This window comes from Urocampus carinirostris, chromosome 3 (genome assembly GCF_059441175.1).
Source record: "Urocampus carinirostris isolate Australia breed hairy pipefish chromosome 3, RoL_Ucar_1.0, whole genome shotgun sequence".
Taxonomy (NCBI): Eukaryota; Metazoa; Chordata; class Actinopteri; order Syngnathiformes; family Syngnathidae; genus Urocampus; species Urocampus carinirostris.
Genome location: NC_142351.1, coordinates 43,144,957 through 43,199,951, shown reverse-complemented (window position 1 = coordinate 43,199,951; position 54,995 = coordinate 43,144,957). Strand labels below are relative to the sequence as shown.

At 39.4% G+C, this 54,995-nt stretch overlaps 1 protein-coding gene across 4 annotated transcripts; it reads right to left on the bottom strand.

Annotated features, from left to right (window-relative positions):
* Nucleotides 1-343: 343 nt before the first annotated feature.
* arhgap4b (Rho GTPase activating protein 4b) lies at nucleotides 344-54,746 on the bottom strand. 4 transcript variants are annotated; one of them, XM_088331962.1, is made up of 25 exons: nucleotides 54,600-54,746; nucleotides 42,659-42,898; nucleotides 39,114-39,265; nucleotides 32,368-32,539; nucleotides 32,132-32,294; nucleotides 29,298-29,360; nucleotides 29,011-29,184; nucleotides 26,912-27,040; nucleotides 26,586-26,807; nucleotides 26,410-26,511; nucleotides 24,606-24,791; nucleotides 24,438-24,522; nucleotides 22,387-22,414; nucleotides 22,063-22,159; nucleotides 18,726-18,786; nucleotides 18,410-18,487; nucleotides 15,926-16,054; nucleotides 13,863-13,968; nucleotides 12,076-12,303; nucleotides 9,880-9,935; nucleotides 9,610-9,781; nucleotides 8,582-8,680; nucleotides 6,951-7,058; nucleotides 6,701-6,803; nucleotides 344-4,891 (listed from the first exon to the last, which is right to left on the bottom strand). In XM_088331962.1, exons 3-25 carry the CDS (start codon nucleotides 39,181-39,183, stop codon nucleotides 4,682-4,684), a joined length of 2,841 nt encoding a protein of 946 aa, XP_088188088.1. In that variant the 5' UTR covers nucleotides 39,184-39,265; nucleotides 42,659-42,898; nucleotides 54,600-54,746; the 3' UTR covers nucleotides 344-4,681. The 4 variants fall into 4 exon arrangements, with proteins under 4 accessions (XP_088188088.1, XP_088188087.1, XP_088188090.1 ...); XM_088331961.1 differs by having other exon boundaries at nucleotides 42,659-42,826; XM_088331964.1 differs by lacking the exon at nucleotides 22,063-22,159 and adding an exon at nucleotides 21,709-21,736 and having other exon boundaries at nucleotides 42,659-42,826.
* Between the last annotated feature and the right edge of the window lie 249 nt (nucleotides 54,747-54,995).

Here is a 54,995-nt window from a genome sequence, read left to right as displayed (position 1 = left end):
ATCAGAAGAGAAGTGATGTGGTCGCATTAAGTTTCCGTACTTTGTATTCTTCCATGTGCTTTTTAACACTCGTTCTCAGTTGGACTGCACAGTACAGCAACATCCAGTGGTCAAATAATACACACTACCCCCTTTAGGTGCGTCTAACCACTTCTAGTGATTCCAAAGAAGCGGGGTCAACAGTTACGGCACTTTGTATTCTTCATTGTGCTTTTTAGCACATGTTTTAGTGGCACTGCAAAAAATAACAACATCCAATGTTCAATTTCACACGTCCCTCTAATAGAGGTCTTTTTATCACGTGTAAATTTGCGCCTAAAATAGTGAATCAACGTGACGACAATTAAAAGTCACCAATCATTTTTTTAATTGATCAGTACTGTTTCTTTCACCACATATATTCACATGAATTCCAGTGACATTAGTACATCTTGAAAAACAGAGTTTATTTTTTAAAACAATGAAACAGAATAACATTTATTGTTCCGAGAAAACTCAGCAGAAAGGGTCACGATATATGTCACACAACTCACACCGCCTCAATCATTTATAATCAAAGTTGATGGATCTTTTCTTCATGTTCTGTGTTTTTTTTTGTTGCACCCTAGATTTTTTTCACAGTTAAAGCCAGGGAAGTCTCTTGGTTCTTCTTTGATGTTTTGGCTCGAGCACAGCATGAAAAAGCCCCTCCCCAAAAAAATCAGGTTTTATTCTTTCCAAGGCAAACCTGAGTCAGCCTGTCTTATCTCTGCAAAGCCCTGAGTTTTGCCTTGTCGGCCATGTATCACATATGAAAGGGAATGCATTTTTTCATACTACTGCATGCTAATCCATTTTTTGACATACTGCAGCTGCAAACAGAAAATGTAAGCAAATGTTTTTTTAAGTCGCATATCGAAAAATCAAACAAAAAACACAAACCGCGACTTGAAAGTTTGAAAACAACAAGAAACAGTCATTGATATGGACCTTGAATTGGCTTTTTAAAAAATATATAACTGCTGTTTCAAAATCTGCCGCTAGAGGACAGTCTTTTACATATATCAAATAATTCAATTATTGATGAGAGGGTAAACCCTAATGGAAAAAATATCCATATGAAAATAGTCAAAGTATAAAGATGAAAAAGTAGCAGTGAACATTTTGAATTAAAGTATTCTCTGTAATGGGAAAAAAACGCATTGCGGCTGGGTGGTTGGCACGCTGCCCCACGGTCCTGAGGTCCAGGGTTGCGGGCCATTAATACTGTGTATGTTAAAGATAAGGCCCTGCTGACCTCGACATGGGACGTTGTGAAAGGGTGGGCAGAATACTTCCAAGACCTCCTCAATTCCACTAACACGTCTTTATCTGAGGAGGCAAATCCTTTGGGACTCTGAGGTGGGCTCTCATGTCTTTGTGGTTGAAGTCCGTGAGGTAGGTAAAAAGCTCCTCTGTGGCAAGGCCCCAGAGGTGGATAAGATCTGCCCGTAGTCCATTAAGGCTATGGTTTACACATCTCGGAACGATCGCGAGGACATCTCGATTGGAAGATTGGGTTGGTGGTCCCACTTCTCAAAAAGAGGGACCGAAGAGTGTGTTCCATCTACGAGGGAGTCACACTTCTCAACCTCCCTGGTAATGCCTATTCAGGGGTACTGGGAGAGGGTCCGTCAGGAAGTCAAACCTCGGATCCCAAAGAAGCAGTGTCTTTTATTTCTGGGCCATGGACCACCAGCTCTAGTCACTCTGCAGGGTCCTCGAGGGTGCATAGGAGTTTGCCAATCCTGTCTAAATGTGTTTTGTGGACTTGGAGAAGGGATTCTACCGTGTCCCTTGGGGAGCCCTGTGGGTGGTGCTCCGGGAGTATGTGGTACCGCACAGTCTTATCAGGGCTGTGTGGTTCCTGTATGTCCGCTGCTAGAGTTTGGTCCTCATTGCCGGTCGTAATTTGGAATTGTTTCCAGTGGGAGTTGGACTGTGCCAACGCTGCCCTTTGTCATTGATTCTGTTCATAACTTTTATGGACAGAATTTCTAGCCAGAGCCTTGGCGAGAAAGGGGTCCGGTTTGGAAGCCTAAGAATTGCATCTCTGCTTTTTGCAGATGTTGCGGTGCCATTAGCTTCCTCAAGCTGTGATCTTCAGATTCCATCGGAAAAGTAAGCATTCTGGTGAGAAGCAGCCAGGCTGAAGATCAACACCTCCAAGTCTGAGATAATGGTTCTTAGCCAGAAAAGGGTGGCATGCTCTGTCTGGGTCAGAGATGAGATCCTGCCCCAAGTGGAGGAGTTCAAGTATTTAGGGTCTAGTTCACAAGTGAGGGAACATTGAAACGGGAGATAGACAGACGGATCCGTGCAGCGTCTGCTGTCATGCTTACCCTGTACCGGTCCGTCGTGGTGAAGAAGGAGCTGAGCGGAAAGGCAAAGCTCTCATTTTATTGGTCATGAACTCCAGGTCATGACAGAAAGGACAATATCCCAATTACAAGTGTCTGAAATGAGTTTCCCCCGTAGGGTGGCTGTGCTCTCCCTAAAAGATAGGGTGAGGAGCTTGGATTCAGTGTAGAACTGCTGCTCCTCTGCATTGATAGGAGCCAGTTGAGGTGGCCCGGGCATCCAAAGAGGATGCTTCCTGGACGGCTCTCCCGGGAGATGTTCCGGGCGTGTCCCACCAGCAAGAAGCCCCAGGGCTGACCAAGGATATGCTGTAGAGACCACGTCTCTAGTCTGGCCTGGGGACGCCTTGGGATCCTGTTGGATGAGCTGGATGAAACTGGCTGGAGATGGGGAGGTCTTGGCTTGCCTGGCGATGCTGCTGCCCCCGCAACCCGACGTTGGATAAGCGGAAGAAAATCGATGGATGTTTTTTTTTGAGTTAATACTACTAATGTTATTGTTGGGCATGCGAACATAGCCAGACATTAAACCGGTCCATGGTACAGAAAAGGTTGCATACCACCGATTTAGACTCTATGACAAAGGTTCTTACTTTATATGGACAAAGTTTTACAATAAAAGAATAAATAAATTACTGTTGCTTTTTTGTCCCAACTTAATTTTTGCCAAATATCTTTCCCTTTCCTGCATGGCCTCAATATTCCTTCATATCTGACAAAATATTGCTAATTTATTCCCCATAAAAGGGGAACCAAAACATTTTGAAACAAACAGAACACTTAAACCTACTCAAACATTGGTCAGCAACCACCGTGGAGCGGTACCGAGACGCGTGGAAAGAAAAAATTGGCAATGGTAGATAAGTGGACAAATATAGCCCAAAACCTTTTGTTCAACATTCGATGCAACGGGAATTAAACTTGGATTGCGGCAGTGAAAACACTGGGAATTACATAGAAAAAGGAATTAGATTTCATCTCATGAAACTATTTTTAGTCATGGTACCATGTTGTCTCGCCTTTTTATCTCAAAGGAGGATGCGATTAGTCAATCGTTGTACAAAGTTTTTGGGGATGAATTTAGTCCCATAATGCTCCATTACAAGGTTTTACAGTGAGGCACTGTAATTGGTCAATCGTAGGACATATTTTTGGCTGGACTAATTCGCATTATGCTCTATAACAACACTGTACAATGTGGAATCGTGATGGGTCAATCATTGTACACCATTTGACTTTAAACACGTACCCATAATGCTCAATTACAGTGGTGTACGACGTGGCCCCGTAATAGGTCAATCATTGTACAACGTTGTTTTGGCAGAACTAATTCCCAACATGCTCCATAGCAATGTTGTATATCATGGCATCATAATTGGTCAAACTGTTTACTACGTTGTTTTGGCTAAAATCATTCCTATAACGCCCCATTCCCATAATGCTCCATTTATGTGTCTGACTTGATACAGAATGCTCCATTTATGGGGCATTTCGGGAATGAGTTAAGCCAAAACAAAGTTGTACTATTGACCAGATACGTGCACCTTCAAGATAAAAAAGGCGAGACATCGTGGTACAGTGAGTAAAAATAGTGTGATGATAAGATAAGATCATGCATTTTCCTATGTCATTCAGGTCCCTCGTAGTCTATACAGTCAATATAGGCTTACTATTATTGTTAATATAGAATTGTGTACTATCTGATGTTTCGGTGTCAGTGGAATTGATAGGATCTAGCAATGCTTTGATGCCAGGTCCTTAGCTTGGCCTTTTGTAGCAAGGCTTTGATGCTAGGTCCTTAGATTGGCCAGATGGAATATGAGCTTGCTCTGTCCACTCCACGCATCGGCCCGGTATTGCAGTACCTCCGGGAACGGTGCATTCGCAATGATCGCAGCAAGGCTTTAGGGCTAGGACCTTAGCTTGGCCTTTTGGCTGAGAGTAAGTGTCCCGGCTCCTAGGCTTTGTAGCGAATTATGAACTGACCGATAACGGATAATGGATAATGAATAACGAAGATAGATCAATAACCCTTAAACCCCCCCCCCCTATTGTTAATACAGCAATCATTTCTAATGTTATTATTGGGCCAAGAATATTGTCAGTCATTGAACCGGTCTGCGATACAGAAAAGGTTGCCAACCACTGACCTAAAAAACACACACAAGACATACTGCAATACGGCACCATATGGCACTATGAGATGGCACAGATTTAAATATATACGTTTATCCTAAAAATAGATCAAGCTTTCCCCAGCATATTCACTCTCCAACTTTAAATCCATCCAGTTGGAGCGTATGTCAGTCTACTGGTCGGAAAAGTGCCCGTCCTCGGATGCCGAAGCCCACTTTTTTGGTAGTGGGGGCAGCTTGAGGGAGCGAAGATGAGGAGGTGGATGAAGAAGTTTGGGGTACCGAGGGTGGCGCGGATATGAAACCTGGCGGCTGCATGGCAGGCTGTCGAGACAAAAGCTCCTTGAACACAGAGTTCATCTGGCGACTGATCATTTCCTGAGAGTGGCAGAAGGGAGGGGCCAATATAGGAAATAGACAGGAAATCTGCCGATTAAAAGGGGGACATGAACAGAAAGTAGAGCAAATAAAATTACAAACCCTCAAAAAAACCTCTATCCTGCCTATGTCACCACCAGACCACTACAGAATGCGTGCACATTGTTAAACCAAAACAGTGGGAGTAGCAGTGCGAGTTTGAATCGAGTGAGAAAAGATTTGTTTTTTTTAATGAACATAAGTGTGCCTTGGCTGAAAAAAGTTTGAAAAACACTGTGATAGACAGACCTACGCACATCCCTCTACGCCACCTTTTCTCCAAAATGATGTCTCTTTCGCCCCATCTTCACCTGCGGACATGAGGACTCAGGCCAGTTTGGGATTATTATAGCACAAACACACGCTTAAGACTGGGCGTCAAGAAGAAAGAACTAACCTCCTCTTCCCCGCTCTCTCCAACCGTAGACAGAAGGGCTCAGGCCTCTGGGTTTATTGGAATAACAATGTCAAAGTCTGGTATAATAACTGCTCGGTCGCCTACTGGTAGGTGATACAGAGCATGGTAAGAACCACCCAACCTAATACTGGTGCCTCACTTCCTTCCATCAGGGAAATCTACAAGAAGCATTGTATCAGGAAAGCTACAAACATAATAAAGGAATCATACCACCTAGCACATGGACTGTTTGCCCTCCTGCCCTCTGGGAGGTGCTACAGGAGCCTACGAACCAGAACCACCAGGTTTAAAAAAACAGCTTTTCCCCCATAGCTGTCTTCCAGCTGAACTTAACCCCCTACCATATGGGGGTGCCTACACACAATCATATAAGAATCAACACTAAGAAATTGGGCTTCCTTGATGTGTGGACAAAGATCTGATCAAAGCCACATCTGCCATCTAAAGGTGATTTATCATATTGAAACAATTCCCAGAAGCTTGATTTTTACAGATGAGCAGCCCAAAACCCTTCATAATAGTTTTTTTTAATTAAACAAGAAAAACTTTTTTTTACATTTTGGCACTTAAACAATTCTTCTAAAAATGTATTTATACATATGGCATCGCATGAGTTAATTTGGGATTTACGACTCTGGCTGAAAACTAGCCCCATTGGCATTTAAATCTTGACTTTATTTTCCTTTAACTACACAAGAAATCTGTGTACAGTACCTGGTGTCAAAATCAAACTAGAACATACACGGAGGATGGCACTCAGCCCCCTCCCACCAGAGCCCTTTATATGAAGTGGGAACCCACTCCCATCCTTTTACTTTCCCTGTACTGCGAAGACACGCAGCAAAGGGTTACGCGACCAGTTGTGAACCAAAGAACACATGGCAATCAGACAAACGGTTAACCAAACTTCCAATTGACCACTAAGTCATGAACAGTTCGTGCCACTGTCCCCCCACCTCACTGCTCATCTTGCCCACAAAAACAAAAACCCCTCAAATGTTGGAACCAACCATGAAACTGGAGTGTGCATCTCTGTGGTACTTGTATGCAAAACAAAAACATGCTGTTCTGCTACATTCCGGTAAATTAAATAAGCTGGATACGCCCGTGTGCATAAAGCCCAAATTGTTCTCAATAGTAAAGACAGGGATCAGAATGGAGATTTTCATTTTCAGCTGAAATAGCCAGCGTCCAGGAATAAACCAGGGCGGAAAATTCTTATCCCTGTAAAGAACATCTTATTTTCCTTATTTGTTATTTTTCCTTGTTTTCTCAACTCACCCCCACAAAATGATTTTCTACTAAACACAAGAAAAAAGTGTTACAGTACATTACGCCATTTAGCAACCAACCTTGTCAACTGGTGTCCTTTCTGCCTGAACAAATGCAGGCTTGTCCACAGGTTTGAACCCAGCTTGTCTCACAGTGTCCAGCGTGTGTCTTCGCTCCTGAGACCTTAAGCATAGAAATAAAAAGAAATCCCAATAAAATTAGGTTTCAAAGTTTTTAGCGCGCTCCAATTTATTCTTTGACATTGCCGCCCCCGATCATGTTTTTTTTCAATGCAATTTACAAGCAAGAGCGCTTTTGAGTGTATCTTACATTGGCAGGTGGCGTGCAGCCGGAGAGGTTGGTGGTTTTCTACCAGGGCTCCCATCGCTTCCCCTCTGTCGCCCCGGCAATGATGCACCATCACTATTAACCCGCATCCTGTCAAAAAGCACACCAATTTCAAGGTTTGTAAGATTTGCAACTTATGTACAAATTATTTTAATGTGCTCAATGAGAAGAACTAATATTATGTGTTATATTGTGTTACTACTGTATTACCACCTTATGATGTTGTCTCAAAAATGCATCCAACAATATATCATTCTTCCATTGTTTCCGCATTGCATTTCTTTTGGGTGTCAGTATATCATTTTTTGTACTTAAAAAATACATATAAACAATACCTATCATGCAAAAAAGAAGGCACAAAACCAGAGATGCACGATATACATTAAACCCATAGTTATCAGACTGATAATGGCCAAATGTGACATCAGAATTAATAGAAAAATATAGACCTGATAATAAGCCACTTGGAGCCAAGCTACAATAGTCAATCAGCCAATTCCCACTTGTTAGAAAGGTTCCAAGCATGTATGTCCCTTATTAGAACATATTTAGATTTGCTATGGATTAGTAACACCACTTGGTCATGTCTCTTCTCTACCTCTACCTGTAAAGTACAATTTTTAGAATTTTGTAGTACTTTAGCCAGTCATCGCTGCCATAAATTGTCTTAAAGAAATGCGCTATTTGAGACTTTCATGGCTGTAATTGGCCAAACGTTATGTTTCCTTGATGTAGTTTCTCCACTATGCATTAAGATTAGTATAATTATTTGATTCGTGATAGCTAATATTGTAGACAACTGGGATAATGCCACTTTGTAAGAATGAGTGATAAGTTTTTCTTAGCCAAGGCACATGAGCCGTTCAGAATTGCAGGACTTGAATGTTTATAAGTGGCATAATATTCATACCCATATCCATATAGACTTTCTGCAATATTTATACATCAGTATTATGGTGCCTAAAAAAATGCATCTATATTATAGTCATTCGAGTCATTATTGACAACTTAAGGAAGTATTCATCAATTTACAGATTGATAAACTCGTGCTTTTATCTCTCCAACACTACTTTTGGAGATATGTTTACCAGAACTGTCAAATGTTACAGTGATAGTTAAGAAAAAAAAGGACACACATTGAAATAATTCGTTTTTGTGCCTGTTTTTCCTCATATTTTTAAAAGGACATGGCAAGCAATTAAAAAAAAAGATTAGATGGGTTATCCTTTTCTAGAAGAAGGATTGTATTATTTATAGGTATTGTTAGGAAAAAACATCCCCACAAAACACAATTCGTGACGATGCTTTCTGTAGTTGAAAATGGATTAAAAAACATACAGTTAAGTTGACGACTGTTCCATTATGAAAGGGTATCATTCCAAAAATAAAACTGGGAAGCAAAATGTCCTATTTGCCTTCTGGTGTATGCTATTTAGCTGTTATCTAGACTCATTACCCTTGCAATTGTAAAATAATTGTTGCAAAGATGTTTTTTGATCATCACAATGTTTTTTTTCTTAGATCTCCTAAAAATAAATACATATCTATACAATACTTTCAATGTACTAATTTAAATATTGCTAAAAAATGTGCATGTGTGTCTGTGTTTATACCGAACAGTGCTCTCTGTATGAGGCTCCTCTGCTGACAGATTTCCAGTGCTCCCTCCTCCGCCTCCCCCTCCTCTTTCGTCTCTTTTACCTCTATCTGACCTGCAGGAGGAGAAAGATCAAGTTACACCTTCAAAACAACATATGAGATGACATTTCCCGTCAAATATGAGGAAAAACCACAGCTCTTGTCCCTGATAACAAAATGCAACACTTCCTCAGGCAAAGGATGAGCAGCTCTAGCAGTATTACCCCACGGTTGACAAGGCTATTGTCAGTAGGGCAGTTCTCTATTCAACTGTGGAAACCCTTTAATGTATAACTTTGTAACAGATTAAAAATTAGATTATGGAACGCCCTTTTTGTATAAAAATGAAAGTACGCCACATCACTTTTTCCATTTGTGACGAATTTCTACAGCCATTGACCGTATCTCATTTTTTCCCTAGAGTATTCTGTAAAAAAACTTTGGAAGGACTCATCCTTCTTTTTGCCTTCACAGACCCATTGCTACTTCACGCTTCGGTTATCCCGAGTTCACTCTTATTCTAATTTTGTCCTGAATTGTCTTGATTGTCATTGATATCAATGTATGGTTCATTTTGTTCAGACTGAGAGCATAAATCTAGAGATAGATAGATACTTTATTCATCTCCGTAGGGAAATTCACATCCATCACGACGGGCAGGTTGTATGTGCGTGTATTAGGTGGGGTTGACTGTCTGTATGTGCAACTGTGATAGCCTGCTGTATGCTATCAGTCAAACAGTGGGCACATGTCAATGTTTTCACATGCTCTCTGTCCCCCCAAAAACTGCAGAGCATGGCTAGAGCTGAGCTATTATTTTAGCGGCTCGTTACATTGAAAAGAAATTCAGCAATCAAATCGGAGAAAAGTCAGCACAAAGAAAAGGTTCTCTGTTGATTATTGGGTTTTAAAGCAGGCCTTTACAACTAATTTCAAAAATATGAAGTTGTTTTTGCGGGCTGGAGCTGACGTTCAGCGTCTTAAGTTCTAAAAGGCGTCTCACCCTTCCAGGACTGTGATGTACTTGTGCGGGATAAGACCTTTCACTCCTCCTACTTCACCTCTCCACCAATCAGAAGAGGCCTTGCTGTGAAGAACAAGGAGTTCTCCCTGCTTGAACGATAACTCTGCGGGGGATCTTGCCGCGTAGTCGAACATTGCCACAGCCTCCCACTCTGTATACATGAATAGTTTTGAGATAAAAACAAAATCATTATGAGTTATATCTAAAGATCTTATCTGCAAAAGTGAAAAATAACTCCTGTCTCCTCACCATCTTCACTTGGCATTTGCTCAGCATCTACATCTCCCTCCTCTGTAATTGGTTCACTGCAAAAACAACATGCATTTAAGACTGTTATTCTCCTTTCCCCCGGCAGAAAGGCACAAAAACAGCCAAATATGACGTCACCATTATCAGCCGAATAGAAAAGAAATACATTTAAAGTGAAGTGTATATATTTGAAAGTTTTGTACCCTTTATATATATATATATATATATATATATATATATATATATATATATATATATATAAAACAAAGAAATGTTGATCGTTGATTGATAAAGTTAAACTTTAGTCCAACACTACTTTTCGGGGGAATGACATACAATATTTTTGTAATTGTGAATAAAAATATAAACACAGGTAAAAGTAATTTCGTTTTCCAATATTCTTTTTTTCTAAATATAACATGCAGTTTGAAAAACATTATCAGCTTTCCATATCGGTCTCCAGGAACAGGATTTCATCTGTGGGAAAAAACAGTTAATGAGCTTTCTCACTCCTTCGCTGACATGGGTTTTGATCAGTATTATTTGGCTTGTACTTCAAAAATTTCCATCAAATTACATAAGATTTATAAGCTTTTTGAAAGCTTATAATGTGCTTTGTACACAGCAGAGTGACGCTTTTTGGGGGGACAGGGCTTAATAAAACCCCAAGTCCAATCCACGTTTTGTTCTTTGAATGGCCTGTTAGAAAAGGAAAAGAGCATTTAGCGGTACAACAACTAACCGAGTCAAAAACGAATAATGAAATTGTGAATGATTGACTATCCCTTAGCAGTCACGCAAATGGAACAGCGCTTGAATAAATCTGCTCAGAAAAACCTTTGATGTGACATCAAATTCACTTAATAAGTCGGGGGATAAGCCCAAAAAAGAAACAGCTTTACATATTTGAAACCCTTGCAAACTGGATATAAAATCCCGTCACTCAATCTACAGACACCGGTCTGAGAGAAACTTGCCAGGTAAAACCAAGAAAATCACATTTCTTTTGCATTTCTCATAAATATTTCTGCTCTAGAGCAGGGGTCTCCAGCCTTTTTCTAGTCGAGAGCTATTTTTTGTTACTGATTAGCGCAAAGGGCACAAAGTTTGGTATGCATTTATAAAGAGTAACGACTTAGCAGTTATTATTATGTTACCAACAGGTTAACTATTGGAAGTACTGTAGCTTTAGAAAGACTCAGTCAACCACAAAAAAATAATAATTTTACTATAAAATAATAATAATGACCCAGCACTGGTAAGCTATTTTAAGAACAGGTCTGCAGGAACCGCAGATGTCTTTAGAGGGCAACCCTGAGGCGTGTTCAGGAGAGTGAGTGATTGCTATCGCGAGCTATCGCTAGCTTCTGAACGGCCAGTGATTATTGAGCGCTCGCGTGCCCGAGTAATCACGGGAGAAAGACCGCTTACTTTGATTTCCAACATGGCGTCGACAGTGCAGAAGATGGAGGATCTCACCCTGACGAGTGCTGTTGGCGATGTAATATATCGTCTTACATTGCCTGGTAATGTTTGTGAACAATGCAAGACAGGTATGACCCTTCCACTGCGTTTAGGATAACCTTAACTGTGTCAATATGCGAACTGTCGCTCATATCAGCCAACTCGCTCAAAGCAAGCTGTAGAACGAAATCCATTGTACTGTCGTCGGCCATTTTGGATCAGTAAGGCAATCACAGTGAGCGATTACAAAACGTTCAGCAGTGCGCGGCAAGCGATTATCAAGAGACTACATGTCTGATCACTCTCCTGAACACGCCTCTGGTGACACCTGGAGACCTCTGCTCTAAAGTCATGTGCTTCTCGTAAATGGGGCCCGGCAATTCTGACTGTCCGGGAAATACAGTACAAAATCATGATGGAGGATCATGGTTTCAACAAGGACTTGTGTAATGTTTAAAAGTGTTTTATTTTCACAAAATGAACTGTAGTAATATTAAAAAGGCCACAGCCTACAATTTGTAAAGATTGTATGATTTCTTAATTTATAAATCCCTTATTATTCCAGTCATTCATAAACAATCAGGGGAAAGGGTCTCTAACAATTCAAGGGAATTGTAAATAGGGTGTGTAAACGAGCACATTCCTGAGGGCTAGCACGTAGGTGGGATATCAGTCTGAGAGAATATAGCAAAATAAAATTAAGAAAAATCACATTTTTATCATATTTCTTACCAAAATTCCTGCTCTAGAGTCATGTGCTTCTCGTAAATGGGCCCTGGCAATTCCGATTGGCCGGGAAATATAACATCGTGCTGAAGGATCATGGTTTTGACAAGGTCATTGACTTGGGGCTGCCGAGCCACAGCGTCATCCGAATCGAGCCCCCTCAGCAGGCTTGGACTGAAACAGACGGCCAAGTTGTAGGACTGCATCATGTTCTCATCGCTGTACTGTGTCACACTGTGAAAACACACAAACATATATGAAAAGGTATTACTTATTGTCAGTGTTGGAAATACTGTAACGTCGTTATAAAAGACGCCGTTATGTAACCCAGATATTTTCTCAGAAACGGGGTAATCCAACAAATTCTTTTTCCGCCTTTACTGTTATTCACGGTCAAAAGCAGTTTGTTACTTTGGCTGAGGAAAGCTAACCGGTTGACCTATCATATGGTTAGATAGCAATCATCAATATAGTATTTACAATGCGCAGAGAGAAAAGGCAAATGAGGGCTGAGATGCGAAAAATGTGAGTCCTATATTTGACAGCACCGGTCGTTTCCACTGTGACCAACTTGCCAATGAAATGACTCTACCAGGTGAATGAAGGGAGCCGACTCCCTACCAAACAACAGCTGGTTCCCTTAGAGACGCCTTTTTTCTCCTGGCCAATATGCATTTTTGAGGAAATCTGTGTTGTTGACTTTGACTTTGTTGAGCAAAAAAAAAGTTTGGATTTTATCGTTTTTTTTGTATTAATAAATACTTTTTTACTGTGTTTTTCAGTGTTAATGTGTTTACATAAAAGTGTTAAGTTTAATTTTCTCTCTTCTTTTATCTGTCTGTTTTCCTTTTGTTATTGTATGTTTTATTTTGTTTCTCACCATTGTTTTTGTATCTAAATTATTAAACTTTATTTAAAATGTTTAATGCTGATTGTTATTTTATTATATTGTTTACTGTTTATATTTGTCTCACTTCAAGTGTAGGATAAATCTGTTGCTGTTGAGGTGTAATACGTATTACACGGTTATCAAACCTAAAATCTGTCTGTTCTTTGTTCAACTGACTTGAACACTGCTCAGAAAATTTCCACATTACTGTAGTCTTTCTTTCCGCCACTACAGGCGTGTAGCGCTGTGAGAGGTCACCCAGCATCTACCCCGAAGAAGAATTCCGCTTCCTCTTACCAGTTCGTGTGAAATCATTCTATACTGTATCTCCAGCGCGCTAAGACCTTTGACATTTTTATTGTTTAATATCTCGTGCATCCATTCAATATGGTTGGTGTAAAGTGTAAAGAAGAGGAGAGCCATTTCTTCTTAAATGAAAGTGGAATAGGAAAGCTTGATGCGGTTGAGAAAATGCTCGGAATGCTTTCTTTCGGCCACTTTTTACCACGGAGGAGGACCTCTCGAAGCACATCTTCCAAAAGTAAGTTAAACTTAACTTTATTCATCTATTTAGAGCAAATTATTTTATGAAATGTTTATTTTCTAGTACAAAACAATGCAGGTTTCTTCTACAAGCCTTAAACATACTTATATAAACCCTTAACATACAAAATATAGCACTGAAGCAACTTACGAACAAATTCAACTTACAATCGTCGGGAATCTCATTCGTAAGTACAGCAGCTTCTGTACTTCAAAACTCACAAACATTGCACCTCTAAGCTTTACATTATTTTAGTGTAGTTTATCCTAGAGTCCGGTGTCTGATCTCATAAAAAATGTGCACTGGGTTGTTATCGATCACTATTCCATTCTATTCTATGAAGTTCACAACATAACTCACTGATTGAGGAATGCAAACAGGTATCGCATTATGATAAGAAGAGGTCTTGGGAAGGAAGAGACAATTGTTTTGATTTGTGCCGCTCTCTCCGCCATACCTTCAATTTCTGGATGAAAATAAAAAAAGATAAAGGTTAGGAACAACAAATGAAATGACAAATTACTGCATCCGCATGACGGACCAAAAGTGCCAAGATTAAAAAAAGTAAATACACCAATAAATAAATAAATAAATGTGTCATGAAAAATGTAAAGTTGTATTTATTGTTTATATATAGAATTCTAAAAATCCAAAGAATATTTTTTTATCAATAGTGTTGTGGCATTTCTTTGTGTTATTTTTTCCATCTTGAAATTATATATTTAGATAATTAAAGACACACTTTTTAAAATTTTTATTAAAGTATTTACTCATTTCACTTTTGTACTCTTAGTCCTCCATACAGCCAGCATTAGTATTAGAATACAATTGTGGAATTCCATTGAGCAAAAACAGCAGCTACTGTACTTTCTTTTCTAACAATGTAAATTAGAACCAGAACTGCTAAATATAAAAATTCAGTTTTGTGAAGATGACCCAAAAATAAAGGACATCTTTTCATAAAGCAGCTCCATTAGTTTTATTTTAAAGCCCAGAAAATAGCATTGTCTACTCATAACCACCGTAAACTAACTCCATCCACTACTTAATTTGACTTGAGTTATTTTGTTTGAAAACGTAAATTGTTCTTTTTATTTCATTATATTTTATTTTCTTATTATGTTATCATGGTTGTATCATGTACCAGCTCGGTGGCCTTGGGGGTATGGCGCCCGCTCCGAGACTGGGAGGTTATGGTTCAAGCCTCGGCCGAGTCATACCTAAGACTTAAACATTGGTACCCGCTGCGCCTCCCTGCTTGGCGTTCAGCATTAGGGGTTGGAATTGGGGGGTTTGGTCACCTAATGACTCCCAACACCTCAGTTGGGTTGAGCGAGGGGGCTGGGAATCCCCTCCTCTGAATCAATCTCCCAAAAAGAGTCAGAAATGACTCTAGCCACCTCCCACTAGAGGGATATGGCTGTGGTATATATATATATATATATATATATATATATATAGTTTTAGGTTTGAAGTGGTTCTTGGACAATGAAATCTCTTTAAAAAATTGCAAAATGAGAAAAAAGCAATTGCTAAAAACTTTATTACACACATTTGGTATGAATTTAACTGTTTGATATTTGTAACAATGAACACTTTTGTAAAATATCAACATTTTCTATAAAAGAAAAACCTTCATTTATAAAAAATAAATAAATCTTAGTTTTCATACAAATTACATGTTTAGTAATTTGCTATAAATAGGCGTAGTAAATTATGTATTATTGTTGTTTTCTAGCTCTGTAGAACTGCATTCCGGTTGTTACTTGGTTCTTTTTGGATGTATTATTATTTTTAGCATCTGGCATATTTATTTATTAAAAAATAAAATAAAAATAATAATATCATTATTTCATTCATTATTTTCATTAGCATCATGGGTTGATTATGAGCCATAAGGAGATGCCTCATTGGAGTGACAAGTTTGTCACTATTGAGAATTCAGGAATTTTCCACTTGAACTACGGTACATAACCGATTGAATAAGTAAGTGATGCGTTGATTCTGTTTTTAGTATTGGACAAATGCAAAGGAAATTTTGTAGGATGCCAGTTCCTAATTTTGGCTATTATTGTGCACTTTTGTTCCTTGTGTTGACATCTATCGGCCAATCATGTTGCTTTTCTTTGATTTCCCCACTCCTAAGGGCTGATCTGTTTTTGGTAACTTTAAATATTCTCCTCAGGGGAGGGCCTCGGAAACAGGGAATGGAATTCTTATATCTGAAGGCTGCAAATGGAAAATCCATTGATGTCTTCTCATCTTATTTTAAGTGCCTACTAAAGTTTAAACTTAACAGGATGAAGGTTCTCTAATATACCATAATTAAAATCAAGTCAAGTCATGTTTATTTGTAAAGCCCTTGTCAAGAAACAATGTTAAATGATTAGAGTATAAAAACTGAAAATCATGAGGAGTCTTACGGACACACTCCAGCAGCTGCAAGTAGCTATCATAAGGGAAAAGTGGAGGCTCGAGACCCCTGAAATAAAGCTTCAGCACCCCGGCCACCGAGTCCAAGTCACACTCACTGTCCGAAAGAGGGTCTTCTCCTGTTACACAGTAATAAAAATTCTACTTCAGAAATTGTGGACAAAGAACCTTGCTTTGGAAACAGATAGAGACCCTTTTTTTTTACAATTGTTTGAAGTGGAGGATAACAATTTTTCAAATGACCTGAAAAATAAATCTGCATTAAATACATCGATTCATCAGAAAATTTGGAGAAAAAGATTGAAAAAGCTTTATCGAAAGTTTTCTTCTCTTTATTAAGTATGATTATGTTGAATCAGATGGTGTAATAAGAAATTATAATCTTTACATTTTTTTATCTGACTTATATTAATTTCTACATCTTTTCCCAGAAAAATGTGTCGTGTTCAGGTGAATCTGATACGAACATATTTAACACTGATGTTAAAATGTGATTCTTTTTTTCAAGTAGGATTTTGTTTTAAAAATTTGGTTTCCTGAATGATTCAAAGTGACTTTTTTTTTTTTTTTTTTTTTTTTTTTAGACCAGGGTTATAAAAAATAAGGCACGAGGGCATCTTTGGATGATTTAATTGGGCTCGCCATCAATTTCTGAGTGTCAAAATGAAGAAGTGAGTATGAGGGTCTTTTTATCAAAAGTTATGATTTTGAAAACAAGTCCAGACTAAATTATTCCTATGGGGCAGTAAAAGACATTTTCTCAACTTTAGTAGGCTTTAGTCTACTAAAGTTGAGAAAATGTTTGATCTGGTGCATTCTAATCTTATTGGCCGTGGACTGCTAAAACTTTAATCTTGTATTTCTTTTTTATCAATTCAAAAAAAATTAAGGAAATTTTTTTTTTCATAGCTCCCACTTGAGTTTGCACAGTGTGGTGAGTTGGTTCAGGTGTAAACTGCAATCACTTAACTGTGTGGAGTTTGCATGTTCTCCCCCATGCTCGCGTGTGTTTCATCTGGGCACTCCGGTTTCCTCCCACATTCCAAAAACATGCATGAGAGGTTGATTGGCCGGTGTATATATATATACATATATATATATATATATATATATATATATATATATATATACATATATATATACATACATATGGATCAATATTAAGTCGCAAAGTCTTGCAACTAATGAAAGCAGACGCCGACTAGATTTTCCCCCGAACGGGGAGTCGTCCGCGGTGTATGCTTGGATTTATATACCGGCGTTTCATTGGCTAACCAATGTGTCAATCATCATTTGAATCGATCACTATTGGCTAAAGTTATTCGGAGGTAAAGGGGGAGGATCCTTTTTATCATTTACTGGCTGGCATAGGCTAAAGGGGCAAAACAAAGCCTGCAATTGGCTGAAAAAGAAGTGTCAATCAACAGTTGAATCGATCACTATTGGCTAAAGTTATTCGGAGGTAAAGAGGGCAGATCCTTTATATCATTTACTGGCTGACATAGGCTAAAGGGGCAAAACAAAGCCTGCAATTGGCCAAAAAAGATGAATGTGAATAGCACGTTGGGTTGACGGCATAGAGAAAAAAGTATTTTACTTTTCTGTACTGTATTTGTAAATATTTTACTCTCCTGGATTTACTACACGCACGGATATAAGAGGACCATGGTTGCACATTATTATTGAACACAACGACTTCGGTGAGCTACTCCGGCTATATATTTTCCCAGTATCTTGTTTCAGAGTGATATCGATGTTTCTGTGGTGGGTCTTTTTTAAAATTAAACTCAATTCCAAGTGTTTATTGTCATATGCACAGTAAAGTTGCGAGCGAAAAAGAAAATAAAAACTAAGGAATGGTTGGCATTTCTTGAATCCCAAGGCTTTAACCTTCCGAATGATATTTGGAACGATGCATTTGAGTGACATCGTACGGACACCGCATCCGCACGTGTCTACGACACGTATTTGCTTCTTTGCAAGCTTTCGGAATGTTAAGGGGGTAATAAATTTGACTGAACTATCTGACTGTTTTGTCCACGTTCCCATTGTAGCGCCTTATGTATGGAAGATATAGGACCAAAAACTATTTTTTGGGGTTGCGCCCTATAGTGCGGAAAATACGGTATATATATATATATATATATATATATATATATATATATATATATATATATATATATATATATATATATATATATATATATATATATATCATCTCATTAGCAGCACCGCTTATCCTCAGTAGTAGGGTCGCCGGGGTGCTGGAGCCCATCCCAGCAATCAACGGGCAGTGTATATATATACTGTATATATATATATATATATATATATATATATATATATATATATATATATATATATATATACATATACAGCACGGAAGGGCAGTGATTCGATTGTGTGCGGCATAGTTCTGAGGTCATGGGTTAGGTTATGGTATGATAAAGCTATTATTGTGTTTTTAAGTTTACCTCTTTCAAAGGCCTCCTTGATTTGATTAACTTCTCTTTGAGACCCAGGAACACGGAATATTCCTTCATGGTGGAGACCTGAAAGAAAATCACACACATTGTGCACCAAATGCATTTAGATTAAAACAAAAATAATCAAAGTTTACGGCTCAACAGTAAAGGATGATACTGTTAAGAGCACACTATATGACTAGCTGTATTGCAAGTACAAGTAGAGCTGATAGCGTGCTGACTTCATGATGACTCCATTTCTCATTTTAAAGTCTGCGGAAGCTCTGTCTGCACAGTTTATTGCCAGTCATGCAAATTGTCTCACCGTGAAGGTTTATGAAGCGGATGCAGCTTTCAACCACCACAGGGATCTGTTGGCCGGAGCTCTGCAGCAGAAAGAGGATTTTGCAGTCAGAAGAAATAGGACACAAAGGAAAAACAATATCATAATAAAAGCCTGTGTAGGAGGGAGGCGAAAAATAAAATACATGATTGATTTGGAAAATAACCATATTTTCCGCAGTATAAAGCGCTTAGGTTATTAGGCACAACCATTAAAAAAAAATAGTCTTTTGTTGTAGATTTTTTTAATATATTAGGTGCACCGGACTATAGGGCGTTAGGGTTACACATGAAATAGAAAAGTTCCATATTTGCATGTTCATTGATCATTCATAATATATTATTGATCACCGTTGAATATAATTGCACACCATTAGATGCAACGTGAATCAAACCCAGATCACAGCATTGAGTGTGCCAGATCCATTAGATCAGTGTTTTTAAACCACTGTGCCGTGGACCACTGTGATTAATTGTTGTACTGTACCATGGGAAACTATCCAATTTGTGTGCCTGTGCTGTCTAGTGAAAGCTATCTGTCATTTGAATTTTACCAGGCCGGAGTTCTGGCAGACTTTACAGGACTGAGGTACAACTGACTTGGGAAGTCATCACGAAGCGCACGAGATTCTAAAATAAATGACAATAAGGTCATTGTGGGAAGTAATTTGGTGGTTCTGGAATGAATGAAGGGAACGGCATTGTGGGAGGTAATTCGGCGTTTAAGCTGAGAAAAAGTGATATCTTGTGCAAATCTGGTACCGGGCTTAAAAATATTGTGATATTTAAGAAGCCCTAATGCCTATTTATGTGCCATCAGTATCCTTAGTGGTTTAGTGGATAGGGTTCGGCGCTCCCCCCCACTGTGACCCAGGTTCGATTAATGGTGCATTCCATGTTATGTAATTGTGAACAACAGTCCATGTCCCAAAACAGGATTCGGTGCTATAAATGGTTGGATCCCCATTGCAACAATTATTTTGTAGTAGTGGTCAGCAAAAAAAAGTTATCAAATGATCAAGAAATGCACAAATATGACAACGCATTTCCAATTTTGTACGCATACAAGGCACACGGGATTATAAGAACCATTCAAATTTCTGGCCATTCGAAGGATTTTCTGTGCTCCTTATAGTCTGGAAAATACGGTAATACTTAACTTGTGAGGAATGAGTAGTTACAGAAAATAGGTGTTAAATGATGGTGGTATTGCCTTTTTTTTGGACAAGAGGGACACAAGATTCAATAGCACTGCCATGGTCATAGCCAGCTTGAGGGATGTTCTGCTGAAGCATGCTCCTCCTCCCCCGGGACCCATTAATGTTGCAGTAAGTGTAATCGACCATAATAGATAGCAGCTCCTAACGTCTATGCAAGAAATGTAGTTAATGATATGACAAATTAAAGTCATAATGTGAGGAGACTTCTTAGGGTGATATCAGCTTCAACTTTTACTTTGAAGTTTAAAAACTAATTAGTAGTTAAGAAAAGTATTCTTGGCTGAATGATATATTATATTTTTTACCATGAGTTAAGGAAAAGAACATTGTGATTTAATGGCTCTGTAGAGCACTATCTTAGAGACCCTTAAGCATGCACTGTTAGAATACAGAAACAGTTAGATTTTTTAGCAGGAGCAGACACCCGGGTAAACAGCAGCTCATTGAAATTATTCAAATAAATGACCTACAGTTATAGCCATAAACATTCCTTTGATAGTTTAACAGGATTTCAGTTCAATAAGTAAAACTTCAACCTTTGTGAATGTTTTGAGTGTTGAATTGATTTCATTGACAAATTATTTTTTTCATAAATTGAAATTGGCATACTATGGTGTCTTAAACCTGTGAGTAATCCTAGCTGTGGGTGAAGATAATGCATTGTGGAAATTTGCTTAGAGACTAAGAAGGGTTGCACTTACCATGACAAACACTGTAGGACAGGGTTGTCCAAATTTTTCAGAAAGCGGGCCAAATTTGGCAAACTAAAAATGTGTGAGGGCTGACTATTCAGCCTGGCGTTCTTTGAACACTCCTTAATAAATAAGCTCTCCGTGAAGGTCTGCAGTGCTTGCCGATCGGCGTTGCGACCTTGTAGCCCGCCTTTCAGTTAAAACGCAAGGTTTTTTAAAAAGCGCTACTGTGCCGTCAAAACATCTTGGAGTTGCTTTACCTTTTCACAGTGTCCGTGCCTCTTGATATTATGATTTTTGAAAACAGCCACAATCTTTTGGCAAATTAGGCAGATGTCGTTGTTTTGGATTTTGGTGAAAACTATACTCCAATGTCGACTTGTTCTGGGAGTGGCAGTCATCATAGTCAACTTAATTTTTTTATATTTTTTAAAGCCACTATGTCGGAAATGGGGTGGGCTAAAATTCTCACAGAAAGCCAAAGAGAAGCTGGCCAAACGGCTACTGCGGTCACGCTGTATGAAATACAAATGTATTTTATACTGCGTTTAAGGTTATTAGCGGGCCACATATGATTAATTATATTACAGACTCCTCGCGCCATTAAAGGTTTGAACGGGGACCTTAACTGGCCCCCAGGCTGGACTTTGGACATGACTGCTGTCGGAGTTTCTGCAATCTTACAGACCGAGACGTATGATTGGTTCCGGGCTGCTGACAGGTTTGTTATGTTTTTAATAATGGACACCCGCAAAGATGGATGCTAGTTTGTTTGAGTATTACTATGATCTGTTGTTTGTTGTTTTTGACTATAATAAACTGTTTACATCATTGCCACTATCACTATGAGTCATACCAGTGTTCAAGAAATTTGTATTTCTCTTACCTAAGGTCGCCGCCGTATTTTTCGGGCAACTCGCTGCTACGCCATACTCTGTGGCACTTAATTCGTTCGCATTAGACAATCTAGTAGTCAAATTTTACGCACTGGGGCTTTAAAGTTTGGCCGAACGACTTAATATTTCCTGCTCCTTACAAACAATGAGTTTGGTACCTGTGTTCGAGACATTCTTCTTCTTCTTCTACACCGAGCAAAAGAGGAAACAGAAAGAGAAAAGGGTAAGATAAGAAGACCATGTGAAAAGTGCACATAAGCACAAACCAAGTTGAGAAGTGGAGAGAGGGGGCAACGGAGGCTCAAGTGTACTTTAATCCTATTTTAGAAAGGGAAGGGATAGAAGCAGGAAATGCATTAAAAGGGCAGAGCTCCATAAATAAGCCATAAGCGTGACAGGATAGAACACACACCAGAATACTACCATTTTCTCAGAAAAGCCACACCAAATTGCACAGAAGCGAATCAAAAATGAAAACGCATATTCAGATTTGCAGGTACCCTGATCGTTACCTGTACATAGGAGAGTATATCTGTGCTGAAGAGTGTGTAGCAAAATTGGGAAACGGGCCTGGACTTCCCAATTCGAGTCGAGCGAGCGTATTGAGCTCTGGGAAGTACATAAAATGCATTAACGCATTTTGTTCGTGAGGATCAAAACAGACTGTAATGATGCTCGCTAAACGCAGCTATTAGTCACACTTGAGTTCAGTAGTCCCCGGTCCCACAAAACCCTCCGGTTAGGACATGGAGAAGGGCTCAAGTTGGCAATTTGAATTTACTCTCCTCTCGAAATACCCGTACTTACTTTGGTTTTACTATGCATTTCATAGTTACCTTGATGGGTCCGTGTTGACGGCTTCAGCTGAAGAATGGAAAACAAACGGAAAAAGATAAATACAACTTGAAAATTATTTAAAGAAAAACAATTTTTTTTGAAATGCGATTTTTTTTCCCATGCCCACCATTGAAGCTTACCAGTATCATACCTGTCAACTTACACGTATAACATATTTTATCGAAAAAAAACTAAACTGGCGTTAAAAAGTTAGAGCTCATTTAGAAATGTCCTTAATTTTGAAGGGAAATCACAGTTTGAAGACAACATCAAAATAATTAACCTAACTTTATACATTGTCAACATGGTAAATGGTTGTTTTTGCTGCAAAAGTTTTAATATCTACATGGGTGTGTAGAGGCCCATTTCCGGCAACCAGCACTCCAGTGTTTTAATAGTACAACGTGTTTGCTAACTGTGTAAGAAGGCTGATTAAATGATTTAAAAAAAAACCTGTACAATGAGGTTAACACAGCTGAAAACAGTTTAGCTGGTTAGAAAAGCTATAAAACGGCTCTTTCTTGGAATTGTCGAGTAGCTGGAGCGTCACATATGTGGGTGTGATTAAACTTTCAGAATGGCCAGACAAAGAGGCTTTTAGTGTGAAGCTCAACGATCTATTCGTGCTCTAAGCAAAGAAGGCTATTCCATGCACAAAATTCCCAGGAAATTGAAGATCTCCTACAACGGTGTATAATATTCCCTTCAGAAAACAGCATAAACAGGCTCTAACCAGAGTAGAAAGATAAGAGGGAGATAATATCAAGGAGGTGGACAAATACTATAAACATTCTAGTTTGAGAAATAGACTCCTTACATATCTTCAATAAGCATCTTAGTTTTACCCTTTAAAACACCAGTGTCAACATCTACAGTGAAAAGGCGACTACGATATGCTGGCCTTCAAAGCAGAGTGGCAAAGAAAAAGCCATATCTGAGACTGGCCAACTTAAAAGAGACAATAATGGGCAAATGAACAAAGACATTGAACATCTCATTTGATGAATAAAAGAGTGACCTTGTCATGGAAAACAGAAAATTGTTTGGGTCACCCAAAACTTTTGAATGGTGACTTATAAAGTTCTGCTCTGCCTTTATCATTGTAATGTTGACACTCAGAGAGTTTTCGGCCGTGAGAGGAAAGTACAAACTGAGCATAGGAAGACAATAGGAACGGATACTCCAACCTCTTTGTAGCAAATTTAACTGTATTGTGACAGTTTCTGTTTCCGAGTAAAACCATTCGTAGAATCGACGAGTGAAAAATCATGCACTGCTACGTATAATAAGCAACAATAAATTGACTGCAAGTAGGGAAATAACCATGAAAGACGCTGAAAAAATGTTAATATATTTCTTTTATTTTACATAGTCTCTCTTGCCTTTAGTAAATAGGTGCTGGTATTTATTTGTAAGGTTTATTAATGCTTATTAAGGGGGATTGCAATCATTAATAACTGGAGCAATTGGCTGAGGTTGACAGGTATGCAGTAAATTACAATGATAACTCACTCTAAAAAGAGAATAGCAATTTACGAGGACTAATCGGTTCATTCTGTTTTTAATATTGGACAAAAGCAAAGGAGATTTTAATGGATGCCAGTTCCTTATTTTGACTCACCATTGTTTGTTGTTTTGCCTTTTAAGTCATTAAGTCATTGTCGGTTTTGGCCAATCATATAGTTGTTTTTTGACTTCCAGACTCTTTAGGGCTTATCTGTATTTGTAACCTTGAAGATTCAATTCTAAGATGGCGCTCGAAGGAGGGTTTTAAGTCAGAATGGAATTCTGTTATCTGAACGCTTCTCTCCCTGTTCTCCTTGCAAGTTCAAAATACATAGATGTCTTCTAACCTCATTTGGACTGAAGTTTAAACTTAACAAGGACACACAACCGTTTTGCTTCAATACAAAAGCTACAATTAATCAAATGTAATTTACGAAGCATGCACTTGAATGACCACGATTTAAACGAGGGGAAGAACAACAAAAATAGTTTGATAAAAGTGACCTTTAAAATGTTTATTCTGCTATGCTGAATAGCTGTTTACCTTTTTGTATTGCATCTTGCAGTAGATCATGTTTGGCTTGCAGTTTGAAAGTCAGAAAACTGCTGCTCAGAAACTCCTTCACCTTCTGAGGAAGTAAAATATTTTCAAAGATATTTTTTGTTTAATTAAATGACTTATTTCATGAGAGTTTTCTGGGTTAGATCTTACTGTAAAATAGTAGGTCTCAGTCTCTTGTTGATTGGCACGGCGTTTGGCAAGGATAAGTTTTGGGGCAGAGCCTACCCCGGGGGGCTCGTGTAATTGGCTGCCTGGCACCTCAGGAGCAGGGTTAGAGTCACTGTCACACATAGACTCCAGCAGGGCTGTGAGAGTCGCTTTGAGGGTCTTACTGACCTGGGGAGGGGAAGAAAAACATTATAAAGGAATTGTTCACTCACCATACATTAGATGAGACTAGAAACAACGAGTGGCCCTAGCTTGGATTTAAACTCTAATGGTATATTTGACAAACTTTCGAGGTTCCTAAATTGTTCCTTTTTACAGAATCACTATCTTGAGACGCCATGAACTGGTGAATTTCGAAAGACAAATGAAATGTCCTTGCACCATTGGAGCATCTCTTGCGTTGGCAGGGTCAAACATGAGATTGGAAAACCTAACGAGTAAGACTGATTCAAGCTGAAATGGGGATACAAACAGCCCAAATATATAATTGTCTAAATATATATAGTTTGGAAATGATTAACCTCAAGAGGCAAATAATCCAAGGAAAAAAACAAAGTTTGGAGAAACCAAACTGGAAACTGAAAGTTGAAAAGCATCTGTTAAGTCATCCTCTGCAAAAAATGCAGAATCAACAAAACCAAAAGTACTGAGTCAGCTTTCTCGGGCATTTTTCACATCTAGGGTAACATACCTAAATACTTTAGTAGCCTAGGCCTCTTGGAGTGTCTTTAGATAACCTTTGTGTCAAAGCACCCCCAAAAAATACCCCCCAAAATATCGATAAACATCTGCTTTTGTGTACAAGCGGCTCTGGAGCTACATGCGGTCATACTGCTCTTTGGCACTCCCTAGTGGAACTCTGATGCTTTTTCATCAGACCACAGCCGCAACAATAATAATAATAATAATAATAATTTCCTTGTATTGTCATTCTGTGTAACAATGTACACAGAACGAAATGTCGATTGCACCTGACCCGTTGTAGCGAGCCGATGCAGCCGCAGCCAACAGAGGGCGCCGCCGACCACTTTTTAAGTCTTAGGAATGACTCGGCCGGGGCGCGAACCACCGACCTCCCAGTCTCAAAGCGGGCGCCTTACCATCTAGGCTACTGAGCTGGTATCAACTCACTCTAGTTCATGGGTCGGCAATTTATGACACGCGTGCCAGCGCGAGTGGTTAACTAGTGGCACGGGAGTGCAAAGCAAAATAATAATGATTCTTTTTACCTGAAATTTAGACATTTTCAGTCGCGCACCGTGTTGTTTAGAGGCTTTACGGTATATATATATATATATATATATATATATATATATATATATATATATATATATATATATATGTACATATGTACACTTTCAAAACGATTAACACCACCCTTTCTATGCTTGCTATGCGGGTGATAACTACAGCTATTGTTAACTTTACCATCCTACTGTGAAACTTTAGCTATATTTGAATCACTTTACTTTGAACATTTTTTTAACACATTCTAGGATACTTACATTTAATTAAACAAAGTTCTCATGCTGTAAAGTCCAAACAAAGTGCGTTGCAGTGATGTGCAGTCAGGGGAGGCAGGTAAGGCTTAAAAATGTATTAAATGGTTATATTTATTGAGTCGTAAAGTTATTTTTCAAAACGACTAAATTTTTATATATAATGAATATTCTTAATATATTTAGTATGTAACGTATTACTGTGCTGGGTGTCTGCAAATGCAAAATGAGGCACTCATTTATTTTGCCTTAAGGCAGGGGGAGATAGTGAGACCAAATCATCTTACCTCTTCCGTCTCCAGAGTTACAGCAGCTAATCGAGACTGAAGCTGTTGAAATCTGGTCTCCATCTCGTATCTAACCTGACTCTCTGCACTGACCTCACAGACCTACAATTACAGAAAATCAATCGAATAGAACATAATTCAGGTTTCATATTGTTTTCACGAAAGTTCTCAGATACCTGATCGCCCTCATGCGGGTGGTAGTTAAACCTAAAGGGAAGACAAAAGGTGGAGTCGTGCTGCTGAAGCAGTGCATCTCGGTCCCCGCTTTGGTCCAATGACGTTACTGCAGCCTCCAGCTGCTTAAGCCCCGCCTCCTCCGTCTTTTGAATGCGCCACCTACTTGCAAGGTAGCATTTCATTACCCTCTCCACTGACAGATGGAAACCCAGGTCGCAACACTGCCAGCAAAAAGAAATGGGAAAATGCAGGAATCATGTCCTTGTGTAAGAAGGATCTCACTATTATTTGTTAGTGATATTTTCAAATGGAAACACATTTTTACGTCAATGAGAGTGCTGATATCCTGCAGGTAGTATTTGTTCATGGCTGCATTGGCTGCAGCGAGATTGAGCAGGTAGTCATTTCGAGCCTTTGTGCACTTGAGCTGGGTCTCCTGAACTCGGCCGTGCCTCTGTACACAAAAGCAATCGTCTGTTCGTCAGTTCAAGTGTAGGCTACTTTATAAAATATATTCAAATCTTTCTATTCACATACAGTAATCCCTTGGCTATCGTGGTTAATGGGGACCAGAACCCCTCGCGCAACGTTAAGATCCGCCAAGTAGTGCCACCTCTCAATAAAACCCCAAAAGGGTCAAAGCTCAAGATGACTTCCTTACCGACTGAGAGTATACGGCTGTAACAAAACAACAATAGATCTACAAATATAAACACAGAACACATAACTGCAGTTGAATGAAATAAACTGAAATTGGGGGGTTTCTCCTTTCAGTGTAAGAAACCGATTTACAGAGCGGCTTTCTACTTGCTAACATGTGGTTCCTTAAATTGAGCCAGGTCTCAGCGATGATTAAAATACAACTGTGCGGCATTAGCTCAGGAGGTAGAGCGCTCATCTTGGGATCAAGAGATCGCTGGTTCGATTCCCGGCTCCTCCATGTTATATGTCTTGACACTGAATCTCTAACGCCCCCATTAAGCAGGTTGGCACCTTGCATGGCTGCATGGCCGCTATTGGTGTGTGAGTGTGAATGGGTAGGTGTGAAGCGCATTGTAAAGCGCTTTGGGAGGTCTTCATTGACTTGTAAAGCGCTATATATATATATATATATATATATATATAAAGTAGACAACTGTTCTGTATGTAGCAGTTTCCCACGGGTGTGCGCTCCAAGTCATCCGTTTAGTGGGTATTGGATCTGGTGTTGGTGAGATACAGGTTTGCCAGGGTTCGCTTGTGAAATTTGTTATGCAGCCTAGCCGTAGCAGTAGGCAGACTTGCAGCATCGCTATTGCCTCTCTCTGTCTTTTGACTTTCCTCAGAGTAAGCCCAGGTAAGGCTTCATACTATTGTCCCATGCTACACTCTTTTGCAGGCCTGTGATAGTACAAAACATTCAGGCGAGAATAAAAAAAACTTCTGTTTCTGTGTGTTCCAACTAAGATTACTTAATGTTAGTAGGACTTGCAGTTATTTTTTTCATTTGGGAAAAAAACGGTTCAAAAACATTCAATTCACTTCGGGTAAACCTTGGATTGAGATTTTAGGTGAATTTTACAGGATTGTTTTTAGGGGTAATTTAAGTAAACGGCACCCTATTCTGGGGAGCTTTGTTAGGGTTGCTGTATATTAATCATTCAAAAAAATGCGGTGTCATGCGATTACACAATCACACAAGGTCAAATCTGTTCCATTTGGGTTAATCGTGCAGCCCTAGTGGCCAACGTTGATGATGGATAAAAAGTGTATTTATTTGTAAATCTGTCTGTGCCTCACCAGCCATGAACCTCACCGGATATCTCTGATTCCAACTCAATGCACATAAAGTCAACATAATAATAATAACAACACAACATTGTACTTTGAATCGTCTTTCAGGACACCCAAGGTCGCTGTACATATAGTAGGACAAGACAATAAAGGAAGAGTAAAACAAGAGTAAAACAAGCAAGTAATAAATAGCCAATTAAACACATTAGAGTTAAAGGGGGGATGTGTGAGGCAAATGGTCAAGAATAGGCAAGTCTGAAGAGGTGAGTTTTGAGTCCGGATTTGAAGGCAGACAGGGTCGCAGAATTTCAGGGTCAGGCGGCAATGTATTCCAGAGCTGGCGGGCAGAGCGGCTGAAAGCTCTGCTCCCCATGGAGCTGAGGCGGGCAGGAGGTATAGGGAGATGGCGGGAGGAAGATGATCTGAGGGTGCAGAATGGTGTGGCAGTGTGAAGGAGGTCGGAGAGGTAGGGAGACGCAAGGTTATGAATGGCCAAGTAGGTGTAGAGCAGGATTTTGTAATTGATTCTATGGTAGATTGGGAGCCAGTGGAGTTGCTGAAGGACAGGGGTGATGTGATGGCGAGAGATACAATTTTACCATGCTTCTAATCACATCCACACATGATGTAAACATGTTATGATTGAATTACCTTCTCCATTAATCTCTCCATCTTCTTCACAGAACTGCGCCTCTGTCCACCATATTGACTGAGGCCGAGCTCAGCGGACTTCCCGGTGTGCCTTTCTTCCAAACGTTCGGCTTCTTTCAGTTTGCCCTCAGCTATCAAGCAGTCCATGTGGTACTGGTTGTATGTCTTTAAGGCCTTTATTACCGGTCAGCGTGTAACAAACAGTGAGTACGGTCATTCTCACTCTCCTCTGTATACAACATGATTTTGAGTTGTTCGTTTGCAGAAAAGCAATGTATTACACTTACCATCTGCAGCTCATTGGTGACTTTTAGTAACTCATCCTGCATCTGGATTCCTACCTCTTTGCTCTGTCACCAGAAATAACATTTTCTATTGTATCTTAATTACGTCTTTCAACAGTTTGCAAATTAAGTTGTTAAAAAAAGTATATATGTATCTTTCTTATTCAGTATTTTAGTTTCTGATTTAAATGTATATGGGGAATTATTTGAGCAAAATTATAGAATTAATAATAATAATTAAAATGCGCAAAGTCAACCGGCATAAAAAATATTTTGGGTAATTTTAAGTATTCCTTTGCTTACTTTATCAGAAAAAAAGGTAAAAAAAAACAAACAATGCTAACAACAAGTATTGAAATTAAAATTATTTGGGTTTTTTAAGAAAAAGTATGTTTATAACAAGCAGTACTTTTCTTTTTTAACCTAATAAAAACAAAGTAAAAAAACTATTTTATGTTTAGTCATGTTGTCTTATTCAGTATTTCAGTATTTTTAAATTATTATTTTAGGCAAAAGGAAAGAAAATAGCAAAGTTATCATTAAAAACGTAATCATTTCAAGTACGATTTAACTCATTTAAAAATGAAATTGCAAAACAAGAACAGTAATACCTAAGATCAGTATTGAAATTAAAATAATATTTTATAAACTTTTTCAATAAGAAAAAATATGTTTAAAAATAGTATTTTTCTTACCTAAACAAAATAAATAATTTAAAAAAATGTCTAGTCATTCTTTCTTATTCAATATTTCATTTTTTTTTATCTTACAGTTAGGTGTATGATTATTCTAAGCAAAATAAAATAATAATACCTGCCATAAAAATATTTTTTGTATTATTTTACTTATTCTATCAGACAAACATTGCAAAAATAATAATAAAAATACTTCAAATTATTTTTCTCTTTTTAGACAAAAGAGCAAAAGAAACCTGCATATATATATATATATATATATATATATATATATATATATATATATATATATATATATATATATATATATATATATATATATATATATATATATATATGATTTGTAATGTTACGATTGAATAAGAACAAATATAGTTAACCTGAAAAAAATACATGAATTTATAGTTTGAAATAAGAAACATAAAAAAATGGAAAAGATCATGCTATAATCATGATGATTTCAATTTGAAAGGGAAAATATTAGAGACTTTTTTTGTGATTGAGAGCTATAGAAAATAAACATGACTTGATTTACTGCCATTTATAAATCAAGTGAAATCTATGTATTGTATATTCCGGACTATGAGGCGCACCTAAAAACTCCAAATTGGCCAGAAAAAAATTGCACTTTATGACCTGGGTGCGCCTTACATATTACAAGCTAATACGAGTAGAAATGCAAACAGTATTTATAGTTGTGCATTAATACACCAGGTTTTACGATATAGTCCTGTATTCGTGCAATGATTGAGCCTGGATCGCGGCAGTGAGAGCCCCGACACTTTAGACCAGTGTTTTTCAACCCTTTTTGAATCAATGTACACTTTTATTTACAAAACAGTTCCGAGGCACAACGTCCGTCAAAAATGTTTGAAATTGAAGTCATGTCAAATATTTCACTATACTACCTCATAAGCAGATAATTAGTGTATAAAAAGGAGATAATAATATTTAAAATAAAAAAGACTGATGTGCTTCATTTATGTTTTTATTTTTTTTACAGTGCAATCTTAAACCGCGTTGGTAACAAATTAAGTTATTAAATGTACTGTGCTATTTCATGAGCAGATAATTAGTATATAAAAGTATATAAAAATCGACTGCCACCTACTGATATGGATGACTATTACAATTCCTCATCTGAAGATAGCAAAAATACTGAATATCGGCCTGATTTTTTTCAAAAGATAAAATTGGGCAATTGCATCGGCACACAAAACAAGGTCTTACTGGTTGAAAAACACTGCTTTAGACGACCAGTGGTACAGATGACATATGAAAAGGCATCAGAGCTTATCTTATGATCACACTATTTTAACTTACAGTGCCAAAAGGAAATGTTGGACAATGGAGAAAACAAAGTCTTTTAACAACATACTAAACAAGCTCCTTTACTTTTGTATATGTCTCTCTAAGTTTATGTATTAAATCTATCTGACCTATCCAATCCTAATCCAGTCTAAACTACTTTATAAATCCTGGTTTGTGTGTGTGTGTGTGCGTCTGTTTACATGTGTCTTATAGGCTCCAACGCAAATAAACAGATTTTCATGAAATGTTACACAGTTGTGATTTAGGCCTCCGTGAGCGTCTTCAAGTAGGTTTTGCATCAAGGCATCTTCCAAGAAATCCCAACAAAATCTCTAAACGCATATTAAATGACAATGTTTTTGACGAACAGGTGAAGAAATGTAGAGATTGTTTAACCTATCAGAAGGCAGAACAAAATGCACTGTGCAAATCAGTGTTTCGGGCATGTTAAAAATAGTTTGATGATGAGTTCAAATCGAATACCTTTTCATATGTTATCTGTTTCACTGGTAGTCTAGTGGCCAAGTGTGGGCACTCTCACCTCTGCAACCCAGGTTCAATTTCTGTTGCATTTTTGGTCAGCGACACTTGATGATTGATCATTTTTTGCACTAATTTATGCTGTAAATGTACAAAAAGCCTGACACGGTAGCTCTTATTCTTGTCTCAATTTCATGTGCCTTATAGTTCGGTTTGTTCTATGTATAAAACTTATTTGACAAAAGACTATTTATTGGGGGGGTGCCTTATCGTGTGGAAAACACGGTAATTCAACTTTAAGAATTGAAACTATTGAAACACGTACAGTAAAATCTTATGAATAACACTGACCCGTTTGTGTAGCCGGTGCGTGTCCTCCGTACTGTGCGCTAACCGTTGCGTGAGTGCGTTGCAGCAAGTGTCACCGAGCGTTGAGTGCTCACGACTTTCCAAACGGGTTTGAGTCAGCAAAACAGACCAGACTTGACACACCGACTGACCCCACTGTTCCTTCCTGAACAAGAAGAAACTGTCATCAATCACAACAAAAAGTTTATTACAGACCGATGTGAAAAGAGATTCCTCACTTCTTGGTCTTGTGTGTGAAGCGCTCAGTGAGCTTATCGAGAGCACGCGCATATTCGGCCTCGATGTCGCCACGACGGCGGAGAAACTCAGAGAGATCAGAGAGCTGCTGCTGTTTTACCTCCACCTGGGAGTCCAAAATCTTAATCTGGTCAGTCAGTTGTGTCCGCAGGTCTGAAACAAGGAGAGGACTCAAAGACTCAAGTAGCATATGTTAGACACGTATGTAAAAATTATATATTTTCGGACTCTAAGGCGCTCCTAAAACACCTCATTGGGCAGAAATTTGAAAGTACACTGCATAACCTGGCGCACCATATAAACCACAATATTCAGTATTTACAGTATTTGTGTGTGTTACTACACAAGGTTTTACGGTACTACCGTATTGAGCAGTGATTGACCAATCGAAAAGCATTGCTGACCAAAATCACAAAACAATGCATGCACCGGAAATCGCAACATTTAACTCATTCAGTGCCATACATTTTCAGAAGCAGTACCTGAGTGCCATAAATAATAAAATGCCGTAAAATATATATATTATATATATATATTTTGTTTCATTGAAAAAAACCTATTACTATTACATGTCAGGATTGGCTTTGATCAGATATTTTCTAAAAATCGAAGGAGCCTTGACTCCTAGTGTTTCATACTGTATCCAGCAATTGAAGTGTGTAGGCGGCACCATATGGCATGAGGGTAGTATAGTAGTGTATGATAGAAGTGTGAGAAACGTCTGGCATTGAATGAGTTAATTTTCCATCACTGACCGTGTAACATTTTAAGGCTGTTGTTATTTTGACAGGTTGAAAATTGGGCCATAAACCACAGCAGCAATATTTCCCGACCCAATCACAATGAGTGACATTTTAGATCTGATCTGGTCCGAGCCAAAATTTGGGTTGGGGTCAGGCTTGGGCTTAAGATCTTACCTCAAAAACAAAGGGAGAAAGAGAAAGAAAGAGATGCATTGCTTTGTCTGTGCACCCACAAATTGAAACCAAAGAACAAGAATTGCGGGGCAGACATGCTGGTTGTGAATGTGTACCAAACTAGCAAGCTAAATAAATATATAGCTATTTTATATAGCTAGCTGGATCTAAAACATAGCTGGATACTTAAGCAATTAGCCAGGTAGATGATTAGATAGATAGCGTGATAGTGTTATTATAATGAAATGTGACACTCCATAAATAGTCCTGATTGTCTGATTTATAATCTGTATATTTTTCTTCTTCATTTATTTAGCTGTAATTACTTAACCTATTTATTTTTTTCAGTCGGCTATTTTTTAGCTTCTACATTATTTCAGTTGTGTTTTATTTTACAGGCAGAAGGGGCTCATCTCATCTCATCAGCTACACCGCTTATCCTCAGTAGGGTCGCGGGGGTGCTGGAGCCCATCCCAGCAATCATCAGGCAGTGGGCAGGGGACACCCTGAACTGATTGCCAGCCAATTGCAGCAGAAGGGGCTTTGAACGGTATAATTTCAGTACTTGAAAGTACTTCAGTACCATTTGGGTTGTTGTGCATTGGAAATTTCCATTACCACTCTATTTCATATATCATTCTCCTCATTGTGTAAGTTTTATTTTGACTGATGTACCTCCCTTCCAGTATAAAAGTATATGTCAGCCGTTTTGACTCGGCACTTGTGAACTCCTACAGCCATTGTTCTGTGGCTCATTTGTGCTCAGAATATTGTTTAATAAAATTTTTGAAGGAACTGCTCATCCCTCAGCTTTTAATGTTACTGACCTTTCCTGTTATAACTTGGATATAAACAAACACAGATGGAAATAATAGAATAATTAGATAAAATAGATAAGGAAGTAAGGTAAGTAATGTAGGTAAGGTAGGTAAGGTACGTAGGTAAGTAGGTAAGGTAGATGAGGTAGATGACGTAGATGAGGTACGTGAGGTAGGTAAGGTAGGTAGATAGATGGATAGATGGATTGATGGCACAGTTTTAGGTACCAATACTTACAGGTAACTCATAAAAATCCTAAATAACAATTGCAATGCTGCCTGATACGTGAAAATGACATGTACCTGGGCTGCACGCAATCATTGAAAAGGCCAGTAAGTCATGGTCTCATATCAAAAGCGTCTAGAATGACTCTTAATCTCTTGTTCATATAGCCTTTTTTTCAGCATTCTCATGCCTCACTCCCTTTTTCCCCTCCTTCCCTTCATTTTGGGCCCACATAACCAGGGGCTGAATGGATGAAAAAAGACGGCATAGCTAACACAGACTATAAATACATTCTTTGAGTACTGTACAGATCCAGTGAGCCATGGCATGCACGGCTCCAAAAGGCAGCAAAAAGCGCACGCATGCATGCACATATATGTGCACGCACACAATTTTTTGCCATGAGAGCACTGTCCATATTGATTCATGTCGGAGCAAGGGATTCCTTACAAGGCTGAGGGTTTTTTCACGTTATATACGTGTGTCCGTCTGTCTGTATCTATATATGTTATGAACAAAATGTTTTGCCTGTGTGTTGCAGCAACAGCACGTACTATTCTGTTTGCAGGAGCAAGCTGTTGTGTGTGCACAGCCAGAAGGTCGGCCTACACAACACGCTTCTTCTGCTCACAACTCTAGTGTGTTTTTTTTGCTATTTATTTCCCTTTTATTTTCTTTGTTATTGTATGTGTGTGTCTTGCTGTCGGTCACCCCTCTTGAGGGATATGACCAAGGTAGATAGATAGATACATTTGTCACTTACAGAGTAGAACGTAGATGGTGTCCGTAATCTGTGGGGTAACTGAGTTGAATTTTAAATAAAGTAACTAGTAAACATTACCCTTTTTATTTAGCGCCCAACACTGGTTGTGAGTGATAATGTACCAGAACACGTGGACTACATTTTGCTCCCCCCAAAACGTAGCCTATAGAGGGATGGCGCTGCCAGGCTGTACTTGCCCAAGACACACCACAGGGAGTTGTGCCATAACGACACCAGCAGTTGAGTCAAGCCATGTTTATTTGTATAGCATTAATCTCAAGGAGTCTCAAGGGCTGCACAGACCACAGATTATTGCAAACCACAGACTATTATTACACCATCCCCTGATCTAAAACCTCTATGAGGGCAAGGAAAAACTCGAAAACCTCAACGTGAGGAAAATGAAGAAAACCTCGAGAATGGAATAACAATATAGTAAAAGTAACTATTTCCATTACTTTAAATAAAAGTTGGAGTACGTCAAATAATTTAACATTTTCTGAGCAGTATTGACAGGTCGTTGAGATTTAGAACCTTGTAATATTTTTTGCATCTCACCAGCAAAAATAAACAGTAAACAGTATAAAAAAATGGAATCAGCATGTACATAAACATGCACAAAAACATACATGAACAAAACGTACATAAACATAAAAATAAAAAAACGTGTGTAAACAAACTAAACATACATTAACAAATGAAAGCAAATGTAAAAACGCACAAAAGGTACGTACGTTTTGACAGTCAGCAACAATAAAAAATAATTAGTTAGATTATCTCGTTACTGAAAAATAAATACGCCCTTACGTAATTTAAATAGGTGTTATTCCCCACACTGCATGGTAATAGGTTCATTGTCGAGGTATTTAGGAAATTGTGTTAAATGTTATTGCAGTATTTTTCATAGCACTATTATTACAACCAAAAGCATTTTCCAAGCACTACCTTATAAATAAGTAGCCCGTCATACTTTTATCTTATTTTTCTCTTTTAACTCTTCAGTGTCATTGATATTTTTAAGCGTCATTCACATTTTTTCAACATTGCAAAAAATAATCTTACGCCCTTGTCTGTAAATGTATATTTATTTTGTAATGTTTACTGCATGATGATAAGTTTTACCTGTTGTGAGAAAATGTTACTTATTTTATCTATTTTTTTTGTAATTTAAAGATTTTTTCTCACTTTATAATGAAATCATACTCACATTGAAAAGAAAAATAATATTGTTACCCCATTGTCAAAAAAATTTATTCTTAGATTGTTGATATTTTTCCTGAAATTCATAAAAAACTTTACTCTCATTGCAAAAAATATGATACTGTCACGGTTGCCATGCTGCCCAATTGGCCCCGCCCGTGTGGCGCCAGCTGCAGCTCGTTGACTGATTGGCTTTCTGTGTATTTTAAGCTCTGCGGCCTCACGCTTCCTTTGTCAACCCGTCAACGAACTTCTGCCCAGCAAAACGTGGGTTTCGACTTGGTCCTGTTCCTGTTGGTATTTCACTTACGGTATTGTTCCCGTTTATTTTGTCCTGTTTAATTTCGGTTTCCAGTTTTCGTTCCCGTCTAGTTTCTACTGTTTATTTTTTATATCCTGATTCATTATCCATCCTGTCTGTCCTGTCCGGTATCGACCCCATCTGTCAGATATCAACTTGGACAATTGGAATCGATCTCGTCGGTCTTTGGCTTCCTGTCTTTCCACGCCAGACTGCTGCCTAACGTGCATGACTCCCCATTTTTCTGTAAAATAAAAGTATTGTGTGAGAATGTCACGCGTTTGAGTCCTGATCCGGTTCTGGTTCCTGACAGATACCCCGTTGTGACAAAATGTCGCCTTTTTAATTTGATGATTTTCTTACTTATATTTTTAACTAATTTATACTGTTTGGGGGAAAAAAATCTTACTTCACTGTCACAAAATGTTGCTTTTTAAAAGGACAGTGTGTATTATTTGACCTCTAAATGTTGTCTTATTAAAACGAGCACATTTGGATAATTTGCTCATTTTATTTTTTATTTTGATAGAAATTCTTAAGATTTGCAAAATGCTATGTCTGTCTCATTTGAAATATGTTTATGACTATTTTTAACTCAAGTGTTTAAAATAGGCCATTTCTATGATTTGGTGATGGCAGAAAAAAGTAAATGACGTGAAAATGCGTGTATGGCACTGAATAAGTTACATTTTTATTATGTTTATCCTGGAGTGCCATGTCGAATCTCTTGGCAAACACGTTATTAACAATTGAACTCAATGCGTGCGTATGTGTCTGCATGTACCGTATTTATTAGAGTGAGTATGTGAAATCTATTTTCTGATTAATAATAATAATAATAATAATTTCCTTGTATTGTCATTCTGTGTAACAATGTACACAGAACGAAATGTCGATTGCACCTGACCCGTTGTAGCGAGCCGATGCAGCCGCAGCCAACAGAGGGCGCCGCCGACCACTTTTTAAGTCTTAGGAATGACTCGGCCGGGGCGCGAACCACCGACCTCCCAGTCTCAAAGCGGGCGCCAAAAAGTTTTAAAAATGTAGGTGGACCATTTGACCCCAATCTGTCCTTCCAAACACACGTTAAGAATATTTCTAGAACAGCTTTTATCCATCTTCGCAACATAGCTAAAATTCGCCCTAAAATGTCTCAGTCCGATGCGGATATTATAATTCATGCCTTTGCTACCTGCCGTCTTGATTACTGTAATGAACTAATCTCCGGTCTGCCAAAGTCCAAAATTAAGAGCCTGCAGCTGGTACAAAATGCTGCAGCGAGGCTTTTAACTAAGACAAGAAAGTTTGATCACATTACCCCTATTTTAGCTAACCAGCATTGACTCCCTGTCATTTTAAGGTTCTGTTGGTGTTATACAAAACCATGCATGCGTCCTAATATCTTTCAGATTTAATTTCGTCTTATGTTCCGGTGCGGAGCCTTCGCTCTGAAAATGCTGGTCTACTAATAAACCCAAGAGCCAAAAAGAGAACCGCAGGTTCGAGAGCGTTCTCCATTCAGGCCCGGGTGCTGTGGAATGCTCTCCCCCCTGAGACTTCAACTGCAACCTAAGTGGAACTTCTTAAATCTAGACTTAAAACTCACTTATGTTTTATAGCTTATGAATGATTTATATTTCTTGTTGACAATATCTGTGTATTATTTGTTATTGCAACATCCGTTGCTGCCTGGACATCCTGGAAGGGGGATTACCTTATGTGCGGTCACTTCTCAAAGTTTCTTCATTTTCCTCATGTTGGGGTTTTTGATTTTTTTTCTTGCTCTCATGTAGGTTTTAGATCAGGGGATGGTGTGGTAATAGTCTTTGGTTTGCAATAATCTGTGGTCTGTGCAGCCTTGAGACTCTTTGTGATTAAGGGCTATACAAATAAACTTGACTTGACTTGTCTTTTTCTCAGCTCAAACTATGCATCGTAAGTGAGATATGTGTGTACGACCGGCCATGATTCAAATCATAATTGACAACGTAAACTTTGAACACAATCACGGTTCATGGTTCGCTTAACCACCAGGGACATAGTCGCGCCACTTTCTAAGGTGTGCTGGACCAGTACAGCCTGGTGGCGCCAATCTCACTTCAGGCCATTTTTGGGTTAAGTGTTTGCTCCCCCACATGAAAAAACATCATACTGTTTTTCCATGGTTACCAGTAGCAGGGGAATACTCCTGAACTGATTAGATACAGCATTTTCATCATCTAGTAGCCGCTGCTTTCATCTGGCTATTCATTAATGAGGAAGTGTGTGTACTAGTAATATTATCCCTAACCCTAATCACTGAGGCACTGAGGATAAACGATTTTGTTGTGGAATTTTGAGTATCACTTTGTAAAATATGCACGCACTGCTTTATCTGTGTATTTCATATCTTTGTTAAAAAACAAACTTTGTGGCAATGCTGTTATGTCCTTTGCTTTTGTCACAGATTGAAGGTTCAAGGGTGTGTGTACATATCAGAGGCAGACAAGCCTTGTGACTTACCTTTCATCTGAGACTCATACTCGGCCAGACTGCCTTTCTCCCTCCTCAGTTTTACGTGAGACGTCATCATATTTGCCACCGACCGATGCTTGCCTGATCTCTCCTCTACCTCCTGAGCCCGGCCTGTTCTTCCAGCGTCCCCGTAGTCCCTCCTATAAAGGTAATCCCAAAAAAATATGTTGTCTTCAATTTGGCACGGACCATGTAGTGTCTCCACATTCCTGCTAAGAGGTTGCAAAAAACTCCACGCTTTGTAAGTTGACCCATTTGGCCAGCTGTAGAAATCATTGAAGGAACACGACACTTTCAAAATGGCGAATCCCATTAACACAACAGGTGAGGTAGAACGCGATTGTAGTAAACAGAGATTGCATAATGCTCATTTCTGCTTGGAGGTGGGCAATTGCGGCTCTTCGTTTGTCTTTTTTGCCGCGTGTGTCGCGATTTGTATAATTTTGTACATCAAGCTCTCCATCAGCATTGAGGCTGCCAAGGCCTTTCCTGTTTTGTTTGCTCCTGTTTGGCGCTTATTGGCTGCACACAGTGAGTTGCTTAGCCGGCTAGCCGAGTGTAAGCGCCGTTTTTATCAGGATCTGGCATGCCATCTTCCCCCAGAAGGTGTGGAACAAGACACCCCTGGTCCCACTCTCCACACATCTTTCCCTAATTATCCAAAGATCTTATAACGACTGTTTGGACAGCATACTGTATCGGGTCATTGCATTTCCCTTTCCGGTTTGTTCTTTGTTTTAGGTTGGGATATTGTCAGGTTTGATTTTGAGAGGTTATATGTTTTGTGACCCTTTTGTTTGTTTGTTACTTTGTTCCTTGCATTTCCATTTCGACCTTTGCTTCACGTTTGGATTTTGTAAGGTATGGTTTTGTTTGGACATATTTTTTGTTTGGTGAGCCCTTGTTTGTTTGTTACTTTGCTCCTGGTTTGGTTAGCAAATAGAATCCCTATTCTAAGCAAGCCTTTCTCAGGTCCTGCTTCCCTTCACTTGGATCTACCCACAAAACGTAACAGGTATTTGTTGGCTGTCCACCGTCCCTCATCACGTGTTTTTGGTCTGCCAGCCTCGCGTTTTTCCGCCGTGGCTGCAGTCGCTTTTCGTTCATCTGTCCCGGTTACCCCTCAGGGTTACCCCTCAGTTGGCGGCACTCTGTGGGTTATTTTTGCCAGTTATCCCTTATTTGGCAGCCAACTTTTATTGTACCATTAGAGCTGCGGTGGGCAAGTATTTGGAGTCGCTAGATGCATTGTGTTAAAAAATTTGGCCAAGGGGCCGATCCTGGAGACCTATGCAATTTTTTCATTTATGAATAAATATGCATGCTGACTTCTAAATATTATTTCTTCATATTTTTTTTTAAATATCCATCACCAACTTTTGAATCACTAACAATTAAAGCAAAATAATAAATTAGGTCCCTGCTCTAAGCATTTAATTTGATATTTAGTTATTTAGAATTACCAAAGTTGTATGTTTTTAGCATTTTAGTAGTACTTCTTCAGTAGTATTTTGTGGTATTTCGATGGTAAAGTTGTAGTATTTTGGGAGTATTTTCATAGTAGTATTTCTGAAGTATTTTTATTGAAGTTTTTTCTTTATTATTTTTTGAATATTACTGTAGTTGTACAGTTGCTACAGTATTTTTATTATGTTTGTGGTAATATTTCTGTAGTAGTATTTTTGTATTATATTATCACTGTACGCCCGCCCCAAGACTGGGAGGTTCTGGTTCAAGCCTCGGCCGAGTCATACCTAAGACTTAAACATTGGTACCCGTTGCCTCCCTGCTTGGCGTTCAGCATTAGGGGTTGGAATTGGGGGGTATGGTCACCTAATGACTCCCAACACCTCAGTTGGTTTGAGCGAGGGGGCTGGGAATCCCATTCTCTGAATCAATCTCCCAAAAAGAGTCTGTGGTATATTATATGTATTATATTATTATGGTCTTTTTGTAATATTTCAATAGAAGTATTTTTAAAGTACTTTTTTGCAATATTTTCAGAGTAGCTTTTTGCAGTAATTTTATGGGAATTCTATAGTACTGTACAGGATTTATTTTCCTTCAAAATAAGACAAGATAATCTAAGTCTGTGTTAGTTTTTTTTTATTATAGTATTTCTGTAGTAATATATTTGTAGTATTTCTATAGCAAAAGTATTCTTTTTTTACAGATAAAGCAAAATCGAATATTAAGTCCAAGTTTTTAAGCGCTAATCTTGATATTTAGTTTGTTAATAATTTTGTAACATGTTTTTAGTATTTAATTTTGTAGGCATACAAATGGACAATAGGGATATACTTGGCACCAAAAATGAGTTTTTTCATAAGTAGTGTTTTAGTAACAATTGTGTATATTGTCATTGTATTTCGACCATTTTCACATGGCTGGCCGGATGAAAGAGCATGTGGCTGGCGGGCCATTGTTTGCCCGCCACTTCATAAAAGCATCCACCTGAAACTAGGCATTCTTCCCCAAAAAACTACCAAAACTTTGCTCGTAACCTCTTTAACTAATTAACTCTTAAAACAATCTGACTTGCTAAGGTGCTGTTGTTCCTCTATTAAGGATGACAAAGACTAGACATGCTGTCTTTAAAATGCATTATCTCGGAAAATAATTAGAATTTACAGACGAAATATATAAAGTAGTACCTCTACTTAAAAATTCAATTGATTCTGGGACTTCATAACCTGAAAACTTCGTAAGTAGAGTCGCATTTTGTATGTAAATGCGCTAATCCGTTCCAAGCTACGCAAAAATAAGGTATGATATTTTTCATCGAATCATAAAAGAGAATCAGAACATGTAACAAATAAATGTTAAAATATGATTGGTTGGATCCCTAACCACTAGGGTCAAAGGGGCACCATTTCCTTTGATGTGTCTCGGGCAAGTACAGCCTGGTGGATACAGTACAGGCCAATATATGTTTCCACCTGGACTCGAACCGGGGACATTTTGCATGATAAGCAAATTTTCATAAACACAAAAGAGAGGAATAAAATGTAAAAAAAAAAAAGAATAAACGTACTAATAAAAATCTTCATTTACCTTTTTGACTCGCCTTTCTTGAAAAACTGGTCCAATGATGTCGGCTTTTACCGGCTTTTGACAATCATTTGGACATGCACAAGGCAGACCTAGCAATATCCCGACTTGTCAACACATATTTCAGGTGATTCCTTTCCACAAATTCAGAGACTTCATTGAATTTTGCTAAAATGCCTTTAATTTGGGGCTGAGTGAATGACGGCTGCGTCCACCTCCCTGCTATCATGCCTAAAATCCTCCTCGTCTCTGAAGTCTGAACTGTGACAGTGATACGAAGAGCATGCTAGTAGTACGGACGGGGAACTCTGAAAGTGGCTAATAGCAGCCTGACTGTACTGTATTTTTCTTTGTAAGTTGAGGCAATAATTTCCTGTTCAGGCACTTGGTAATCGCAAAGTAGAGGAACCACTGTATGTAGTCTTTATGCAAAAACCATGTACTATTCCTCACATTTTGCATGCTCAAGAATTTGAGAATACCTTCAACCTCACGTCCTGTAGTTAATGGCCTCCCGCTCCTCACCCCCAGTGATCGACCTAGCGCTTCAAGCAGCTGGAAGGCATCAACGGCGTGAAACGGCCGCACTGGCCAGAGACGTCAGGCCTCTTGGTGGTGTTTGCAGAATGCCGATCCATTTGCATTCGGTACTGGATGCGGGATAGCGAGAAGAGAGTATCATGTTTATAGGACTACCGGTATGGATGGATGGAAGAGGACAGCTGGGAGAAAGAGAGAGAGATTTATAGCAAGCGCAAGGGGAAAACGGCAGCGGGGACAAATGAGGGCATGGTGAGAGCAAAAGGGATAGTGACACCAGAGAAGGGAGATTTGTAGGAGGAACAGTCCGATGGGGGTCACGCCAAAGAATGGACGTTGCCAGCCAGGACACTGTGATGACAATGAGGGGGAAGGAGGAGTATTGAGCACATCAAGGTCGAGGATAAAAGTCATAAAAAAAGACAACAGAAGATTCGGATTTCGACCCTTTTTTTTGGTAAATTTGAGATATTGATATTGTCATGTGCTTTATGTATTCACTTTAGCGTTAGACAATTGGTGGCGGCATAATTTGAATAGGATCTATCTGGCTAAACTACTTCATAAATCAAAATCTTTGAGCGTGTGTTTGTATATGACTTATAGGTTTTAAAACGGCTGAACCAATTTTTGTGAAACAAGTGTATACCACTTGTACTTTTGGGAAGTGTTTCTCAACTGGTGGGTCGGGACCCAAAAAACGGTTTTCAGTGGATTGCAGGCCTTTGCCATTGCAAAAAAAAACAAACAAAAAAAACTGAGGGTCAATTACACCCCCTTAAAGTAGATGGTGATAATGCCCTGCAAATGCAGGTTGACACCCGCTATGTCACACCGCAGTAAAATACCGGTAAAGTTTGTCTCCACATGTTGAGAATGGCGAAACCCAGATACCGTAATCTTTTTATTGTGGTAAATGGGTACCAGAACCTCCTACTATATTTGAAAATTCAAAAACTAGCCTCCTCTCCTTTTTTAACGGCTTGCAGAAATAGTCAATGAGAGATAATGGATAGCAGCCACGTGGGTGCTTTGAATTTAAGGCACCCGAATAAATACCAACATATTATATTTAAATCTGCTTTAATGTTGTCTGCCTTTGTGGGGTCTCTATCGTCTTCTGGTGGCCAAAAGGGTACCGCAGCTTCCAACCACTGACAACTCCATGCAGCCAAATCCAAGCAGCCTAAATTCTACTATTACGTACACAGGGTTTCTACAGAATAAGTCAAGTTAAATTTATGACTTTTAAAGACCTTTTCAATGCCTTTTGAAATCAAATTCAAGACCAAGTTGACAAAAATATACAGTTGAAACAAACAAGGCAAAGAAAAAAAACTGATATCTCTTGCACACAATACATCATTCCCCGTACACATTACCTGAGTCAACTTTAGCCATGGCAAAAAACATTCGTCGGAAAGCCACTTCTCATTAAATTTTCACCTTCCCCTGGTCCAGAGTAAACGTCTCTGTCTGCTATGGCTACGTGTATTGTAGGTAGACCTAAGACATTAGCCTGCTCTGAAAGGTCCGACTGAAACTACGTCACCGTTTTGATAATTTCCTTATTGCTGTAAAACGTTGTTGCCACAAAATTAAAGCTGTAAATCATTAAAAAAGATCAATCTTACTAAATATTTTTAGCTCAAACAAAAACAGATCTTGTCATGTGTTAACTGTTTAAGGACTTACCAAAATAGGAAGTAAGACATTTTAATGCCAATTTAGGCCTTATTTATTAATTCAATGCCTTTTACGATTTTTCAAGGATCCGCTAGAACAATGCATGTATTCATGCATGTTTTAAGGGATTTTAAAAAACTGGCTTCATGCTTTACTTAAAGGGCATCTTGTATTATTTAGGGCCTCCTAGTGTGTTAAGTTTAAATTTAAGTAGACGCTCAAAATAAGGAGAGAAGACATCACAAGATTTGGAACTTGCAAGGAGGACTGGGAGAAAAGCCTACATATAAGAGAATTCCAACCCTGTTCTAAAACCCTCCACCTTTTTTATTTAATAAAAAACAGAATAGCACTACAGGTAGTGGAAATCAAAAGAAAAGCAACATGATTTGCAGATAGAGACAATGATGTAATAGTGAAAACAACAAACAACAAAGAACGATAATAGTCAAAAGAAGGAATCGGAAGATTGAACTTATCACAGTGGTAAAGGTAAAAGTTGTCACGGTCGCCATGACGACCAGTATGCCACGCCCCGAACTCAAGCTGAAGCAGATCAGCTGATTGCTGTTCTGCTTTTTAAGGCTGGATTTTGGGTTTGGCGGGTGCTGGTTCATTACTCATTCTTCACAGTCCCGGTCTGTTATGCCTTGTCCTGTTTAGTCTGTTATGCCTTGTCCTGTTTTAGTCTGTTATGCCATGTCCCGTTAAGTTCGTGCCGGAGGAACTCTGTATTGTTCTGTTTTGCCTCGGAGTATTGGGCGACTTTTATTTTATTAAATAAAACCTATGGATCGTCAACGCATTTGAGTTCTCCCTCTCATGCCTCCTGCCTCCGTTCTGGTCCGGTCCCCTTCCACGCCACCACGCTCTCGTGACAGAATGAACCAGCCAACAAATAGAACTCAGCGAACGATCCCAGCGCGACTTGGGGAGAGCTGGAGAGCGCAGTTCGGCAGGCGCCTACTGAGTTGGCCTTCCCTGCCCGTTCGAACCACGGCCCCGCCCGTCGTGGCCCTTGCTGTGCCTCGAATGGGGTCCCGGGAAGAATTGACGCCTGCCTGTTCAACTCTCATGCCTGCCTGCCCGACTCCCGTGCCGATTGCCTGCTATTCCGTCTCCCCTGCGTGCCAGCCCGACTCCGACTCCGCTGCCCGTCGGGCCGACTCCGACTCCGCTGCCCGTCGGGCCGACTCCGACTCCGCTGCCTGCCAGTCCGACTCCGCTCCTCCTGTTTTGTCTGTTCTGATTTTGACTCTCTCATGTCTTGTCTGTTCTGATTTTGACTCTCTCATGTCTTGTCTGTTCTGATTTTGACTCTCTTATGTCTTGTCTGTTCTGATTTTGACTCTCTTATGTCTTGTCTGTTCTGATTTTGACTCTCTCATGTCTTGTCTGTTTTGATTTTGACCCTCTCATGTCTTGCCTGTTCTGATTCCGCCTGTCCTGTCTGAATCGCCACTCTGAACCCGAACCCCCTGAGTCTGACTCTTCTGAACCCGAACCCCCAGAGTCTGACTCTTCTGAACCCGAACCCCCAGAGTCTGACTCTTCTGAACCCGAACCCCCAGAGTCTGACTCTTCTGAACCCGAACCCCCAGAGTCTGACTCTTCTGAACCCGAACCCCCAGAGTGTGACTCTTCTGAACCCGAACCCCCAGAGTGCGACTCTTCTGCATCGGCCTGACCTGAGTGCGACTCTTCTGCATCGGCCTGACCTGAGTGCGACTCTTCTGCATCGGCCTGACCTGAGTGCGACTCTTCTGCATCGGCCTGACCTGAGTGCGACTCTTCTGCATCGGCCTGACCTGAGTGCGACTCTTCTGCATCGGCCTGACCTGAGTGCGACTCTTCTGCATCGGCCTGACCTGAGTGCGACTCTTCTGCATCGGCCTGACCTGAGTGCGACTCTTCTGCATCGGCCTGACCTGAGTGCGACTCTTCTGCATCGGCCTGACCTGAGTGCGACTCTTCTGCATCGGCCTGTCCTGAGTGCGACTCTTCTGTAGAGGCCTGTCCTGAGTGCGACTCTTCTGTAGAGGCCTGTCCTGAGTGCGACTCTTCTGTAGAGGCCTGTCCTGTTTATCTGTCCTGATTTTGCCTGTCCTGTTTCTGTCCTGATTTTGCCTGTCCTGTTTATCTGTCCTGTTCTCGTCGGTTCTGCCTGTCTGTCATCCCCTGTCCAGTTGGCCACCAGACCCCCCCTGCCGAGCGCCGATTCCGATCCGCCCGACGCAGATGGCGCCTGCCTCTCCCCGTTCCTGCGTGTTCGGAGGAGGGAGCAGGGTTGCCCCAATCGCGATCGTCAACATTCCGGGGCGCGAGGTAGTAATTTTTTCTTTTTTGGGACCTCGGGAGCTGTCCCTTAAGAGGGGGGCTCTGTCACGGTCGCCATGACGACCAGTATGCCACGCCCCGAACTCAAGCTGAAGCAGATCAGCTGATTGCTGTTCTGCTTTTTAAGGCTGGATTTTGGGTTTGGCGGGTGCTGGTTCATTACTCATTCTTCACAGTCCCGGTCTGTTATGCCTTGTCCTGTTTAGTCTGTTATGCCTTGTCCTGTTTTAGTCTGTTATGCCATGTCCCGTTAAGTTCGTGCCGGAGGAACTCTGTATTGTTCTGTTTTGCCTCGGAGTATTGGGCGACTTTTATTTTATTAAATAAAACCTATGGATCGTCAACGCATTTGAGTTCTCCCTCTCATGCCTCCTGCCTCCGTTCTGGTCCGGTCCCCTTCCACGCCACCACGCTCTCGTGACAAAAGTACCTTTATTAACTCTTATAATACATAGAAAATATGTCCTTCTTACAAACAAACCATTTTTTCTTTCCCTTTTCCTTGCATTAGGTTGTGCCTTTGTTGTTGACATTCATGTGGCATTTACAGTATGCGGTCCAATCACATACCATCTTGAATCCAACCAATGAAGTCTCTAAAATTTCAAACTGCACGTCAGGGTAAACTAAATTTTCCACTTTTTTTGTCTTGCACGGGATAGCATAGAGAACAAGTCAACATAAAACAACAACCTCTCACCACATCCTGTGTCTCAACCGGTTCCCGCACACTGCAACACATGTCAAATTCTGCCAGTTTGGCTACTACTTTGATTGTTCCTCATGGGCTAGCCCGCTAACTGGCACAATCCGCTGTGTGCACAATGTCTTGAGTGAAACGTTATCATCTTGCAGCATTAGTATTATGATTAAAAAGCTCCATATCCAGCTCCGAGCAAAAGCTTAGCTCCCCAACAAAATTGAAAGTTAATGGAGAATTACAATGAACAAATGGAGTGATTTCCCAGAGCTGAGAATTGAGAGGACACTGAGACCTTGGAGGAGGCTCACGGGCCTTCATCAGCCTGCCATCTTAATCTGCACGGAGCAAAGACATCGGTAAAGATCTCCTGAGGGAAGAATTGAGCAGTGCTGAAGTGAAAGACAAATGCGAAGACATATTGTTTGTTATTTTGGACATGCAAATGGAGAACAGAGGTTGCCAAAGTGGTAGCAAAGAGGTAGCATCCTAAGGACTGCTGAGTAGCCCACTAACTGGTTCTGAAAATAGTACTGGGTGAACAGGGATTTTTTTAGGGTTGTTGACTGAGTCTATTTTTCCCTACTTCTAATAATAAACCCGGTAATAATATAGTAACAACATAGTAATATTATGATATATATATATTTTTTTTTTTTAAATGCATATCGACAAGTAGCCCTTTGCACCAAATAAATACAAAAATAGCTCTAGGCTTTAGACAGGTTGGGGACAGTTGCTGTAGTGTAGAAGAACATTGATATTCATTTCAATACAAGACACAAATGTTTTTATTGAGTTGTACCTGCCAGCTTCACAACCAGTATAATTTAAAGGAGTTCTTACCTGGGTGTCCTGCGATTTTTATTTTTCCATAGTGTTGGTCAAGATAATAAACCGCATATTTTGTCAAATTGCTTGCTAAAATAAAATGACACAAAGGGGACTTTTAGCCATTACTGCAATAGAAAAAAGTGATGCTTCATAAGATACAACACAGTTTATGTTGTAAGATAGAAAGAATAAGGGGGACCTGTTGGTCACAGGTAAGGCAGATTGTGAAAATGTATTTCCTGATAAATACACTGTCATGTCATATGTATTTGCGCTAAACATAAGGTTTGAAAAAAATAAACCAACATTGTAGTCTGTTCTTTTGCTGTTTTATGGTAAGTCAGGCTAGAGTATGGTACAAACTTGAATTTGCAAACAGCAGTAATATTTTTTGTCAACTGTCACAAGTCCAATGTTACAATAACATTTCCGTAAAACCTGTCCTTCTCTAAATTTAAATTGGTGTTCTGCAGGTATTAGCTGGTTCAAGTTAGAAGGCAGCATGATTACTGCTGTCAAAAGTTAAAATTTTAAAAATGCTTTAACAGGATTGCAAAATGCATATCAAACTAATAGCCTGTTTCATTTATCTGTAACAGGGAAGTAGCTCTCAGCCTCACAAAGGTTGGTGACCCCTGCTCTGATCCATGACGAATTATTGAATTACTATTTAACAGAAACTAGTTGAAAAAAAAATAATGTCTCTGAGCCAGGGGTATTATTGGGCCTAAAAAAATCCAGACCGATCTGACCCAGGCCGGCGGTATTAAAGCATGACCTGGCCTGAGCCGCACCAATGAACTTGATTTGCAGGACCGAGTCATATTTTATTTGTGAGGACTTGGGAGGAGGAGAGGGGATCTAGGCCGACCGAATTTCAGTTTGGGTCGGTTCGGGCCTGGGCTTAAGATCTTACCTCTGGTCTGAGACAGGCTGTTTAATCACATTACCAGAACTGGCAAGTCACTTCATCATTTCATTTTAAGGAATATATTTCTCAGCAAGCACTCCACTTTTACATAAATGCATGCTGTTGCACGTTTACTGAAGTGTGGCGCACAATGTGTTTAGTGCACTGATGAGAATATCTGGGAGGCAATAAACTTCTATCTCCCGCCTGCGACAGAGTCTTCAAAGCACCCGCTGGAATGACTTCTAAAGTCTGGTATGCATGCTTAGGTTTTCCACAACTCCTGATGAGTGACTGAAGCAGTGCTTAATTAATAGCTCATTAAGTAAATCCTTTATAGTATTTTTCGAAGAATAAACAGATTCCAATTTCCTTTTTTTTTTGTAATATAAAAAGGGAGGATTTACTAATCCCATATTTTGATTTGACTATTAGACGCCAGGCTCCTTTTTTCCCTAATTATTGTGCACAGTTGTTCTTTATCTTGGCTCAATGTTCATTGATTTGACAGTTATTTCACACTGTTGTATGTGATTTTGACTTTTATGCGCTATTGCCCATCTTGCTGTTCTTTGATATCCACAGCCTTTAGAATTTATCTGCTTTAGGTGACCTAGGAAATTTAATAAAAATAAATAACTTGTGGGTACCTTGTAGAACAGGTTGGAATTTCTTATCCGAGTGGTGGCTCTTCTCCTGTTGTTCTTGCAAGTTCAAAATCCATTGATATCTTCGTTCCTTATTTTGAGTGTTCTATTTATGAATTCTTTGACGTCATTCTCTTTTGTCTTTTAAATTTTTTCCCGTACATATGTATTATTTTGAAACATATAATGAACACCATTTGACGTCTTGGAAGTTTGTGTTTCTTCTTTTGACAATTTTTCATCTTTTTTGGGAGAATCAACATGACTGAACTGCCATATCATAAACTCCAACATTACCCGTTGGAACGCTGGGAAAACATAAATGTATATGTTCTGCATTCATCTAGCGATATTCAAGTCAATGAAGACCTCCAAAAGCGCTTCACAATGTGCTTCACACCTTCCCTTTTACACACTCTAACTAGCTGATAGCGAAATCAGCCATGCAAGGCAACTACCTGCTCATCCGGGGCATTAGGGATTCAGTGTCTTGCTCAAGGGCACTTCGACATATATCATTCTGGTCGAATTTATATCGGAAACGTTTCATTTTTGTTGCAGGCAAATAACAGGACTTGTACAAAGACAATCGCCGGCAAGGGTATTAGCCCGAATAAGCACTTTTAATGCTACTTGAAGCTTTTTTTTTAAATTTTCATAATAGCGCATCAATAAAGGAAGACTTGTCAAAAGCATCATTCAACAACCAATTTTGTGCTTCAAATCTTGTCAAAAATGTAAATACCTGCTGGTTAAAGTTTCGGATCAGAGAGGACAAAATGTATTCTAACCAGCAGGGAGGGCAGCCTGGAAAATTCCATTGAGCATGAGTCAACCCATTTGAGCATCAAGTTTGTAATCCACAAATGTTTTAATCCAAATTAAATATATTATTGACGAAATGAGTTCTAGTCTGACTGAGACTGCACCTTTCAAAAGTTATTTATGTGCAATCTGCTACTTCAGAGGGTTTACAGTCTTATCTGTTTTAATCAGGCAGGTAAACGCACCGTGGGAAAAACTCTTTTGGAATTGCAGTGTAGAACGAAAGATTTTCTTTCTAAAAGCATTTTTTTTAAACAAATGTATACATCTCATCACAAATAAGCAATGTGCTTTTCAGGCATTGGTAACACAGAGCTATCTATCTTTCTATCTATCTACCCCGGTCATATCCCTCGAGAGGGGTGACCGACAGCAAAACAAACACATCCACAAAAACAAACAAAAGAAAAAAGTAGCAAAAACACAAAAAATTGACTATCCCATCCATCCATCCATCCATTATCTGCAACACTTTTTCCTCAGTAGGGTCGCGGGGGTGCTGGAGCCCATCCCAGCTATCTTCGGGCAGTGGGAAGGGGACACCCTGAACTGGTTGCCAGCCAGTCGCAGGGCACACAGAGACAGACAACTCACTCGCTCATTCACACCTAGGAACAATTTGGACTGGTCAACTAACCCGTCATGCATGTTTTTAGAATGTGGGAGGAAACGGAAGTGCCCGGAGGAAACCCACGCAAGCACGGGGAGAACATGGAAACACCACACAGGAAGGTTCGGTCTCATGACCTCAGAACTGTGCCTCACACGCACTAGCCACTGCGCCACCGTGCTGCCTATGGCCAACCCAAATGGCCCAAAAAAAAAAAAAAGTTAACCACCTTGGCACTTGAGTTGGTCATCCTCTCGTCCCTCAGCAAGGCAAAGAAAGGGGCGGGAGACTGAAAGGTCTCGCAAACCCTAGTTATAGAGTCACTAAATGTGAGAGGATGTGGAAGTAATGCATAACACAGATCAATGCAACAAAAAGGCAACTAAATGAAAATTATTTTTTACAGCCAGCAATGAACATTTTTCTGCTTCCTACAGTTGACTTTGTGCAGAGATCACGGACAGGATCTATGCATGAAAGGCATGACTGAAGGTCCTAGAAGAATCTGCCATTAAAACAATCATTTAGGCATCGTGCTTGAATTATTATTTTTCAATTCAAGTCACAACAATCTTGGTACATTAGCCCTAAACAAGGGCACCCAATAGTACTATTGTATGTAAAATCTTCAACAAATGAAAAGAAATATTGTACAGTCTGCCTCAACTCTCGTCTTGTTGTTTTGGTTGAACTCATTCCCATAATAATCTATTACGGTGCCACATTAGCCAAATCAACATTGTACAACGTTTGAACAATCACGTACGCCTTCAAGATAAAAAAAAGGGGAGACAACGCGGTACCGCGAGAAAAAGTGTGACGGTGATATCATATCAAATGCCTTTTCCTATGTCATCAATGGCGTTCGTACTACTGCAATCCGGGTTACCTGCATCCAATGTGGTTGGGAGCATTTGTCGGTTTTCTTGTCGGCTTCCTACCCATCGAGACGTCCTACCAATGCTGATTGCCATTTCCCTGGAAATGTTTTTGACCCCTCTTCCATACGTACCTTAAAAAGCAATGATATAGTCCGTTGAAAGCGGTGAGTACTTACGATTTCTCTTTCTATTTAGTCTAATTTGACTCTTTCATTGCTTCAAAATTCTGTTTTCTGACTTTTTTTAAGCCTGGCAAGTCCTTCTGTGGCAGCCTTTTAGCATAGTGTTTGTTGACGACGCAGTGTATGTTTGTATGCGTAACAACCCCCGTTTTATATCATTAGTTAGAGTTCTGTTTGAAATAATTCTGAGTATCAGTGTTGCCGGTTTTACTTGATTAGAAAGAAAACAAAATTGTTCAGTAGCACGTATCAACAAGGTAGGACATTTCGGCAGAACACCAGTGTCAAAAGGCGCACGGTTCGGCACCAGGGGGTTGTGCACCGTTTTCATCACTAAATTCAAGCATTTTTAAAGGACTTTCAAAGACAATTTTCCAATTTCTCCAGTACTATTAAAAGAGGAAATCCAGTGTGAATCATTCACAAACATATTTGTGTATCCGAACAATACTTTGTGACAAATCTCCCCCCATATAGATTCTTTCATATCCTGCGTCATGCGTGACATCACAATCGAAGCTGGAGTCAAAATAATATTGCTCTGGTTAGAAGACAGAGGAAAAGAACGTTGTCGTAGCTAGTAGTTGTCATGTGGTGTGTCTGTGTGATAGATTTTGGGAAAAAACGTTATCGATCGTAAATTGAAGTTTTACAGGATCCCACTCTTGATCAGAGAATGAGAAGTGAGTTGTGTAATAAATCACTCATTGAAAACGCTCGGTTTTGTAGCACACAGAAATGTAACGTTCATAATTGTTGCTATCGAGTCAATATTCCTTTTCATAGAAGCAAAGTATGTTGTTATTTTCTTAGCTTTGGTTCACTGTTAGCGTATTGCCTACATGCTAACGTTTGCCTTGTAAACACTGCGTGGGTTGAAAATAAAAACAGGCATGCATTGTGAACAAATCTTGGGCATACATTAAAAAAAAATATTCAAAAAATAAATAAAGAAATAAATACATGAATGATTAAATGTATCCAATAAATTACTTGGATTGCATTTTTAGCACACACTGCGTTCACAAGGCTACGATTGGCATTTAGGCAACAGTTAGCTGAAGCTAAGAAAATAGCAAGATAGTTTGTGATATGATAAGTGATATGGACTCCATAGCAATTATCATAAGTGCACCAAAAGCGCTGCACCACCCAATGATTTCCGATGAGGGCGTATGTCTAATATTTTCGCTTTAATGCAAAACTCTCTTTTTTTCTTTTAATCAGGAGTGCCCGCTGTGACCCTATAAAACTTATATTTACAATCACTAACGTTTTTCTCCGATTCTGGCACGCAAAAACATGACATGAGCAAACAGCTACAACAATGTTCTTTTCCTCTGTCTTCTGACCAGCGCAAGTACCCTTTTGCCTGCAAGCTAAGCCCCGCCCACCGGATACATCACAATATTTACAAACAAATGAAATGGTCTTTAGGTGTTGTGTAAAAATGACAGTAATATTTTACTTCCCTTTTCAGTTGCAGGAAGTTCTTCCCATTACAATTTACCACTGGGAAACGCTACCTTAATTTTTTGCAAGGTCAAAAAGAAATGTCCATTTCGATGCGCATTCCTCGCACTTATACATTTCATAGTGCCCTGTTTAGGCGTAGCATACACCTGTCCTCTTGGGCGCAACCCCAGATGATGTTTCATAAGACAAACTAATGGCAGCTGCCGTTAATCAGGAGGCAAGAAGAAATGCAATGGCAAAGCAGAGCCACCAGAGAGCAGTGTTAACGTCATTTTAAAGCAAACTTGTTGTGAAACATAGCCATAAGCACCAAAAATTCAAGCACTCTTCAATCTTTGCAAACACGCCATTAAAGTGCAAGCCTTTGTAAGGATTTTAAGCACCTGTATTGGTCTGCAATCTGGTGGTTATTGACCCATCTTCTCAAAGATGAAAAAAACAGCACATATGCTCGATTGACATCAGCCGTAAGACTGTGCTCATGCGTTGTGTTGACTTTTATTTACAAGTGTCATAAATCACTTCTTGTGGCCAATGACACTCTACGGCACTGCTCCACACAATAGCCACATAAACGCTTCAGTGTAATTACACAGACCGACAGACACACACACAGAACACGATACACAAACGTTACATAATAAAGCAGGCAAGTGTCGTCTGCAAACGCTTTGAGAGCACCAAAGTAAATACCTCACAAATGCAGTCATTTGTTTAACATGCACAGCAACATGCACACTCAGTATTGGAATCAGGAAAAAAAACATATGCACAGTGGCTGTCAGAAGTGGATACCTCACTTTGGGCTCCTCTGCTGTCTCTTCCTATCTTCTCGAATCTCACCTCGTATCCCTCGTTTTCTTCATCACACAGACAGCGAAAGACGTGTCATGTTTGAATGTGACAGATTTCTCTCAGCTCAGGACTCTTACCACCCGCTCTCCCCCCCTCCAATCTCAGACTTAAAAGCAGCCCTCTCTCCCTTTTTTATTGCCCTCCTCTGTAGTGATGTGTCGTTCATTCACAAAACGGCTCTATGAACCGGCTCTTAGAAGTGAGCCAAGGGAGCCGGCTCCCTTCAAAACGTTCTGTCGCTCTCTCTCTGTCCTGCTCTCTCACTCAATCTCTCTCTCTCTCCCTCTCTCTCTCACACATTGTCTCTTTCTCTATTTCCCTATCCCTGTATTTATC

What these genes read in the sequence shown, in the direction of transcription:
- arhgap4b (XM_088331962.1), bottom strand. Translation starts at nt 39,183, where the DNA reads ATGATGACGTCTCACGTAAAACTGAGGAGGGAGAAAGGCAGTCTGGCC. An exon ending in GTATGAGTCTCAGATGAAAG is followed by an intron (nt 32,540 to 39,113) that starts GTAAGTCACAAG and finishes TCCTTGTTTCAG; the next exon opens with ACCTGCGGACACAACTGACT. An exon ending in ATATACTCTCCTATGTACAG is followed by an intron (nt 18,787 to 22,062) that starts GTAACGATCAGG and finishes TTTCTGCTGCAG; the next exon opens with AGCTCCGGCCAACAGATCCC.